At 33.1% G+C, this 72,089-nt stretch overlaps 5 protein-coding genes, 2 long non-coding RNA genes and 1 pseudogene across 7 annotated transcripts; 4 read left to right on the top strand and 4 right to left on the bottom strand.

Annotated features, from left to right (window-relative positions):
• Positions 1–18,011: 18,011 nt before the first annotated feature.
• Positions 18,012–18,566, bottom strand: LOC144547179 (uncharacterized). The gene has a single exon (XM_078295768.1). It carries the CDS (start codon positions 18,564–18,566, stop codon positions 18,012–18,014), a length of 555 nt encoding a protein of 184 aa, XP_078151894.1.
• A 6,843-nt stretch (positions 18,567–25,409) lies between these two features.
• LOC144547552 (uncharacterized) lies at positions 25,410–29,417 on the top strand. Its single transcript, XR_013509101.1, has 3 exons — positions 25,410–25,958; positions 27,772–27,881; positions 29,153–29,417. It is a non-coding gene; the product is annotated as an uncharacterized LOC144547552 (long non-coding RNA).
• A 7,668-nt stretch (positions 29,418–37,085) lies between these two features.
• LOC144547178 (uncharacterized) lies at positions 37,086–37,637 on the top strand. Its single transcript, XM_078295767.1, has one exon. The coding sequence runs from the start codon at positions 37,086–37,088 to the stop codon at positions 37,635–37,637; it is 552 nt and encodes a 183-aa protein (XP_078151893.1).
• A 443-nt stretch (positions 37,638–38,080) lies between these two features.
• On the top strand, positions 38,081–43,077 carry LOC144547561 (uncharacterized). Its single transcript, XR_013509104.1, has 2 exons — positions 38,081–38,770; positions 38,848–43,077. It is a non-coding gene; the product is annotated as an uncharacterized LOC144547561 (long non-coding RNA).
• On the top strand, positions 38,358–38,468 carry LOC144547678 (small nucleolar RNA R44/J54/Z268 family; annotated as a pseudogene).
• A 7,430-nt stretch (positions 43,078–50,507) lies between the features above and the next one.
• On the bottom strand, positions 50,508–57,581 carry LOC144547275 (2-isopropylmalate synthase A-like). Its single transcript, XM_078295877.1, has 13 exons — positions 57,068–57,581; positions 56,171–56,438; positions 54,286–54,499; positions 54,114–54,194; positions 53,833–53,922; positions 53,647–53,733; positions 53,244–53,344; positions 53,099–53,132; positions 52,937–53,011; positions 52,763–52,846; positions 52,516–52,650; positions 51,816–51,961; positions 50,508–50,690 (listed from the first exon to the last, which is right to left on the bottom strand). The coding sequence occupies exons 1-13, from the start codon at positions 57,492–57,494 to the stop codon at positions 50,534–50,536; spliced, it is 1,899 nt and encodes a 632-aa protein (XP_078152003.1). The 5' UTR covers positions 57,495–57,581; the 3' UTR covers positions 50,508–50,533.
• Positions 57,582–60,621: 3,040 nt separating this feature from the next.
• Positions 60,622–65,361, bottom strand: LOC144547393 (protein STRICTOSIDINE SYNTHASE-LIKE 10-like). Its single transcript, XM_078296025.1, has 3 exons — positions 64,952–65,361; positions 61,592–61,858; positions 60,622–61,328 (listed from the first exon to the last, which is right to left on the bottom strand). Exons 1-3 carry the CDS (start codon positions 65,230–65,232, stop codon positions 60,752–60,754), a joined length of 1,125 nt encoding a protein of 374 aa, XP_078152151.1. The 5' UTR covers positions 65,233–65,361; the 3' UTR covers positions 60,622–60,751.
• A 1,853-nt stretch (positions 65,362–67,214) lies between these two features.
• On the bottom strand, positions 67,215–67,553 carry LOC144547176 (uncharacterized). Its single transcript, XM_078295766.1, has one exon. It carries the CDS (start codon positions 67,551–67,553, stop codon positions 67,215–67,217), a length of 339 nt encoding a protein of 112 aa, XP_078151892.1.
• Between the last annotated feature and the right edge of the window lie 4,536 nt (positions 67,554–72,089).

Here is a 72,089-nt window from a genome sequence, read left to right as displayed (position 1 = left end):
CAAAAATAAAAAAATATATATAAATCAAAGAGGAGGGTTCAAATGCCTCTATGTTTTTGTGCCTCCATCATGCCTCCATCCCTCTCCATCATTTTCAAAGTTCAAACAGTCGATCCGAACCGTTCAACCTAACCTCCATACTAAAATATGTTTGGAGACCAAATTTTATATTTTTAGAAATTTTTTTACTATTTGTTTAGATAGGTACAAAAATACTGTTTTTAGATGGTTCAGATTTACTGATTTTGTACCTATCTAAAAAAATAGTAAAAATATTCCTAAAAATATAAAATTTGGTCTCCAAACATGTTTTAGTATGGAGGTTAGGTTGAACGATTCGGATCGACTGTTTGAACTTTGAAAATGATAGAGAGGGATGGAGGCATGATGGAGGCACAAAAACATGGAGGCATTTGAACCCTCCTCTAAATCAAATATGCATGTTGGCCAAAGCAAAAAAAATCAAAAAATATATATAAATAAATCAATGTCGGCCATGAGATGCAAAAATGAATTTGATTTGTTCACCTCTCTAAACCGCCACATCTAATGGCAATTTTGTAATTAGGCCAAATGCTAAGGGCATTTTGATCATTTGCAAAACTGCCACAAATGGCTATAAAAGGAGAGGTGAGGGTAGAGAGAAACATACTAATTCACATATATCATATCTGATCGTTTCGAGTTTCTATTTTCTCTCTTTCTCGGTTTACGGTTAGTTTACGGGATTCAGAAATAATATATATTTGCGAAAGTCGTGGTATTTCTATTTGAATAACTGCGGGTTGTAAATATATTTATTTTGTTCTTTTCTCAGTGAATAGTGTTTTTGCATAATTCCGCAGTTTACGGTATTTCTGGCAAAAGAAATAAACCGATCTTCGGTTAGTCCTGGTGGATAACCGACAGAGGTATCATACGTTTGATACTCCGAGGCAACCATTTTTGATCGTTTTTCTCGCTCGATATGCATTCCAATTGAAATTTGAAAGCGAGGTATAATATGTTATATTAATCTATTTAATTGGTAAATAGATTTAATGTTTTAGAAATCAATTAAGGAGTAGATCTGTAAAAGAATTAAAAGAGATTTTGATGTCAAAGGAATACAGCAGGTGGACCGCCTTGGAATGTTTCCTGACATATCTCGTTTAATTATTAGCTTAAGTTAGAAGTAAAATTTTTGTTTTACGTTCTTTCCGCATCTAAGCAAATCAATGAGTTTGAACAGTCAAAACCCCAATAGACTTAATCATGGGTTTGAACCGTCAAAACCCAATAGAGATAGGCTAATATACAATCGATTGTTCCTAGCCTCTCGTATAACCAAGTCATTTTCCAAATTTTAAAGTCCAAATAATCGATCCAAACCGTTAGATGTGATCTCCATATTAAAATGTGCTAGGAGACCAAATTATATATTTTTTAGAATTTTTTTACTATTTATTAAGCCACTTTGAAAATCGCTGATCCAACGGTGGCTTAACCAAACAGTAAAATAAGAAGCTACGGCTTAATAAATAGTAAAAAAATTCCAAAAAATGTAAAATTTGGTCTCCTAGCACATTTTAATATGGAGATCATATTAACGGTTTGGATCGATCATTTGGACTTTAAAAATTGGAAAACGACTTGGTTGTACGGGAGGCTAGGAACAATCGATTGTATATTACCCTATTTTATATATGTATATGTATATGTATATGTATATGTATATGAGGAGGGATCAAGTTATAACAAGTTACAACAAGCATTTTTTACATTTTCAAAGTCCAAATCGTCGATCCAAACCGTTAGATGTGATCTCTACAATAAAATGTACTTGGAGACCAAATTTTAGATTTTTTGGAATCTTTTTACTATTTATTAAGATGGGTACAAAATTCAATGGTATCGATTTGACTAGTTTTGTATCCATCTTAATAAATAGTAAAAAAATTCTAAAAAATATAAAATTTGGTCTTCAAGCACATTTTATTGTAGAGATCACATCTAACGGTTTGGATCGACGATTTGGACTTTGAAAATGTAGAAAATGCTTGTTGTAACTCAAAAATTGTTGTAACTTGATCCCTCATCTATGTATATATAATATATGTATATAACTGTATATAATATAAGATTTGTGATTCAAAAAAATAATTTTATTTTATAAACTCATTTTTTTTGTCTATTTGTGACTTAGTAAACGAAGTAGGAGATTGATTTTTTTTTTATAAACTCTATTTTTTGTCGACTTGCTTTTTTTACATATATTATATATCTATGTATACATATATAATATATGTGTATACACATATATTATATATATATATATATGTATAGATATAATATATGTGTATACATATATTGTTAGTTTGTAATAATCTAGAAGTCAATAATATGATAAGTTAATCATAAAGCTTTGTTCATGAATTGAATGTTTATTTATATATCATTTTGTTGCCTTGAGTATTATTGAAATTATGGATCATTTCGAGTTCATGACTGAAATTGTGAAACTCCATAATATAGATAATATATACTCTTAAAAGTCACTGACCAAGGTAATTAGCAGGAACACTAATTACCGCGATAAGGTTAGCATGTGGATTAAAAGATGGTTAAGTTTTACAAACCACCTGACACGAGATATCATTTTAATCACATGGATACATGTTCTAGGAACATGGTATTTGACATACCCCGAATGAAACATTAAATAGAATTGTGTTCGTGTCATTTATGTTTTCATTCAGTGTCAAAGTTCTACAGTATGAGGTATTTATCGTTCCCACTAAGAAATATATATGAGTAAGTGTTATCTAATGCTGTCCGTAAAAAGCAGCCATAACGGTAGCATTTCCATATATATAACTTAGCTGAGGAAGTGATAGTCTGCCAAGAATACTATTTGTCCCTCGTATCTCTATACGAGCTATAGTATCACTGGGCCCCTTGATAGAGTTAGATTATCTGCATGCGGTATAATTACAAGAGTAATTATATTTGATAATCTACTCAAGATCAAGAAAAGATACAGTTACCAAGGATGACACACATCTACCTTGAAACTGATCTGATAGCTATGAGACAGAAGAACTGACACAAGTAAATTGTTTACTGGATCGTGATATTGTACAGTACAGCATCATCTGTGTAATTGGATGGTCATGATGTGTTGCCAGATGCCACCCATGACTAACAGAAGTTAAAACAGTTTTAACTATGTTTACCAACATAACACAGATCCTATTGGGTCACACCATATAGGAGCTACTCGGAGAATCTTACTGATTAATTATAAATTGATTATAATTAATATTAAGATGGTTATAATTAATTATACGTGATATAATTAAATTATAAATGTCATTTAGAATGACAAGCAGAAACAACGGTTAATTTATAAACGTACACGTTACGTTGTATAAAAGTTACCGAACAATAACCGAAAAGAAATATAATTGTATATGACAATTATATATATTTGATTTGGAATTTTAATTGTTAATTATGGATTTGAATTATGGATTTAAAAGCCCAAAATAATCAAAGCCTTAATTAAAATTAAAGGCCCAAAGTCAAAGCCCAAAATCAAAGCCCAACACTATTCATGCCTTAATGGGCCAAGGGTATTTTGGTCATTTTCACCCTATGCCGACTTCCCTTGTGTTGACATGTGTCATGTGAGGTGGCAAGGGTATTTTGGTCATTTCACATGATAAAAGGATGAGGTGTCAAGGGCTTTTGGTAAATAGATTTGTTTTGAGGGGTATTTTGGTCTTTTGCCAACCTCCTCAAAAGTCTATAAATAGAGGGGTAGGGGTAGAGAGAAAGACTCACTAATTCACGTGTTAATCTGATTACTTCGTTGATCGGTTTTCCCTCTCTTCCCTGATTTCGGTTATTACGAGATTCGGAAAAATATATTTTTAGATTCTGCGGTATTTCATGTTTTGCTTTATTAGTAAAACGGAATAACTTGCATTCTTAAATATATTTAATCTGTCTCTTTTTCGGTGAATAGTGTTTCTGCAGAATTCCGCGGTTTACGGTATTTCTGGCAGAAGAAGTAAATCGCTCTCCGGTTAGTCCTGGTGGATAACCAATAGAGGTATCACACGTGTGATACTGCGAGTCGATTCCATCCCTGGTGAGGCTCTACTCGCTCGGTCTGCATTCCAACTGAGATTTGGAATCAAGGTATAAATTGTTATATTAATCTATTTAATTTGTAAATAGATTTAATGCTTTAGGAAATCAATTATGGAGTAGATATGTAAATAGGATTAAACGAATCTTCTTGATTCATTTAATCCGTAGCTTAAGTTAGATGTAAAAAATTTTGTTTTACTCTTTCCGCAGCTTAAGCTAATTAAATGGGTTTGAACCGTTCCTCGAAACCCAACATATATATGTATATACATATATACATATACATATATTATGAGAGTGACTAATGTGCATTCGAATGAATATGGGCTGAAATACATACGATTCAAATTCGACTTTTCAAAATCCAAACGGTCGATCCGAACCGTTCATCTTGTTCTCCATATTAATATGTGCTTGGAGACCAAATTTTACATTTTTTTTGAATTTTTTTACTATTTACTAAGTATTTTACAAAATTGTTGATCCAACGGTGGCTTAACAAAATAGTAAAATTAGCAGCCACTGTTGGATCAATAATTTTGTAAAATACTTAATAAATAGTAAAAAAATTAAAAAAAATGTAAAATTTGGTCTCCAAGCACATATTAATATGGAGAACAAGATAAACGGTTCGGATCGACCGTTTGAATTTTGAAAAGTCGAATTTGGACCGTATGTATTTCGGCCCGTATACATTCGAATGCACATTAGTCACTCTCCATATATACATATACATATACATATATATACATATGAGGAGGGATCAAGTTACAACAATTTTTGAGTTATAACAAGTTACCACAACCATTTTCTACATTTTCAAAGTCGAAATCGTCGATCCAAACTGTTCAACATGATCTCCATAATAAAATGTGCTTCTAGATCAAATTTTATATTTTTTGGAATTTTTTTACTATTTATTAAGATGGGTACAGAATTCAATGGTTTGGATTTGACTTGTTTTTGTACCCATCATAATAAATAATAAAAAAGTTTCTAAAAATGTAAAATTTGGTCTCCAAGCACATTTTATTGTGGAGATCACATGTAACGGTTGGGATCGACGATTTGAACTTTGAAAATCTTGTTGTAACATGATCCTTCCTCTATACATATATACATATACATATATTATATATCCATACACATATATTATACATATATTATAAAAAAAATGAGTTTATTAAAAAAAAAAAAAAACTCAAAGCACAGATTTTTTTGCGATTTGGATATTTTTTTTTAAAAAAACGTCAAAACATAATTATTTTCAATAAAATATTTTAAAAAATGAATAAAAATAATAATGTCGGACCATGCTAGCTGTCAATAAACTACAATAATAAATCAGCATTCTCATGATAGCAAAGGAAACATGACACTTGAGAATATTGTTGGGCCGTTTTCTGAAGAAACCAATTAATCAAACAAAATATATATGGTCCACCATACAACAAACAGTTCAGTGATTGAAAGCCTCTTTTATAAATAACGGCCCAAAACTATCTTTTCTTTTTTCGACAAAAATAGCGGCACTAGCTACCTAGCAGCACTGCACAAATCCACTCAATGAATTTAATTTGGATCAGTTCATGTGCAATTAATTGTATAATACCCAAAAGAAAAGCACAAATGCAAAATGTTCGATATATTATTTAATATAATATAAGAGGTCGGCGGAATTCAAATCCAGTGCAATACCAGTACCTGACCTGAAGGGTCGGAGATTCGGAGTAGTAAGTTTTAGTCTGGTACCTCTCTATTAATTAATATTATTACTTTTTGACCCAACCTGGAAGTATTATAGTCGGGAGTTAGGCTGGGGTGCTATGGATAGCATAGAGGCCTCTATGCTACGGCTCAATATTCGAGTTTTCAAAATTCAAACAGTCGATCCGAACCGTTCATCTTATTCTCCATATTAATATCTGCTTGGAGACCAAATTTTACATTTTTCTGAATTTTTTTTACTATTTATTAAGTATTTTACAAAATTGTTGATCCAACGGTGGCTGCACAAAACAGTAAAACCGTTGGATTAGCGATTTTCAAAGTGGCTTAATAAATAGTAAAAAAATTCAGAAAATTATAAAATTTGGTCTCCAAGCAGATATTAATATGGAGAATAAGATGAACGGTTCGGATCGACCGTTTGGATTTTGAAAACTTGAATATTGAGCCGTAGCATGGGAGGCCACTATGCTATCCATAGCACCCCATCCTAACTCTTATAGTCGGATAATTGAGTGGATACGGACTCATATAGAGGTTACTCTACTTATATAAGCATATAAGGTATATGCTTATAAGTTATTTTTTCGTTTTCAAAATTCAAAATGTCGATTTGAACCGTTAGATGCGATCTCTATATTGAAATGTGCTTGGAGACCAAATTTTACATTTTTCTAAATTTTTTTTTACTATTTATTAAGCCACTTTGAAAATTGCTGATCCAACGGTGGCTTCTAATTTTACTGTTTTGTTAAGCCACCGTTGGATCAGCGATTTTCAAAGTGGCTTAATAAATAATAAAAAATAGAAAAATGTAAAATTTGGTCTCCAAGCATATTTTAATATAAAGATCACATCTAACGGTTCAGATCAACTTTTTATATTTTGAAATCAAAAAAATGACTTATAAGCATATACTCTCGTATGCTTATGGAAGTAGAGTATCCAACCTCTATATTATGAGGTTGACTACTCTACTTCCATAAGTATATGTGGGCATATGCTTATAACTCGTTTTTGCATTTTCAATGTCCAAAATGATTGATCTGAAGCGCTCAACATGTTCTCCATGTTAATGTGTTTGGAGACCAAATTTTACATTTTTTAGAATTTTTTTTTTACTATTTTTTCAGAATTTTTCAAAACAGTCATAAAAAATATTTAAATAAAAAAAAATGAAAAACCTGTTTTGAAAAATTCTGAAAAAATAGTAAAAAAATTCAAAAAAATGTAAAATTTGGTCTCCAAGCACATATTAATATGGAGAACATGTTAAGCGCTTCAGATTGACCATTTGGATATTGAAAACGCAAAAACGAGTTATAAGCATATGCTCCCATATGCTTATGGAAATAGAATAGCCAACCTCTCTCTCTCTCTCTCTCTATATATATATAGAGAGAGAGATGGATTACGGTGAATTGCGAAGTAAAGCGACTATATTACTTCACACAATATCTTCATTTTCAAATTTTAAATAGTCGATTCGAACCTTCCAACATGTTCTTCATAATAAAATATGCTTGGAAACTAAATTTTACATTTTTTGAAATTTTTTTACTATTTATTAAGCCACTTTGAAAATCTAAAAATCTGGGTGAACCAAGGTTCTAAATAGCGATTATAGCGGCATAGCGGGGAGACCAAAAAAAAAAGCTATTGCGAATAGCGTAGCTATAGCGGAAGCTATCACACATAGCGATTTTCCCTTTTCAAACTTTATATTCTATATTTCTATTAATTATCAACATAATAAATATTAAAGAATTGATGTAACAACTAAATGACAACTAATTTAAGTCTATACTTTTTATCTATTACGCAAATAAGAAGAGAAAAAAAATCTAAAAAGTAACATTACTTAATAGTTTATACTTCATGATATTACATATTATAATAGACAAAGAGCAATTAATTTTATAAGGTAAATGAAGTCAATATACATATTTAAATATTTTATAATTATAATAATAATTAAAATCAGCTTTCAATTGAAACGAACGATAATAATTTTACAAATGAATACTATAAAAAGAGTAATCAAAATGAAGAATTAGTATTTGAATATTTCTCGATATAGAATGATAAAATAAATCACAAATAAAAATAGAAGCATATAGTTTGGTTTAGTATACTTATCGTAGAAGACCATGTAGCATTAGAAATAAGAATAGAAGTACAGAAGTCCATATAAATTGCAAAAAAAAAACCATGTAGCATAGCGGTAGCTATAACGGGTCTCATATAGCGGTAATAGTGGTCAGCTATTATAGCTATAACGGTCGTAGCTGAGTTAGCGCAATTTTATCTCATAGCTTAGTGTTTATGGTATGGAAGAGCTATAGCGCCGCTATAGCTAGCTATTTAGAACCCTGGGGTGAACAGTAAAAATTTATAGATCACCGGATCGGCGATTTTCAAAGTAGCTTAATAAATAGTAAAAAAATTCCAAAAAATGAAAAATTTGGTCTCCAAGCACATTTCAATATGGAGATCATGTTGAGTGGTTATATATATATAGAGTTAGGCTGGGGTGCTATGGATAGCATAGTGGCCTCTATGCTACGGCTCAATATTCGAGTTTTCAAAATCCAAACGGTCGATCCGAACCGTTCATCTTATTCTCCATATTAATATCTGCTTGGAGACCAAATTTTATAATTTTCTGAATTTTTTTACTATTTATTAAGCCACTTTGAAAATCGCTAATCCAACGGTTTTACTGTTTAGAGCAGCCACCGTTGGATCAACAATTTTGTAAAATACTTAATAAATAGTAAAAAAATTCAGAAAAATGTAAAATTTGGTCTCCAAGCAGATATTAATATGGAGAATAAGATTAACGGTTCGGATCGACCGTTTGGATTTTGAAAACTCAAATATTGAGCCGTAGCATAGAGGCCACTATGCTATCCATAGCACCCAGCCTAACTCTCTCTCTATATATATATAGGATTTGGCTAATATGCTATGGGTAGCTAAGAGGCCTCCCGTGCTACGGCTCAATATTAGACTTTTCAAAATCCTAACGGTCAATCCGAACCGTTCATCTTGTTCTCCATATTAATATGTGTTTGGAGACCAAATTTTATATTTTTTGGAAATTTTTTACTATTTTTCTAGATTTATTGAATATCGCTGTTTTTTATGGTCCAGATTTGTCTGAAAAACAGCAAATTTCAATAAATCTAAAAAATTAGTAAAAAATTTCTAAAAAATGTAAAATTTGGTCTCCAAGCACATATTAATATGGAGAATAAGATGAACGGTTCGGATCGACCGTTAGGATTTTGAAAAGTCGAATATTGAGCCGTAGCACGGGAGGCCTCTTAGCTACCCATAGCACCGTAGCCAAGTCCTATATATATATATATATAATTTTTGAATACTTAATATTTCTTTTGATACATCTGCATGCTCCTATTAATTATCTCTCCGTTGAAATTTTAAAACCCAATTAACAAAACAGCACTCTTAATTTGATGTGATTTACACTGCATTATTTATATTTCTGTAAAAGATTGTTGCGTCTTTATTTTCTTTTGATGTGATGTGATATGTAATTATGTATTGCATTGTTGCTTTAGTGCGAGATAGCAAGTCCTATTAAAAGAAATATATCAATCAAGCAAAGCAAGCAATAGACAGCTAACTTTATATGGTTTCCAATCCTGAGTTGCACTTTCACCTAACAAGATATTTTAGTGCAAAATTAATTGCCTTCTTTTCATTAACAAGAAGAAAATAAATTAATAAAGTAATGACATTTATTAAGGTCAAGGAATGAATAAAAAACAATACCACAGACCACCATCTTACAAGGAAAGAGTCAAATTCTAAATAAGGAGATATTCATTGCTTCTTGCTTCTTATTTTGCATTTAGTATATCTCCATTCTTATATTAAGCATGTTGATGTCTTTATTTGTCAACGATTTTGATTAAAAAAATAAAATTTTGAATCGAATATCATCTCTAATAAAATCTTCTCATTCTATACATGTTTTTTTTATGTGTTTTTGCATATATAAGTCTAAATTTATTTAGACATGTAATTATCACAAGTAAATTGTATCATTTTTTATTGGTCTTTGTTTCTTTTGAATTGGTAAATATCATTTAAGAAAATTTTAAATTAATTGATAATCGATTGGTCATGTTTTCATTTATTTCTATTTTATTGCATCAATTAGGAATGTTATTTGTCATTTTGAATGAGATTTTTTTTATGAAAATATGTCAAAAAGATTAAAAAAATAATTGTTAATTAATATGTTATTTAATATGTTATTTAAGGAATGTTATTTGTCATTTAGTCTATTTTTTATGAAAATATGTCACATGATATTTTTTTTTTTGTTCTCTTATAATATGTTCTCGTTGTAACCCACAGGCGTGATACTAATAATAGATAAATATGTATTAGTATAATCAATAGGTGTGTATTTTGAGGTGTGCATACCAGTTCCCACAAAAGAATTGTGGACAATTGTTCAGCTTAAACAAATTCTCTGTGGAAGCCTTAAGGAACACTACTAAAAGATTTTCTCGGAGGCTGAAAAACACAAAAAATAAAGAGTATAGATAATATGAAGAGGTCCACAAGTCACCAAAGACCAAATGATCCATCATCTAGAAAAAAACAAAGTTTTTTGTCAGAGAACATATTACATCAATTGCAACTCGAAAAATGTTTATAGTTGCAAAAAATAAGACTACTACCGAACTTGCATTATTCTAACTGACAGCATAAATCAAGGCTTACATGAGTATTCAGTCTAATTAATAGCACTAGTTGAGGGTTATTTGAGTATTCAGTTCAACTTTAGAACTCGTAATATTTCACTAGAAGCACAAAAGAACCATGATTCAACTGCTCTGAACCTGGCTTAGCCTAAACATTTGCAAGTTTGTTCAATGGACCAACAAGCCCCTGATAATTTTGACCACAGTGAGGTTATCTTGATTATCCAGGAAATTGTTTTTCTCAATTCCACAATGTAGAACAACACTTTATATACTTAAGGAAGCCAATTACAATAAACACTTCAAAAAGAGTTGACAGATTTTAAGGTCTTATGTAAGAATTAAACTGTGCGCCTGTCTAGATGACAAACTACAGAAACTGTCTACTGGATTTTCAAGTCCAATATAAATAATGTAATAAATAGTTAGAATTTCCATTGGTTAATTTGAGAAAGGGATTGACGAGACGACCCACCCACAAGTCTTTAATTACCTGGAGGTAATGAAGAAAACATCAACAGATTATGAGCCAGTAACCTAGAAGAAAGCTTCCAATACCAAATCTAACAGTTAATTTATGTAATACTAAGCGCATTAAGGATAAGTGGCTACCAAAACAAATTGCCATTAGCTTATCCGGTATGATTTGCATTCTACTCCTCAAGAAAAAGATTCACAAGTGCAGCAAGTACATAAAATTCGATCTACAAGTACATATTCATATGGGAATCATGTTGAACGGTTTGAATCGACAGTCAAGATTTTGAAAACGGAAATATTGATCCATGAAGCCTGATGTATGGGAATCATGTTTCATTTTAAAACCTGGTGTTTGTTTGGCTTACTCATTATTGAAATTTTTTTGCTTATCCGGATTTTTAGATGTTTGACAATAATGTGTTTAATTTTTTAACGGATACGTTTACAAGTCGTATTAACTTTTGCATTTAGCTAATTGAATAAATATTGAAAAGGGTTTTTAAGTAAAAAGAATCTGATTAAATGCGCAGACAGTCTTAACATATGCGTTCAAAATGAATTATAAATTAATTTCTTCAACCGGAAACACATACATTCCTCTAAATTCATGTGTTCATAATGGCTGGGATTAGTCTACTTCATTTTATTTTCCAAAGTTTTTCTTTAATAATTAAAACATATCTATAACTGTATGAACGAGTTCAATTAAAAATATTAAACGCGTTTACGTTCAGAACGCGGATAGATATAAATTGGGATAATTAATTTTTAGAAATTTGTATATACATCTATCAGAACATAATATAAATGTTTACCCAACAAAATTTTAAATTAGTTATTTACCCATCTAACCTCACTTATTTTATTAATATTCTTATTTTTTGGCTTAATCAATTAAAAATACAACATTAATATTAATAAAAAAATAAAATTATAATTCTGCCATTCCCTTCACTGCGAGCAACCATTGTTCCTGAGGAATGGAACATTGGAGCACTGCAACTGGTAATCACAGAAGAGTGGTTTAAAAACTTAACAAACACAACCTAGCACATGATTAGAAAGCCTATCAATCAAGAACAAGATTCAACTATGAAGTTGTCAACAATTGCATTATACCGATTCAAACAAAAGCTTTTTGAGCCTTGCTGGTAAATGGAGTCCCAACAGTGAGAAGAGAGAGCCGCGATGCTGGCAGTGCATTGTTGAAGGGGAGAAGGATGAAAGCTGAGATCTGTGTTATGTTAATAAACAAAGTGAATTTAAGCAGCAGTACCAGAAAGCACAATTTTCCTCATATCTATAGTGTACAAATTGGTCGGTACATAATTTCCTCCCTGAAGATATGGTCATATGGCAGATCTTTGGAAGAATGGGGGCCATTTGACCCTACTCTTTTTCTTTTTCTTTTTCCTTTTTGCTATATGTATTAAGCCTGACCTCCTAGTTTGTGAAGAATTTCTCCCGACTCCTATAATATAAAATTATTAAATTAATAACCGTACCATTATTCCCTTGGTCATGGGCAAATGGGCAAATTTTCCTCACTAATAGATCCAGACTGTTCTTTTAACCTGAAACCGGATTCTTTTGATCTGGCTGGGACTAAATCCAGATTGTTATTTTTCATGCAATAGTATGAGGTACCTGAGGGAACACAGACTCTTAACATTGCGCTGCATCCTCTTTCTCTCTTCTCACTGTTGGGACTCTAATACCCAGTATTGAGATTTTACTCTTCTAGCAGTCCATGTAAAATCATATGCTAAAATAATACTGGTAGACTGGAGCAAAACCAGTTTCAGATAACTAAAATTGGAGCAAAAGAAAATGGTAGCTAGTATGAGTCTGGTCCCGGGACAAAAGAAGATTGGAGCAAAAGCAGTTTCAGACAGTGAATTCAAAAAGCAGTAACAGAAAGCAAAGTTTTCCTCATATCTCTAGTGTGCAATTTGTTGGTACTGTTATTTCCTCCCTGAAGATGAGTCTGGTCATGGGGCAAACTTGTGAAAGGAGCACTTTGACGCTATTTGTTTTTTCTTTTTGCAAATTGAGTTAATTGTACCGAGTATTGACTCTTAAATGTCCTATAAGAAACTTTTGCTATATATGTATATCAAATGTTCACCCCCTAATCCCTATCGACTACTGTACTTGACAAAATGATAAAAATTATTAAATTAAGATATCATTCTGCCCAAGGTCATGGTCAAATAGGCAAATTTCCCTCATAAGCAGCAATATAAGCTTCCCCAAGCCTGGGAACATCCTTCTTATATTGCGCTACATCTAAACCTTTTCCAATAAGGATACTTACACTCAAAAGAGCATGGATTTTCTTTGGTCCCTACTACAACTAAGCAGCCATTGTTGAGAAACTAAGCTTCTAAGTTCAACCAGGCCTTTCTTAATAGAAAATCCATGTTTCACTTCACCTTCCCCACTAACAATGAGACTAATACTAGAGAATTTTGGCAAAAGCAATATAGTACGATGATGAAATATAAGCTCAATTAGGAATACAAGAGGTATTTGTTCAGTTTTAAAATAAAAAGACAGGTTTGAGACTCGGATACACCTCCCCTGTATTTACCCTTTGTTTTCATACAGCCTAATCTCATAATGAAAATTTAATTAAGCAAAACACAAAGAGCCAAATTTGCTCCATACCAGTTGAAATTCAACGAACCCAACCGGTACATTAATACATTATTAAAACTAAAATAATTACTGGACGGCACAGAAACATTTTATAGACAAAAAGATTCTTTTATCAGAATAAATACTCTGGGATGATTTGCCCTCTCTTTTAATCTGAACTTCAGTTAAACTTTTTTTGGAGAGGGCCCAAAGACTCAAAACTTCAAATAAATTGAAATAGGAAATTCAAAAAAATTGAACAATATAAAATTGAAGGTTCAATTTAACAATCAATTCATTTTGAAACAGAAGATACATATGCAAGAAAAGAATATGGAGTGCAGCTATCAGAAGTAATCATTAAGGCCTTCAGTAAACTTATTTGGTATCTCAACATGCCTCATTCTCTGGAGCCCATAAAAACAGAAAGATATTTATATATATACCCATCATAACTTAGGATTAGGGTTCAAGTCCAGCAATGCTAATCCAGAATTATAGCAGACGGTCTGGATTCTAATCAGATGGTCCGGATCTAAGCAGAAATATTTTGTTACCTCCGGAGATATGGAATTCCAGAGAGCTGCAGCGCTGCAGAATTTTTTATTTATAGAAATATATTATATATTTTGTTGGGAAGGAGACAGATGGAACCAATCAATCAATGATTCGATTCCTAAATCTGTTCCTTGAGCTTCAGATAAAACTGCATGAATAAAAAACTGCTCTGTCAAAATGTTTACCCAAAAATCGAATGAAAGCCTTTCTCTCTCTTTCTCTTTCTCTAAAGCAAGTTGTTTTCTTTTTTCAGGCTTCGACAAAGAATATAGATTTCAGATTTCCGTTCTTATACTCTTAATACCATTTCAGACATCATTAGGCCATGAAGTTTGCAAAATTTACACAGTTAAAGATGGGAGTACAACTTTAGAAAGGAAAAAAAGAAAAGAATAAAAATGTTAGACAAACTAGTGACACAACATGTATCAAGAACTCATTTTTCGCAAAAATCAAAAAGCAAAGTGTCGATTTGAGATTAAGGGAGTAACAGAATCAGAGAGATACCCATTTAGATTAGATCATCTTCTCCCATTCAAAAAAAAATTAAAAAAAGGAATACCGAGTCCCTGTCTACTTTTCTCCTCACTTGCCTGTTCAGTATTCTACTGGCGAGCTATACTTGCCAGACTTCATATAAACTCAATATTTGGTACAGATCCCCAGCTACTGAAATTCGCGACAAAACTGCGACAAAGGAAACCAATATCTGATCCGAAGAAACCAAATTACAAAATCACGAAAAAAATACAGAAATTTGGATCTTTTGCTCCGGATTTTCTCAACTTATTTATTTTCTAGGAATTTTCAATGATTCACAGAATTTTACCGCAAAGCCAAAAAACTTTGCCATGCCAACATATCGAGGACAAGAAGATATATCGGAGGTTTCAATGCTAGGATATTAGAGAGACAGCAAGCAGAGGTGGGGAGATTTATTTATCGGGAGAACAATTATTATTGGGCTTTTAAGCCTCTTTCGGCCGAAAACTCTGAAAAAACGAAATGTAAGTATTAAACGAAAGACAAGTGAAAATTTTTCTAAGCAGGAAATAAAGGCCCATAACACTTTTCTACCACGTAATTTCAAGAAAAAGGGTTCTGAAATATACCTCATGAAATTTATGATACAAGAGCAGTATTAGAATCAAAGTAAATATGATAGTACTAACAAAGAAAAAAAAAATGAAGGTACTGTTTTGATCAGCATAATATCAGGAATCAGGATGATTTACCCTCTCTTTGGATCTGAACTTCATTTAAACATTTTTTGGAGTGTGTCCTAGGACCAAAAGCTTCAAAAAAATTGAAATAGGAAAAAATTCAAAAGAATCAAACAACAAAAAAAATAAAGGTTCAATTTAACAATCAATTCATTTTGAAACAGAAGATAGATACATATCTTACAGAAGTGATTATTGAGGTCTTCAGTAAACTTATTTTGTGTTTCAACAAGCTATATTCTCTGGAGCCCATAAAAAAAAGAGAAACTTGTATATATACCCATCATAACTTAGGATTAGGGTTTAGGGCCACCCATGCTAATCCAGAATTATAGCAGACGGTCAGGATTCTGATTCGACGATCCAAATCTAAACAAAAATATTCTATTACCTCAGAGGATATGAATTCCAATACAGCCACGACCCTGCAGATTTTTTTTTCTTTTTTTTTTTGTAGAAATTGACTATTTAAAAAGTTTGTATGGGCACACTAGAAATTCTCCCCAAATATTTTGTTGGTAAGGATATTAAGAAAAAAAGTTTTCTATGTGCACTCAATAATATAAATGTTGCTCTCAAAATAGCACCACCCATAAAAAGATACGGACCAAGTTCTCTATCTCTCTCTTTTTCTCTCCAAAGCAAATTTCTTTTTTTCAGGCTTCAACAAAGAATATAGCTTTCAGATTTCCATTCTTATACCATTTCAGACATCATTAGACCATGAAGTTTGCAAAACTTAACAAAGTTAACAATACTTTAATCTAGGGAAAAAAATTGAAATACAACTTTAGAAAAAAAATGTTAAATAAACTAGTGAACACAACATGTATCAAGAACTCATTTTTCGCAAAAATAAAAAGATCAAAGTGTCGATTTGAGAGAAAAGGGAGTAACAGAATCAGAGAGGGTCCTAGGATAAAACTCCGGATAAGTTGCCATCTCTTTGAATCTGAACTACAACTAAAACTTTTTCTAGATAGGGCCCTAGGACAAAAAGCTTAAAAATAAACTGAAATAGGAATTCACAAGAACTGAAACAATATAAAATTGAAAATTCAATTTAACAATTAATTCATTTTGAAACAAAAGCTACATGCAAGATACAAAAATGGAGTAAAGTTATCAGAAGTAATCGTTGAGGCCTTCAGTAAACTTATTTGGTATTCAACAAGCTATGTTCTCTAGAGCCAAGAACAAAAAATGTAGTAGGATTAGGGTATAGGGCAGCCATGCGAATCCAGAATTACAGCAGATTACAGCAGCTCTGACCCTTTAAGATTCATGGAGACAAAATTATATAATTATAATGGAGACAAAACTAGCTATATTTTAGAATTATAATGGAGACAAAATTCAAATTGTTGAACAGGGTAATAAAGCAATATTATAGGGTTAACTTGGTCAAATGTGCAGGAGATTCAAATTTTCAAGTGCATTTTGGTGCAAACCAGGCATGAATATGCACTCTAACTTCATTACTTAGCATTGGGAGTCCATAGTGTTGTTTGTACGACCTACAAGGCGAAACATTTTTAACTCAGAAAAGTTATTTCAAAACTTGTTTAATACAGCCAGTCTAAGAACATGAAAATTTAAGCAAAACAAATAAGTCAAACTGTTTCCATACCAGTTGATATTTACCAAACCTGACTGGAATGGTATTAAAACTAAAACCACTACTTAACGTTGTAGAAGCATTTTATTGACAAAAAGATTCTTCTATCAGAATAAATACTTTGAATCTGAACTTCAGTTATCTTTTTCTGGAGAGGGCCCTAGGACCAAAAGTTTAAAAAAAAATGAAATAGGAAATTCAAAAGAATTGAACAATACAAAATTGAAGGTTTAATTTAACAATCAATTCATATTGAACCAGAAGATTCATATGCAAGATAAGAAAATGGAGTAAAGGTATCAGAAGTAATCATTGAGGCCTTCAGTAAACTTATTTGGTATTTCAACAAGCTATATTCTCTGGAGCCCAGAAACAAAAGGGAATATTTCTAGTGTGTGCCCATATAAACTTCTAAAATAGCCAAATTTCCCATGAAAACACTACAATTTATAGTGTGCCAACATAGAAGGCCTTGTGAGTATTCTACACGGTATTCTTTTATCAGAATAAAAACTCCGGATGAGATGCCCTCTCTTTTGAACCACAGTTAAAAAAAAATTGTGAAACCGGGCAGATATGCACATTCAAGCAAATTATATAATTCTTGTTAGTCTTTTATTTGTAGAAACCGGATCGGAGAATCCTAAGCTAATAATCGACTGAATTTTGCAAAATTCTTTTGATGGAATTCATCGTAAATGGATTAAACTTCATTATCGGGTTAAAGATCTCATCAGATATATTGGACACTAATCATTACAAAATTTGTTAGAATTATATATTCTAGCTAGCTAGTTAATTAAAATTTCTAGTGACAACTCACAAGCAAAATTTATCAAAATTAAGTGACATTATATTAATTGATCCGTCACGGCCTCACCCTCAGTCAATTAATGTCTCAACGGAAAACATATCAACTTCTGATCCAGCCCAATCACACACTTTATCTGAACCGCACCTTCTCTTAATTCCATGTAAAATTGCATCCCTTGTTACTTGAGCCTTCATCTCCACCAGCAAATTTGGTAATTTTAACCCATCTAATTTCCCACTTTTTTGACTAAATTTGACCCATTTTTCCAGCTGCATCCCCTTTGATTCCAACACATCCTTCCATAAAATCTCACCCCCTCCCAATAACTTTGATCTTGTCCCCCCAAAAATCTGCCGAGTTGTCTTCGATCTTAGCTCAAATGTAATACGACTCGAATCTAGCTGCCCGATTTGATCTGAATTTACATGGCACACAAATGATGCACACTCATTCCATGAAACATTATTGCTGGGTTGGAATTCCTTCGTATCGACCTGGATCCTTCTATCGCCGAAAGCGGGAATATAGTACCTGATAAAGAGCTTCTCATCTGATCCTTTCCCAATGAAGTTTGCCAACTTAACAACTTTTACATCAAACTTGAGTTGAAAAGAGTCAGGCATGGTTGTTGGGTTGGTGTGTGCACTAGCTTAATTTAGCTTGAATGAGAGAGAGAGAGAGAGAGAGAGAGGGATATATATTTGTCTTTGTTTAAATGCTGGATATAACTAACTTGTTTGCATGTATATATATAGGTTCAGGGAGGGAGAAGTGAGTTGAGGTTTGCTGTGAGCTCAAACAAGTACATAGTAACACAGATTTGATGTAGAATTAAAATCTAGCTTTTGGGAGGTGGAAAGGTCATTTATTTTGACCATTCAGAATTTTGGGGAGTGCAATTATGCTAACTAGGAAATTTCCCTTTCTATACTCACTGTCAAGAAAAAAACACATTAATAAGCCTGTTCCAAAACAATTATACATCGATGCATGTTCCATTAATAAAATAGATTATGTACCAAATTTGGTACAATTTCATTTGAAAAATATTGTAAGGTTTCGATCTTTACCAGCAATCAAACGACCTCAGATTGCATCAAATTTTAATACGATCTATTTGAATAATAATTATAATAACATCTACGATTTTACTTCTAATTAAAAAAAATAAAATAAGTGCATGCAAACATTTTAATAGGAATCGTGCATAATGCGTTCATAATGTTTTGTACCAGGTATATTTGAATAATTTTTTAAAAGGTGAGGATGAAAGATGATAAAAGAGAGTTGTGTGGATGAAATTGAAGGGCTGATTCACCAAAACACAACATGCGATCTGCAGTGGTATTAGTCGCTATAGTCATCTGTGGTATTTTAGTTTCACGAATAAGTTCCTTATTTTTATTTGAGTTGTTATTAATATATCACCCATTGCATAAATATAAATGTCCTCTTTTAAAATTTAACAGTTTTTAATTAAATTCCCAGCCGACCACACAGTGTACCATGTAATTTAGTTCCTCATGGCATGAGAACCAACCATGTTGGAGAGGAGATAAGGATGCTTACTTTGCATGTCACTTGATTGGGTTAATTTTATAATGTCTCCAAAATTTAATGGAGGGCTGCTAAGTATTATATTCGGAATACATACAGCCACCGCCTTCTTTCAGAACTCGATTTGATTCTTATGATATTTTTGTTTGTTCTTTATAATAAACAAACTCCAGATTGGTACATGGGCGAGACCTTATCTTGGATCTTTCTTTTTCTCAGAAAATTATCTTGGATCTTGTTAGTTATGCTACACAGGTAGGATCTTTAGTTTAATTAATTGATATTTACGGTTTGTAATACTAGATTGGTATAATGGTATCAGAAATTTGATATCATTTTTAAACTCTTTAACGATTTAAATAAAATCAGTGATTTGATCTCACTATTATTATTATTTTTTATTAAAGAGTCTCGGTACATTTCAATATCTTTTGGATGTTATTTTTGAGAATTGAACATGTGTTCTTTTGAAGAGAGACAAGATCTTGTGTCACTGTACTAAGTCTGCAGTGCTCCATCTCACTATGATAAAATTAAATAAATAAACAAGTCCCCTGTAAATAAATTATTATCTTATCCGCCTCGTAATAAATATTTAAAAAATGTAATACATTAAGTTTGAAATTATTTTTTCCTCTCTTTTGTCCCTGCTTGAACAACCTCGTTTTTGGAAATATATCAAGATACGCACTTTGATAATATTGTGTCAACATTAATTGGTTAGTGGACTTATATTTGTGGTATAAATCCTTTATTTAAATAATTTACTCATGACACTATCAATTTCATATAGAATAAATATTTTTTTCTTCCAGTTTATTTCTCTCATCCATCTCCCAATCATTAATTATATGAGAGGACCACAACTTCTAGCACAAAAAGACAAAAAAAAAAAAACATGTATCAGTCATTAATAATGTGGGGGACCACTTATATTTGAAAAACTTTACAACTGATGCGCGTAAATATGTATACTTATACACGTAAGTATTAACATCTAATACAGTAAGTATTCATATGTAAAATATCAAGTATTTCTTTAAACAATATTTCTTATCACATACTCATTTTTTACACATTTTTAAATATGGTTTTTTTTTCTTACTTCAATGTCGCTCATATTTCTGACAATCTGTGAATTTTTTTGCGAATCTAAAGTCACAGACGTTTTCTATGTAATTTTCTCTTTCAAATGAGATCCATGATGAAATACTTTTAAGTTGTCCGCCGCGCAAGTATTCATACCTCATAGTGCAAGTATTCATACCTCGACTCATCGCGATCTCGATCCAGACTGCATCACCTCCGACTTCCTATCCATCGGCTCCTACCGATCCGTCGGCAACAAGGCAAGTTGTCACAGGCGATTTATGAATATTTTTCCAATGAGGTATGAATACTTGCTTGACGAAGTATCAATACTTGCACAAAGATGTATGAATACTTGCTCGACGTAGTAGAATACTTGCCCGACGAGATATGAAACTACATGACAAGATATGAATACTTATGCGACGGACGACTCAAAAGTATGTCATCATAGATTACATTTGAAAGAGAAAATTACGTAAAATACGTTCGTGATATTAGATTCACAAATTTCATCACAAATCATCAGAAATATTGGCGAGATTGAACGGGAAAAAAAAAAACCACCTCTAAAAACGTGTAAAAGATGGGTGTGATGTGTCCAATTTTTTTTTTTTTTTAAATACTTGATATCTTAGGTATGAATACTTAATCTATTATATATTAACACTTGCGTGCATATGTATTCATATTTGCGCGCACCAGTTGTAAAATCTATCAAATATTAAGCGGTCCCTCAAGTAGTTAGTGGTCCACCCAGTAAATGAGCGGCCACTCAACTTAATAATCGATAATAACGCATTTTGTTTTGTCTTTTAGTGTTGGAAGTTATGGTCCCCCTCTTAATTAGTAGTCAACAAAGATAGTTATTGACTGGGGGATAAATGAGAGAAATGAATTGGGGGATAGTTAGTTGATCCCTTTCATATAACCTGATTGAAAATATTTTCCACTCTCCAATTTCCAATTTTTTAGCTTTCCTTTTTGAGTGAGGATACCGCGATATGGATAGCGCATATTAGTCTTATAAAAATTAATATTTTTGTTTTTAAAATTCAAATAGTCGATTTGAATATTCAACACAATTAACATATGAAAATTTACTTGTAGACTAAATTTTATATTTTGTAGAATTCCTATACTGTTTTTTTAGATAGGTAAAAAATTATTACTTTTAATGGTTTAAAATTTTTAGATCAAATGATTTTTTTACCTATCTATCAAAATAGTAAAAAACTTCTAAAAAAATGTAAAATTGATCTACAAGTACATATTTATATGGAGATCATGTTGAATGGTTTAGATTGATTGTTTGAACTTTAAATATGAAGATATTGATTTATAGTATTGATTATATATACGATATGCTTACCGTAGCCTCACTCTTTTTTTTTTTTCTTTTTTTCATATATTAGTTTTTCTTGAAATTTACTGTTTCTTGAAAATCTTATGATTTCCAATCAGGCTAAATAATTCATCAATTTTTCAATGCCTCCAAATTCCAATTAATTAAAAATTGATAGTACTAGGCATATATAGCCTGAACCAGTAGATCTAGAGCCTAATATATAATACTTTCAAGTGGATTTCATAATTCACATACTTTTTTCTGTGTAAAGTCCTTGTCAATTTAATTCTAACCTAATCTCACTGGCTTTAATTCTCTCTTTGCATTTGTTTACACAATTATTTCGAAGTTTCTTATGTTTCCTTTTGATAATATAATCTCCGTCCGACCAAGATAGCATTGTTTTATGTAAAGAAGAAGAAGAAGAAGAAGAAGAAGAATTGATTCACGGTATCTTGCTGGACAAACGAATGGAGATCCTTCAACTGGTGATATAGACACTAAACTAAATCAATCTCCGAATTGATCAGATCCAGTGCAATACCTGACGGGGTACAATTACATCTGAATTGTCAGTAACCTGGCACGAATCTCAAAACAGACTCCCTACATCTAAATAGGCACCGATTACCAATCGCTCGGCTGAAAATATATTAGTTGACTTTTAATGGCTTTTATTAATTGACTTTTAGATCGGTGCACAATTAAAGTATAACAAATATTTTAAATTAATGAACATATATATTTACCCATAATTATTTACTTATTAATAATTTAATTTTATATCACATCGAATTAATATATACTTTGAAATTTAACGGCGCCCTTTGTTTGATTGGCTCTTGATCGGTGGGCAAAGGATTAAAAAAACTTTCAAATTAATAAAAAGTCATAATTATTGAGTTCAAATAATGTGATTATAACCATTGAATTATCAAAGAATGACCTGTATACATTGAAAAATCGATGCACGTGTTGGAACTAACCGGGAAATAAAATATATATATTGGTGCGTTATCAATATTTTTGCATTGAAAATATCAGTACACTTGTACTGGAATTAACTAGTTAATTAGGGTATAAAAAATCAGCATGATATTTATGTTTTTGTAATAAATTAAACATCAAAGCACATATGCTACGATTAAACAAGGTCTAAATTAAAACATCAGCACGTTATTGATGTTTTTGTAATAAAAACATTGATACATTGTTCTAACTTTAAACGGCCATAAATGTTAGTAGGAAAAATATGATTTGAGTGTTTGATTACAATTAGGAAAGCTCATGAAGAGACAGAGGGCTCGAATAGAAGATTTGAAACTCAGATAGAAGAATCCTGGGTAAATATTAATTAAATAATTAAATAACTTGATCTCTAACCTCTAAATAAAAAAAAAATGTTTTGCCAGAGTTCTGTAGATTTATGTAGCCAACTATTAAAAATTGTTAGGAAAATCAACCAGTATAGACAAATAAATTGCTTTATTTTGCAATCGGAAATAATGTCAGATGATTAAGCCTCGGCAAATCTATCAACTAACACCACTAATTAATTCATAGATGAGATGAGTTATCTTTGTTTTCTATCTAATAATGTTATACCCCACTAGTCATCACTTCCAGTACTTTCAACAGTTTGACTACTTTTTAAAAAAAATAAAATAATAAATAACCATAATTTCTATAATTATTAAATTTGAATTTTATCAAAAGTGTGATTTATGAAATAGTTAAGTGTGTATTACTGTATTATTAACTTGGATAATGAATTTGAAAATTCAAAGCATGCAATAATTGTATATATATTGTTAGGGTTTTAAATCTGCATTAATTCTTCATACGTAACATTGGAGTGTGCACTAGCTTTGAGGAATTAAGAAAATGAGTGAAGAAATTTTAAGGTATTTATTCTGTCAAATTGTAATAAGTCTAAAATTAAAATAAGAAAATTAATATGCATTATGTAGTAATCGAGTATACGAATTACGTGTTTTAGTTATTAAAAAAAAAACTATAGATGCATTATTTATGGAAGTAGTTAATTTGAAAACAAATCAGGGGTCAAGCCTCTTATTTTATATTTTATTTATAAATTAAAAATAAGATACAAAAGAATAAAAAATAAAAAATTGCTCATGTGAGTGAGAAAAAAATAAAATAAAAGTTATGTGTGTGTAAAAGCAATGTCAAAATTACAGTTTGCAAGAAATAACAAAAATATAATTAAGTGGGAAAAAGAGTTATTCAATAAATAAATTAATGTGTGTCACCGTCTCTACATTATATATATATGTTTTATAGAAATTAATGACATATATTTGAAAGTGACCATGCATCCACATTTTATGGACAATATATAACACTTCATCAAATTGCATACGTTTGTATACGTTTCATCAATATAATTGACCATCCACGTTTTGAAGAGGTAGCATCGATCTATATATATTATATGCAAGTAGTTATCCAGTCGGTAAATTAATTATTTTATCTTTACCCTTTTTTTTTTCTTTTGGGGTTGGAGGATCATATCAGGAGGTTGGCAGGATATATGTGAGGGGATAGTTATCAACAATGGAGCCACCACTTAATTAAAGCATATATATCATCCGATCCATTCATCTCTCCATCAGCATGCATGGTATATATATATATACTGTGAATCTACTTTTCTAACTAATTTATTTATATAATAGAGGCTTCATCCAGCATATGGAAATAAAATATCTGTTATATCCCAAAATTTTAAAACAGATTTAATTTTCTAAATTAAATATTACGCTCAAATTTAAATTTTAGTTAATTAGATGACCTTTCAGATTTTATCTGACTAATTTAAAAATGAATCTAAAATTTTGAAATATAAACTAATTGCGAAATTATGTACATTAAGAAAGAAAATAAACCAAATATTATCGGCTCTTGTAAATAAATAAATCTATCAAGTTCTAATTAAGAAAATAAATATACGAATGTTTGTACAAATAACATTATATAAAAGTTACGCTCATTTATAAGCTATAGAATTTGATTTGGATAATTATATATATGTATATACTAATTAATATCAAATAATTCGGATCCTAAAATCAAATTATAAACACTTAAGGATATTCATACGACATTATAAAATATTACGAAACCTTGATTCGAATTTATAAAGAGAATTTATTTTTAGATCAAACATTCAAGTTATATAAATTTCTGAATTTTTCTGAACCCTTTGATCTTGAATCTGCACGAATCCTGAAACCATTCTATCATTTGATCTCTGAATGTAATTGAAATGAAGAATAAACCCCATTTAACTTAATTTTCGGGTCCAAGGAATTCACTTCCCTTCGTTATATCTCATATTCTGCGTGACCTTTTTGGAAAATCTCAAACCGTTTAATACGTTCCGCACTAATCTTAAAGCAGACCCCCTCCCATTCAAAACCCCCAACTCTCCTTCTCTCTCTTTCGCCCCCTGCCTCTGGGTCCCAATACCCCTCTTTCTCTCTTTCGCCGTGGCTCTTCGGAAAAACCTAAGAGAGGCGATCGCCTCTCTCTGTCGATCGCGCGAGCGACACAGCGCCTCAGTCCAGCTGTCCCGTCGTTTTGCCTGCGAGGGTGCGGCCACTGACAGTACGGCTGTCAGTGAGCTACCCCTCCCCGCCTTGCTGCCTTGTTTGATTCCGGGTATATAAAGCCTCTCTCTCTCTCTCCCTCTCTCTCTCTCTCTCTCTCGTGTTGGCTCTGGTTTGTTCTCTTTACCCCTCTCATGTGTTGAGATACTACCTTGCTCTCTCTATTGTCGCCTTTCACTCTATTTTGTTGAGAATCCGAAAACCCTAAAATTCTAGGGTTCCTGTGAGTTGTTCTAGTGGTTGCTTATCTAAATTGGGGTGTTTACTGTTGATTTGGGGGCTTGCTAATTTGATTCTGGTGTTTGATTTGACGGTCGAGGGGCGAGAACCTTCGAGTCTTGGTACTGGCCGCTTTTGATAAAGCCCTTCTCTGTGATTCTTGATAATCGGTTAGTAAACACTCTAAATATTCATTGTCACTGAATTTGAGTAGTTGATTTCGCCTTTGCTCGGGTTGTTGATTTTCCCGGCAAGCCGATGCATGGGTTGGCCGTGCCTTGATTTTCTATGTTGCCTTGCCTTGCCTTGCCTTCCTCTCTGACCTGTTGCCTTGCTTGGCTTGTTTGTTGTTCTGGTTATGGTTGTGTTGCCTTGCTCTATTTTGCCTTGTTTGCTCTGCTTTGCTGGTCTGTTCAGTAGTGACCTGTTGTCACTTTGGCTTGTGCCTTGCTGCTGCCTTGTTGTTGCCTTGTCTTGTGCCTTGTTCCGGCCTTGGTTGTGTTGTGCGAATTACCCGAAAGTTGGTACTGCTGTGGTGCTGTGATTAGTCTGGTTTTTGTATGCTTACCAGTATTTGAACTGACAGGGGCCTCCTTGTAAATAAAAATGATCTGGGGTGATTTGTGCATATTTTAGGCCCTTAGGTGATTTTATTTAATCCAGGGGCTAATGTGCAATTTAAATTGAAAGAGGCTCATTTTCCTTGTTGGGTTTCGGCTGAAAATAAAAAGGGCTTAGGCCCTTGTATAAAAATAAAAGTAAATGAAGTATTGGGCTTTTATTTCTGTTGGGCCTAAATTGAATTTATTAATAAATTCAGAAAAGGCTTGGGCCTTTATTATTGGGCTTGGCAGATTGAAAATAAAAAGGAATAAAATTATGGTATTTGAATGTTTCGGAAGGCGTAATTGTCAGATAAAATGCGACTTTGTAAATTTAGGTTTTGATAAGGAATCGAATAAAATCGGACGCTTAAGTAAACCTAAATAGCTCGGGAAATGATTATACCGTCCAGTGTCTTGATGCCTCGATGATAGCTCATAACATAATTTGAGCAGATACTATAATAACCCGATTGGACACCTGTATGATCCCGAAACAAACAAAATTAAAACACCCAACATATTAAACTAAAATAAAAGTAAAATAAAAGGTTTTTAAAGTTAAAATAATTCTTTTTAAACATTTTTCGAACTTGTACAAAAATCCGTTGCTAATTAATAAAGAACAATTAATTAGCAACGAAAAATATTCGTTATGGACTTAGATTCGAAACGGCTAATTAAACGTAGAAATTAAATTAGTTATAAAAATAACGAATTGCGCGACTTAGGAATAAATTAATTAGAAACATGCAAACTAATTAAGGGTTCCGATTTTAATTTTATAAAACGAATTATACATCTAAAATATAAAATAGCTTAACTATATTAAAATGGATTATAAATTTCGTAATAATCATATAATTTATATATTTTATTAAAATATTTGCCTTAGGGATTTTAATTATAAATTAACTTTCGAAACTGAATTTCGACCCATTTAAAATTAACTATAGTCCGTTTAAAATAAATCACGTAGATAGAAAATTAAAATATATTAATTAAGTAAAACCAGTTAATTTACCGTAGCTCTCGAACAATTATTTTTAATCACGAATAATTCGACATTTGAATTTCTACAAGCAATATATCTTCAAATTAAATTATTAAAAATATAAGTTAATTTAGAATTAAATTAGATTAATTTAGATCAAAGTGAATGATCAATATCTGACGCACTTATAAGAAATTAAGATTTATGCTAAGCTCAATGACATGAAAATAAATAATTAATATATGCCAAACCGGATCAGTTAAACTGACTGAATCGGTAATTTTATAAAACCGAAATAATCAAAGTATTTAACTTGCACATTAACTGGGATGAGGGTTAGAATAAAATTAGCGTAGATTTTAATTAATTTAAATTATGTGATCACAGATCAGTCAACTCTGTACGAGTCCGACCCGTGGGCCGATCCGACTGACCCGCAGTTAGGAGCATACGCGGTGCACGCTGATTATTAGCGACAGAGACTCCAGCCCCCTCAGGTGTGGGATATCTGAATTATTCTTTTCGTGGGCGTACTCTTACCAGTCGATCTATCTGACTTGACATCCGCATTTTATTTTACGTAGTTGCATTAAAACTGTAGAGCATGTTTATCCTTTTCTGCACTGTAGGTAGAATTGCATAAACCCTGAAAAACCTGAATTTACGGTATTTTACGAGTAAATTAATTAAATAATATTATAATTATATTATTAGAATATTAGGTTATTAGTTGTCTCCTTCTCGCGGGAGACAATATATTATTATTATAGTACGTACATATGCATGCATTGGTGAGAGCTGAGCAGAGCCGAGTGACTTCGTTCCGTCTTGGTGTCACTTGGCATGGGACGGCCCGACAGCCACTGAGCTGAGGATCACTTGATCCTTGGATGGTTTTAGGATATTATATGTATAAATTTTGATTATATATCATTTTTCGATCATTTTACTATTTGACGTGAGCAGTTCCGATCTCGAGTTCTGTGGCACGATACGATTCGAGAATTTATTCCTTCCCTACATTAGGAGCTACTTTGCCTAGAACGGAAGTTCCCAATGTCCAATGCGGGTCTTGAGGAATGAAGTGCAAGTGCATAAGGTCGGCGAGCCTTGATGCGCGGGGTCGAGCTCGAGTCGAGCCCCTGGTTCCTATTGGTCTGGCCGGACGGTAGAGTTCTCTCCTGCTCATGAGGGAAGAGATTAACTTTTTACGACTTGCATTGTATGATTTCTCCTATTGGATATGTTTGGGTGATGAATCGTTAGGCGAGATGACACACTGGATTTGATATAACCATCGGCTAGTGTGTTGTATAACTTGTGGGCAATGCTCGATGTCATTAGGCAACGTGTATCATTGTACCTATGAACACAGTCCTTGGATTATATTGGTTGGACATTTTGATCCTATTGGCACAGCACGGGGTGATATACTTTATCCATATTATTATTATTATTATTGTTGTATTTGACACACACAGTGCAAGGAGTACTGGATTCCTACTTGTTTTATATCCGATATTACACCTTGATTTTTCTTTGGGTTTATTTCGCATGTTGGCATAATAGGATAATCGCATCATGGCATCATTCAAAGTATTACAAATTATATTAGATATTAATATAGGTTCACCCATGTGCATATTTTTAAATTGTATTCATTTTATAAATAAAAGTGCCTTGACCGTAGAGGATCCCTGAGGGGATAATTCTGGGTCACATACTGGGCGATTCGTTGCTCACCCACAAGTTGTTTCGTGGGTTTTAGGTACAGGTTCTGGCGATCCGCAGTAGGAGATGTCAGGAGCTGTCCCCGAGGGCCACACCACTTGACCTACTTAGGGTTAGGCTTTTGATTAGGTTTACGAGTCCCGTATTTCCTGTGTTATATATATACGGGCTCGATAGATCATGTATCCCTTTCTATAGATGGTGTTATTTGGATCCGAGATGGATCGAATTATATGTTATGTATGTGTATGTTTATTTATTTGCTATGTGACTGATGCTTGATATTTATATTGTTTTGCTTCCGCTGCTGTTTGATTTATTATTCATGATTAGCCTTGCGTGCTTAATGATTAATTAAGCACGAGGCGAGGTTGATCACACCTTAATCCAGAATCCCTGGTTTGGGGTGTGACAATATCCACTAGTGGAAAATATGGAATCAGGATCGGTTATATACGCATATCAGTATCGGAATACAACCGATCCTGATGAAGGCGATACTGATACTGTCAGGATCGGTTTTTTATTTTTTAAAGAACCGAACCAAATAGTAACTATTAGGATCGGTTGTTTATTATAACCGATCTTAATAGCAGTTATCTGGATCGGTTTTTCTTAACGAACCGATCCTAATAGTTATATTCTGCATCGGTTTTTCTCATATCCTCATTCTTAAAAAAAAAACTTTTAGGTTCGGTTATTATTTAATAACCGATCCTAATTTTTTTTTTTTAGATTATAAATCCAATAAAAAAAAAAAACTTTTAGGATCGGTTATTAAATAATAACCGATTCTAAAAGTTTTTTTTTTTATTGGAATTATAATCTGAAAAAAAAAAATTTAGGATCGGTTATTAAATAATAACCGATCCTAAAAGTTTTTTTTTTTTTTTTGGAATTATGATCTGAAAAAAAAAAACTTTTAGGATCGGTTATTTTTTAATAACCGATCCTAAAAGTGTTTTTTTTTTTTACAATTAGGATCGGTTATTTTAAACAACCGATCCTAATAGTGGTAATCTGGATCGGTTGTTTAAAATAACCGATCCTGATGTTTTATTGAAGCTAAAAAAAAATATTTTTATTTATTTGACCAGCTTCCATATATATTTTGCTGGCCAGCATCCTAGATTTTTTTTTTTGCACAGTAAGAAGCAATAATCAAATATCATATACACATCCTAAATTAAATATCATACACATCTTAAATTATTACAAAAAATTCATGTTCATACAAAGTTTTGTGAAGCATTACATATTATAACAAGAAATTTAAATCCAAAAAAATTTAATTAACAAACATACAAGTGACTAATTGAGCTATTTCTTCAATTAACACACATTTATGCAATTAATGTAAAGCACAACAATAAAAAAAACAATAATTACCTCTTTTGCAATCATATCACTTGAGATTAGAAAAGACCCGACAAACAAAAACAAAGGTAACAATTAGATGGAAAAATATTTTACAATAAAAAATACAAAAAAAATGTGTTTTTAAAAGTATAATAATGAGAAAATTAGATAAAACTAATACCATGATAGTTGATCGGCCGGATGATTAAGTAACTTGAGCGAGATGTCCTCAAAACTGTAAAATAATATACAAACACCATTAATTAATTTTTGAAACAATAAAAAAAATTAAAAACTGAGAGGGAGAGAAAGAGAGAGAGAGAGAGAGATGAAAATGAGGAAGAGTCGGAGAGAAAGAGAGAGAGAGACACGGAGGAGAGGGAGAGAAAGAGACACAGAGAGAGAGACAAAGAGTACTGAGGATTTGAGAGGGAGATACGGAGATAGAGAGAGAGACGCTAAGTTGAAAATGAGAGGCGCGAAATGAAAATAAGAAGAACCCTAAGCAGGTTATATAGGGAGTAAATAGTATTAGGATCGGTTGTTTATAAAAAACCGATCCTAATAGTATCAGGATCGGTTGTTTATAAAAAACCGATCCTAATAGTATCAGGATCGGTTGTTTATAAAAAACCGATCCTAATAGTATCAGGTTCGGTTGTTTATAAAAAACCGATCCTAATAGTATCAGGATCGGTTTTTTATAAAAAAACTGATTCTGCTACTAATTTTTTTTGGCAGAACCAACTTTGAAAAAAATAGTATCAGGATCGGTTTTATTGCTAAAAACCGATCCTGATTTTTTTTTTTTTTTTTTTGCAGAACCAACTTTGAAAAAAAAATAGTATCAAGATCGGTTTTTTATAAAAAACCGATCCTGATACTATATATAAGAAAGATCACTGAGGTAAACCCCACTCATATTGATGGTCTATCAACCATCAAACGGCTACCATTTATTTTCTTTTCTGTTTGGTAATGCATGTACACAGATAAATATTAAGAAAAATGTGAAAAATATAAAAATTATTTATTTGTGTTTGTATGGCCAAATCAACTCTACTATGATCAATTTTGTACAATTTTATTATTATTAATGGCATCAAATTGTTAAATGGAATGCAGACCGTTCATTTCTGCATGATCATCCAACGGTGGGTCTGTAATTAAATGACATGTAATAATTTTTAAAATGATCAAGATATAACATGGAACATTAATAACGTAAAAGTGCCGAAGGCCTGACAACTGTAAGTTTTGATCCAACGTAAATTATTTACGGCCGTGCGATGTTGCTATATTGTTTTGCTTTGATGAACTAGTACACGAATCCCGAATTGTATCAAATTTTATAATGGTGAAATTAATATGACATTCTTTCATTTTAACGGTTCCGATCGACCAAATGCTAATATTCGTATTCGTTCCTTCACAACCCCACACAACAAGGGTTCAAGTCCTATGTATATTATTATATGGCACAAGTCATTGATGCATCATGCATGATTGTATAAAAAATTCAATAGTCAAAATGACTTCAAAATGAAATATCAATGTCAAATAATTAATTATTTATCACATAAATTTTAATAATATAAATTACATTAATTTTCATCAAAAAAAATTTATAATTGAACCATATGCCATATACAACAGCCACATATATATTCTATTAATCACCACACTAATTACATATAACACAAATGCCTAATTACATATACTTCTCAATATTAAAATTACAAACATAAATATTTTAAAATATTGAAAAAAAACTAATTATAAAATAAAATTTGCTATCTCAATTTTTTTAGCAATAAAACCGATCCAGATACTATCAGGATCGATTATTATGTACAGAACCGATCCAGATGCTATTTTCTGATATATTTTAATTTGTTAGATGTATTTAAGTTATCTGGATCGGTTATTATGTATAGACCCGATCTAGATGCTATTTTCTGATATATTTCAATTAATAAGATTTATTTGAGATATTTCAATTATCAGGATCGGTTTTTTGTTATAACCGATCTTGATACTATCAGGATCGGGTTTTATAAACAACCGACCCTGATAGTTGAATTATTAAGATCGGTTATTTAGAATAACTGATCTTGATAGTATCAGGATCAGTTCTAACAAAAAACCGATTCTGATAGTTCATAAATCAGGATCGGTTGACAATAAAACCCGATCTGAATAGTTTTTAAGATCGGTTTTTTTAAGAAAACCGATTCAAATACCTTTTAGGATCGGTTGGCTCATATAACCGATCCAAATAGGCCGATCCTGATTCCAGTTTTTACACTAGTGATTAATTTTTGTGTGGAGCGTCAAAACACAAGGCGGCTAAATGCATATTCGTGTCATCATGAAGTGATGAGAGAACGACGTGAACGTACGTACACAAAAGGATATTGGAGTGCATATATACCAACTCAAGGAAATAGAAGAAACATTCAATAATTGGGTTATTAAAATATAAAGTATTGAATTATGAACTCCATTAGCTAGCTGATGATGAGATTTTCAATAATAGCGTCAACAAATTTTCATTAGGAAAACGTGTCAGATCTTCATTAGCTGATCTGATTTGGACTTTGAAACTTTATGCCAAAGTATTGAATTATGAACTCCACTTTAGAGAGTGTTATATTATGGGTAATTAAAAAGAAGGCAAAGCCTACCTACTATACCTCAAGAAATTAAAAATTAGTGTTTATCAGGACAGCTTAACTGGTTGAGGTTATATATACCTTGTACTAACAAATCTTAATTAAATTCTAGAGACATTGAAAAATTAATAAATTATTAATATGACTGCATGTCGGTAAATTTTTATTATTTTTGAAGGTGTTTTGATATGTTAACCAGAGGTGCAAAGTTGGACTCAGGAGCACTCTTTCAGCAGTTCGGGCAATTTTTGAGGCCCGATATCTCATGATCTATTTTGAGATTTTGTATGAAACTTCACTGTCTTGTTCTACGAAGTCAAAACTTCATGTCGGTAACTTTTTATGATTTTTGAAGGTGTTTTGGTATGTTAACCAGAGGTGCAAAGTTGGACTCAAAAACACTCCTTCAGCAGTTCGGGCAATTTTTGAGAGCCGATATCTCACGATCTGTTTTGAGATTTTGTATGAAACTTCATAGTCTTGTTCTACGAAGTCAAGACTACATGTCGGTAAATTTTCATGATTTTTGAAGGTGTTTTGATATGTTAACCAGAGGTGCAATGTTGGGCTAAAAAAAAAAAAAATGAACCGTATAGAATATATACGGTTTGGAATTTTAAATCCAAAAAAAAAAAAAAACAGGGCCGTAAATATTATATACGGTTCGGAATTTTAATTCCGGACCGTATATATTCTGTACGGTTTGGAAATTTTCATAAATTTTGCTAAACCGTGGTTATTTATAATAAAATATATTTTTTTTTGGGTAAAAATAAAAATCACGGCTCCGAATGCTCGAATGTGTTTATTACAAAGAAAAGAAAAAAAAAAAAATCTTAAGATTCAAATGGAGCCAATTTGCACTCTGAGAGAAGGTTGTAATGGATGCATGTATTCGTAATAGAATACTTGCTGGCAGTGGCAATACCTCATTGGGTTTTGGAGACATTATTTTTTTTTTTTTGAGAGAAACCCGTAGGTGGTTTTGGAGACATTATAAATTAACCAAAGTGACATGCAAACTAAGCATGCATTCCTTGTCGGGATATTGGTGCCACGCAGATACAGACCGTGTAGATCTTTTTAGAGGGTGTTTTAAAGCACAAATCTTGACAACACGTAATCCGTCAAATGGCGTTCAGTTTGGAAGTGGTTGGATGATAACTTAATTTACAATGGTAGATTTTAAAAATGAGTATTAATATATATACTTTTAGGAGTATGGTATCTGGATTTTGATCGTTGATAGGTTTTTACTGCATGTTAATTGCAGCTCAAAAACATAGTTTAAAAAGAGATAATTTATGAAATAATCATGGAAATTAGAGCATTACACAAACAACCATTCCGACTAACGCCACAGCAGAACGCAGCCTGTGTTTTTCGTGACACTGACACGGCCCTTCATTTACATAAATTTGTTGTCTTTGGATCCCCGCCTTTTACAAAGTTATTGGAATATACCTGTTCATAAACAATTTCATAGCTATATTCCAAATTTTGTTTGCATGCACCTCTATTGGAGTCCTCATCCTACGCATTATGGACGGATCTATACTTAGTCCAACGGATGTTAATTATTTCATAATTTTAATTTTTTAATTATATATATTTAAGTTTAATTGAATTTTTATTTTCTTAAATATTTTATATAGTTTACTCTTTCTCATTACATGTTAGATGTGTTACTTACATGTTGGGGGTGGCAACGAGCTGCTAATGAGCGAGTTAGGTCTCACTCGTAATTAGCTTGTTTATGGATCAAGCTGAGCGAGCGAGTTTGAATTTTAGGTTCCGAATTGAAATTGCTGCTCAAGACTGACTCGTGGCCTGTCCGAGCGAGCCGAGCTAGCTCGTTACTAGCTTGACAAATTTATAAATTTGTATATTTTTTGTCCTGCTATATCTTAAATTTTCATAACACATCTTATCAATTATGGCTAAAACAAAATAATATTTATATGACTAATTATTGAGGAATACTCTTAATTCAACTGTAATTAAGCAAATCAACTACTATAAATTAAGTTTACAGCTAAATTCATAAATACAAATATATCAAAATCCTAAATTCATACAAACATATTCACATAATAAATTCATGCATACCAAATCAAACAAATTCATACAAATTAACTTAGTTGCTTATAATTAATTCACACATATATATTCCATAGAAAATTACCAATCAACTTAAACACAGTCCAAAGTGCAATTACTATAACACTGGCTATAACATCCATAGACCATAATATCCCCAATCTGAAGTGAACGGGTCCGATTAAACTATTAAACTATGTATATTAAATAGCTCGTTAATGACCGAGCTGGCTCGTACCGAGCCAGGCCAAACTCAAATTCATTAATTTTGGCTCGAGTCTGTATCGAGCGAGCTAATTTTAACTCGATCCACTAACGAATAAGCTGTTACCGATCGAGTCATGGGCGAATACCAAGTGGGCGACGAGCCACGAGTTTTTTTGCCAGTCCTACTTACATGTGTACTTACAATTTTTTGATTAAGACTTTATTTTGTACTTGAAAGATTTTGAGTTCAAATTCCACTAACTACAAATTAATAATTATATATTTTAAATTTTAGCATATTTCCTAACAAAATTTTCTAGTTCCGCTTTTGCTATGCATTAACATAATATTTGAGTTGAGCTCCGGACCTTCTGATTAAAATTCGGGTTAATTCGGCTCATCACATCTGTAATGCATGCGACCTTTTATTATTCATGTAAATTTTGACTGGACGGATCGGATCTAAACCCAAACAATGTGTTAATGTAGAGTATATAAATTCCCTCCATTAGGAGTGAGTAAATTTCTCATAACTCGTAACTCGTTCATTAAAAACTCATTAACAACTTGTTCATTATCAACTCGCTCATTAAGAATTTATCATAATCCCTGCTACATCCAATCCCAAATAAATAAATGAGTTATGTTGATGCTATTCTAGTTTCTCGAGAGAAACTTTGTAATATGTTGATGTTATTCTAGTTTTTGGGAAGAAATTTTGTAATATGTTGATTCTATTTTTGTTAGTTTATGTTGAATTTCTATTCTATTTTATTTAGATGAATTATGATAATTTGTTAAATTTTATTACTCATAATTCGTGATTCACTCATTTACTTAATGAGACGAGCATGAGCATACCCCAACTCGCTCATGCTCGCTCATTAATCACCTCTATCCTCCACTGTATGATTGCATCATGCTAGTAGGGTTCTCATACGTGACGTGTTATGCGGTGAGCAAGTTAGATTTTATACGTGTCATGATCAAATTTTGAAAAATAGTCACAACACATCAATGACGTTGTGACCACCTGTAACGTGTCTAAACGTGATTGATCACGTTTGGTCACGTTTAACTATTTTTCATAATTTAAGTTAGTTTATTTAAGTTTCATCATTCAAGCAATATCTAACAGTCCTAATTATACGTGACACACATGCCGTGCTGTGACCAGATATTTCGCATGATGCGATGTACCGTGCCAAATTTTAAAAAAATGATCACATCATGCGAATGATCACGATATAGAACACGCAATTGCGCTCCTCTGAATTCGATGCTTAATGTACATTAATGGGTGTGCTTTAGAGCTAGTAGAAAAAGGGTTCCTTGCTCGTTTGCACAATTGCGCTCCTCTGAATTCTGAACGGTCACAATTTGACCTTTCCACCCCCCAAAAGCTAGATTTTAACCAAATGCCTACTTGATATATTTGCAAAACACGTTGACCAACAAAAGATTTAACCAAATCTTCTTAATTTTTTGACCCCACACCCACAGAATACCAAACGCGCTTCACTCGAACCCTTATATATAGATGTAAACATGTAATATCCAGCACCTAAAACAAAAACAATCTCGCTTAATTTCCTTCCCTCTATTGCACAAACAACACACACATCAACCATGTCTAATTCTTATCATACCACGTTTGAAATAAAAGTTATTAAGTTGGCAAATTTCATTGAGCAAGGGTCGGATGAGAAGCTCTTTATCAGGTACTATATCCCTGCACTTGGCAATAGACGTATCCAGGTAGATACAAGGGAGATCCAATCCAAGAATAGTGTTATGTGGAATGAATGCGCATCATTTGAGTCACAAGCAAATTTAAATCAAATTAAGCAGCTAGAGTTGGGTCATATTACATTTGAGCTACGTTCTAGGAGAAATAGGCAACTTTTTGGAGGGATTATGACAAAATCAAGGTTATTAGGAGGGGGTGAGATATCATGGAAGGATGTGATGGAGTCAAATGAAGTGGAAAAATGGGTCAATTTTAGTGCAAAAAGTGAGAAATCAGATGGAATGAAGTTGCCAAATTTGCTGGTGAAGATGAAGATTCAAGTAACAAGAGATGTAGATTCAAATGGGATGAAAAAGTGCGGTTCAAAGGAGGAGTGTAATTGGAATGAATCAGAAATTGATATGTTTCATGTTGAGACATTAGTTGATTGAGACTTGAGAGATCAATAAATTTTATGCTTGTAACTACAAATGTTAATTAGAAACAAGAAATAGCTAGTTAAAAACTGTACTCATTAAGATGCAAATTTAGATGAAGATGTCAAAATTATTTGTGCTGTGTTAGGATTCAAGTAATTTTGCTAGCTAAAATATGTTTCAGAGCCCTCTTTCATGAAATAGGGTGAAATATGGGGACGTGGTAGAAAATTGAATCTTCCTAAATAAATTACTAGACAATTTTATCACCGAGCAAATAATCCTTAGTATAATTTAAAATTTAAGCTAAACGTCCTTCCTGAACAGAAATCCGTATCCCCTCAGGTACCGTCTGATTTGCTCTGGTCCGGATCTCCTACTAAATTTGATTTAATATAGGAAAACCTGACGACTTCCCATTGTTTGGGCCGAAAGAACTTAAAAGCCCAATACTAATCGTTCTCCCGATAAAGCGATCTCTCCAAGTCTCCATTCTCTTCCGTCTGTTGTAACTTGTAAGTCATAACCCTAGCGTTGAAATTGAAATTTGTGAGGATCCGGAGCAAATGATTCTAAATTTATGTGTTTTTTCGATGTTGTAATTTGTTTTCTTCGGATCAGAGATTGTTTTGCTTTATAGTAGTAAGTAGTATCGTAGCGAATATCAGTTGCTAGATCTGTACCAAATATTGAGGTTTTATTAAATCTATCAGGTATACCTAGCAGAATAATGAAAAGGCAAATGAGGAGAAAAGTAGACAGGGACTCAGCACTCCCTTTTTAAGTTTTTTTTTTTTGAAAGGGGGAAAGATGATCTAGTCTAAATGGGAAACTCTCTGATGTTTTACTCCCTTTTCTCTCAAATCAACACTTTGATCTTTTGATTTTTGCTAAAAATAAGTTCTTGATACATGTTGGGCTCACTAGTTTATCTAACCTTTTTTTTTCCTTCTAAAGTTTTACTTCATTTTTTTTTTCGTAAGATGTATAATTCTTAACTCTGTTAAGTTTGCAAACTTCATGGCCTAATGATGTCTGAAATGGTATAAGAACGGAAATCTGAAATCTGTATTCTTTGTTGAAGCCTGAAAAAAAGAACTTGCCTTAGAAAGAGAGAGAGAGAGAAAGAGGAGTGTGTATCCCCTTAGGTATGAAGCTTTTGACAGAGCAGTTTTTAGTTGAAAAAGAGAGAACAACTCATACAGAATTTTTATTATGATAAAAGAATGGAAATAAATCTGCTGATATTCCAAAGGAATTACAGGAACCTGTTATTCTGATCCTAAGATAGCTCACTGTTTGAGTTTGAATCTGGTCCGTTTGTTATATATTAGCTCAAATGCTTTAATTCTGGATTGGCATGGCTGGCCCTAAACCCTAACTCTTATGAATTCGTATCCCCCAGGTACTTGAGTGCGTATCCTCTGAGATATCTCAACTTTTGCGTGACCAAAGTGTATGGTGCCTATTCGGGTATAGTGCAGGGGAGCAGTATTATTTGTGCTTTCCAGGTGCCTGAGGTGCAATAATTAAATCCGGACCGTTCTTTTAACTTGGCACAAATCTAAAAATGGATCCCTTATATCTTTTATAAGCACCGGATTGAGATTGGCCTGGTTGAGATTAATCCGGGCCGTCTGTTTTTCATTGCACCCCTTCAATACCTGAATCCGTATCCTATGCATTAATGGAATGTGTGTTAATAGATCTGGGCCATCCGATTGAGATTCGTACTGATATATAAGGGCCCCATGCATTATAGGCATGGGCCGGATTGGCTCCGATTATGTTCAGACGGTCAAGATTCATTAAACTTAAAAGATGCTCTTTTGAGTTAATGTAGAAGATGTGGACTCCTAATACCTGAGGGGACACACTCAATTCTTAGAATGCATTTGTTGTTTCTGGGCTCCAGAGAATATAGCTTGTTGAAATACCAAATGTTTACTGAAGGCCTCATTGATTACTTCTGATAACTTCACTCCTTTTTCTTATCTTGCATTGTAGCTTTTATTTCAAAATGAATTAATTGTTAAATTGAACTTTCAATTTGATATTAATTAAATTCTTCTGAATTTCCTATTTGAGTTTTTTTTTAAGCGTTTGGTCCTAGTACCCTCTCCAAACTGAAGTTCAGATTCAAAGAGAGAAGGCAAAATCCTCCAAGTTTTTATTTTCATAAAAGAATCTTTTTGTCTATAATGTTTCTATGCTGTCAAGTAATGTTTTTAGGGTTAATATAATACAAGTAGGGTTTGGTATATATCAACTGTTATGGAACCAATTTGACCTTTTTTTGTTTTGCTTAGTTAAATTTTCATTTTCTGTGATTGGGCTATATTGAAAAGAAAGGGTAAAATACAAGAACTACCGGCACATTTACATTGAGTCTCATATTGTCTTGCTAAGTAATGAACAGTGCATTTTCATACTGGTTTGCACCAAAATGCACTGGAAAATTTGAATCTCCTGCACATTTGCCAAGTTAGCCTGTAAATTTTTTTTATTGTACTTTTCAACAATTTTGAGTTGTCTTCCGATGTAAATCTTCATTGCAACTGCATTTTGACTTGGTCAAATGAGACACTCCAGTCTCCAGTGCAGGGCACCCACAAATCCCATGCAATTAGAAACTTGGTTAATGATTGCAACTTAAACTTGATCTGATTATGTTATAAGCTTGATAGGCCTTAAGGAAATTCTCTAGTATTATCTTCTCATTGTTAGTGGGGAAGGTGAAGTGAAACATGGATTCTAATAAGAAAGGCCTGGTTGAGTTGAGAAGCTTTGTTCCTCATCCTCGGCTTCTTAATTGTAGTAGAGACTGAAAAAAATCCGGTTCTTTTGAGTGTTGCTACCCTTAATGGAAATGGTTTAGGTGTGGTGAGGTGTAGTGCCATATGGGAAGGATGTGCCTGGTCTTGGGGAAGCTTATGTTGTTGCTTATGAGGAATATTTGCCCATTTGACCATGACCAGGGGCAGAATGGTATGTTAATTTAATAATTTTATCATTTTATAAGTATAGGAATTGATAGTGGAGAAATTCTGCTCAAAGTAGGGAGTCAAGCTGGATACAATGTGAAAAATTTGTCTTATAGGACATCGATGATTCAGTACACAATAAAACTATCCAGATTTTGCAATAAGAAAAAAAAATAGGGTCAAATGGCTCCCATTCTTCCCCACGACCAAACTCAACTTTAGGGAGGAAAACAAATTGTGCTTTATGTTACTGCTTCTTAAATTGAATATAGCTCATGCTAGCTACTATTTATTTTCCTCCTATTTTTGTTATCTGCAACTGCTTTTGAATCATTAGAAGTTTGTAGTTCTCTATAAGGACGAGCTTCAGGGTTTCATGTGGTTATTGTACCAGATTACCAGTATTATATTGCTGAGAGTAAGATTATTTGATAGCTTGGCATTTGTCATATAAAGTATGGGTTAGGGCCTAATGACCCCAAAAACAGTACATTTTTCTTTGAGGATAGCACCATCATATTTAGTTTGATTGTAATTCTGCTCTTGCAGTATATACTGCCATTAGATATCTCTTTCTTAGTGTTCTTGACAAATTAATACAAGCCTTTGATTCGAATAGTAATATACTTGATTTCTATGACATATCAGTCAGGGTTGCTTACGATATTAACTGAGGCATGAGAATGGTTTTTCACTGAGCTGTATTGACCTAATGGTGCAAACTGGTAACAAGCCAAGCCAATGTTGCTTTCCTTTTCAATTGTTTTCTATTTTACTTTTAATCTTCTTCTTTACTGTTTAGATCAAGGCAATGTTGCTATTCTTTCAATTGTATATCCTGGCTCCAAGCAGCTACTATTGACCTGAGATCAACTTATATATGGTGGTCAGTAGGGGGGTCAAACTGGGTCAAATATGGTTTGGGTTGTTTTGGGTTAGAGTCAATTTCAGGTTTGGTAGATCTAGTAATTTTTCGGGTTTCGGCCAATTGGGTTTTTTTAGGTTTAGGGTCAATTTTATTTTGTTACCGTCTACCTTGACTTTGTGATTCCGGTTGGGTTTCATTTCTAGCCTATTCAAACGTGTTTGGGAAAGGCTTGGTTGTTGTTGTTGTTATAATTTCTGGGTTTTGTTTAGAGATGGTTTGGTTTAATTGGGTTTCATTATTACCCAGCAAATTTGATTGGAGTTATGACTGAATTATTTCGAGTTACATCACATCATTATTCCTTGTTTTCAGGTTTTTGGTGTCAGGTTGGATTCAGAAATCTCCAGATTTTGGGAAGCATTTATTTGTAAGTTTAACAGGTAGTAAACTATGAATTAACAAGCTATTTTTGTTTGTCTCCTTTCATGCTCTATATAAAGTCGTGGTATTAATTGCCTAACTTTTGCTGGTAGCAGAATCCAGCGTTGTAAAAATGTCCATTTAGGCCGACTAATCGGCCAATTAGTTGTTGACGGTGACCAAACCGTCGTGGATTTTCCAACTAATCAGCCGATTATTTTTTATTATTCCCGAATAATTGTTTGGTGGTACGAAGTCCGTCTGACGAGCGCATACCGTTATTTACAATACTGTCAGAATCTGCGTAGATACATTAGGCCGCGGAGGCTTGGCACTTTTCCTACTCTCAAGCATTCACCAGATCTTTATGTCATGCTCTCATGTAAAACACTAGTAAGCATTTGTAAGTTGGATTAAATATAATCTGCTTCTTTGGAGTGGCCTACGTGACCATGTCACACAAATTAGGAATATAACATAATGCGAGTATATAGCTTTCAAGGTCCTTTTTGATGTGATATGCATACTTCTATTTAAGTTAATATGTTTTCAATTGGGTTTTTGTTGGAATTTTAGGTACATGCAAGCAAGTTTCTTAATCCAAACCCAATGAGATTCCGGTTTAAATAAAAGTTTGACCAAAGAAGAGTTTGTATTAGTTCAGTTTTCTTATGTTTTCCAATTGAAGGGCTCTTCATAAACATGGGCACTCGCAAACTTACGAAAAGTAAAAGTCGTTTCAAATTTAATTAACCAAAACAGGCTCAATATGTGAGTTTTCTCATTCTTTTTATTTTTGTGGGTGAAATTAGCAGGAAATCTATTCACCAAAACAGGCTCAGATATGTGAGTTTTCTCATTCTTTTTATTTTTATAATTTGACTACACTCCTTTTAATGAGTTGTTCCAGTTGGTAGTTTTTTTTGAGAGAATCAACAGAGGTCAAGCCTCTGTTTTTCATTAACCGAAGCTGGTGACAGTTTTTTTGGGTTTTTGAGTAGAAACCCGGTTTAGAAAAATGAAAGACAGATAAGCAAATATGGTTATTTTGGAAGTTTGGATGGGTGTACCGGACAGAAATTTTCCCATTATTATTTTGTATGACATTTCTTTTGTCGTGTAACCCATATTTTGTTTAGAGAGCCGAATACAGTTTGTTTCAATCAATACCAACTGGGTTATTTGTGGTGCTTTTATCGTGGAAATACTTGTATGAATGTATTCTGGTCTTTTTTTCTCCTTTCTTTTTATTATAGATTTGGTTTTCAAAATGTCACAACAATGAATTCATGTTTGTACGAGGGTATAGAATTTGCATTGCTTATTCATATAGTGCTTTCCTCTGATTGTGAGTGGGCTCAATCGACTTATGGCGTGAATTTGAGAATAATAGAGACCATCCATCGATTTTTTTTGTGTCATTGCAGGGTCTCGGATAGCAACAATTAAGCAATTAATCAACAAAAATGTAAAACGAATGATTACATAATACTCCCCAAAATTCATTGCAAATCAATCAAACTTAATATTCTTTGTGTGTATAGTGCACAAGAGAGGTGAAATGATGGTGTATTTGTCAATTTTATTTTTAAAATGATTAAATAAAAGATTAAAAAAAAATGAAAGGGGATAAAAGAAAAAAAATTGAGTTTGTATGGAGATATTGGTTATTATGATGTATTTATGGAGATATTGGCTATTTTGAAAGTTTGAATGGGTACACTTGAATTTTTTTCAATAATATATTGAAATATGTTTGGTTGCAATACGGGTATGGTCAGAATAGTCAATTCAAGAATAGCGGTTGTTTGTTTTATTAAGATAGTCAAATCTCAAAATCTTTAAAAATAGTTATATTATAATAAGATAAAAATATTGAATTTTCTATTTTAACTATTATAATAAAAAATAACATATTCTCAACTCAACCAAACATACTTTGATGATTTAGTTGTTGTGAACCTTGTCATATTGCTTGTCATCATAGGGCAAAAGAAATTAAATTATCAATGTTCCGAATGACATATTGCTTGTCATCATAGGGCAAAAAAAAAAAAAATATTGCTTGACATTTTCAAATATTTAACAAATCTACATCCATGATTATTTTCCTGATCTCATAATAATCAGACGGCTAAAAAAATACTTAAATAAATTGGAGTAGGGAACGAAGTAGACTAGGCATTTGAACACATGCATTAAAAAACACGTGTTCGCAGTTCATGCTAAACATATGCACTTAAAGACTGAATTACGATGGAATAAATTCACAGTTCATTCGGAACACATACGTTGAGACGGTCTGTTAGCTTCTCATACTCAAAATATTATTTTCTATATTATTCAATTATTTAAATGCATAAATTAAAAAAATGATTTAGACTGAATTGTGAAGGAATACTCACACTTCATTCGGCACACATGCATTAAGTTAGCTTCTTCTTATACTTGAATTTTTGTTTTCCCAATATGTGTTCAATTACTTAATTGCACAAGTTTAATATGATTTATGTACATATGCGCTGAAAATTGAGCATATATATATATATATTATTGTCAAACATTTACAAATCCGGATAAACAAATTTTAACGAGTTAACCAATTAAAACAACTAAGTTTTAACGAGTCAACCGCAGTTCTTAGTTTCCATTACAAGTCGCGAATATTACATACAATCATCTGTAATGTGAACACAATTGAAGTGTTCTTCGTAAACATGAGAATTCGCAAAGTTGTTATGAAAAGTAAAATTTGTTGAAATGGGAATTAACCAAAGCAAAGCAGGCAAATTGCGAGTTTTCTCTTCTTATCTTTATAAATTGACTCCGGTCCCTTACATTGATTTGCCTATTGTTAAGTTCCATCATTTGGTGATGGTTAGCTTTTGCTAGTCTGGTCATTTCTATTAAATCAACAAATTTCCTTTTAATCACGCTTTAACAGTATTATGTCCAGCCTGTTAAGAAAGTTTTCTTAAATTTATTTTAAAATTGTCAATTATTTTATTTAGCTCCTTGCAATAAATTTCCTTTTATTTAGCTCCCTGCAGCAAGGACTAGTCCTGAATCCTTGTTCTATTTTATAGAAATTTACAGAAAGAAAATTCAGTCTAATGCATATCTTAGATTAGATTATATGAATTGCACCTAGTAATGTACTCAGATATTCTGGAAATTTCAGTCTAAGTACGAAAAATAATGGTACTTTACGCAGATACGTACTGAGATGGGTTAACTGTTACTGGCGTTTGTTGGTGTGTCAACATAGGATGTAGTAAATGAGATATCTCTCGAACCTTTCAATATGGGTTGGGAAATAAACACTCAACGATTAACAAGTAATGACAAAAGCTAACTGGTACCGTCAAATTACCAATTTAGAGACCGGCTATTACACGTTTCATAAAAAAATCACTGTGAAGATCAAACATCACATTTCTGCTAATGTAATATACATACTTCTCTTTTAAAGATGAGCTAGTGCCAAATAAAAATGCATTTACAACTCTAGTGTTTGGAGCACTCTAGTAGTGTCTCAAGATGGCAAGATAATAATGCATTTTGCAATCCTAATACAACACTCCAATTAATGGTGTTTGAAGCACTCTAATAGTGTCTTTAAATAAAAAGATAATATGACATTTACAACTATAATACAACACTCCAATTGAAGATATTTAGAGCACTCTAGTAGTGTCTTCAGATGACAAGATAATATGACATTTACAACCCCAATACAAAACTCCAATTGAAGGTGTTTGGAGCACTCTAGTAATGTCTTCAGATGTCAAGATAATAGGGCATTTACAATCCTAATACAACACTCCAATTGAAGGTGTTTGGAGCACTCTTGTAGTGTCTCTATATGACAAGATAATAGGGCATTTACAACTTTAATAGAACACTCCAATTGATGGTGTTTGGAGCACTCTAATAGTGTCTCCAGATGACAAGATAATAGGGCATTTACAATGCTAATGCAACACTCCAATTGAATGTGTTTGGAGCACTCTAATAGTGTCTCCAGATAACAAGATAATATGGCATTTATAACCCTAATATAACACTCCAATTGAAGGTGCTTAGATCACTTTAGTAGTGTCTCCATATAGCAAGATAATATGGCATTTACAACCCTAAAACAACACTCCAATTGATGGTATTTGGAGCACTCTAGTAGTGTCTCCAGATGACAAGATAATAGGACATTTACAACCCTAATACAACACTTCAATTGAAGGTGTTTCATGCACTCTAGTAGTGTCTCCAGATGTCAAGATAATATGGTATTTACAACCATAATATAATACTCTAATTGAAGGTGTTTGGAGCACTCTTATAGTGTTTCTATATGACAAGATAATAGGTCATTTACAACTCTAATACAACACTCCATTGAAGGTGTTTAGAGCACTCTAGTAGTGTCTCCGGATGACAAGATAATAAGGCATTTACAACTTTAATAGAACACTCTAATTGATGGTGTTTGGAGCACTCTAATAGTGTCTCCATATAGCAAGATAATATGATATTTACAACCCTAATACAACACTCCAATTGAAGGTGCTTGGAGCACTCTAGTAGTGTCTCTAGATAACAAGATAATAGAGCATTTACAACCCTAATACAACACTCCAATTGATGGTGTTTGGAGCATTCTAGTATTGTCTATAGATGGCAAGATAATATGGCATTTACAACTCTAATACAACACTCCAATTGAAGGTGTTTGGAACACTCTAGTAGTTTCTCTAGATAACAAGATAATATGACATTTACAACCCTAATACAACACTCCAATTGAAGGTGTTTGATGCACTCTAGTAGTGTCTCCAAATGGCAAGATAATAGAACATTTACAACCCTAATGCAACACTCTAATTGAAGGTGTTTGAGGCACTCTAATAGTGTCTCAAAATTTTAATCTAATGGGGCATTTACAATCCTAATACAACACTTCATTTGAAAGTGTTTGGAGCACTCTGTTAGTGTCTCCAGATGACAAGATAATAGGGTTTTTACAACTCTAATACAACACTCCAATTGAAGGTGTTTGGAGCACTCTAGTAGTGTCTCTATATGACAAGATAATAGGGCATTTACAATCCTAATACTACACTCCAATTGATGGCGTTTGGAGCACTCTCGTAGTGTCTCCAGATGGAAAGATAATATGACATTTATAACCTAATACAAAACTTAAATTGATGGTGTTTGAAGCACTTTAGTAGTTTCTCCAGATGGCATGATAATAGGGCATTTATAACCCTAATACATCACTCCAATCAGTGTTGTAAAATGCGATTTCTATGCGGTATGTGAAAGGCCACCGCATACCGCATATACGATATGCGGCCACATATGCGGTTTTTAATGCGGACGTATATATGTGGATTTTAAAATGAAAACATACAACAGTAACAGTTCACTTAACAAATTATGCAGCCTTAAATAAATATTTAATATAGAAGCATGCATATTAAAAAAATTTAGTATAAAAGTCCAACGACAAATCCATATTAAACGTCCTGCCTTCTAAAATAAAACCTTATTTCTGTACATACGACAGTCTTCAACTTATTAAATTCAGAAACTGGATATGTATCTATGTATATTGGTAGTTTGTTACTAATGGGTCATATTAAAGCCCAACATCTATTCACACCTATTCACGTGAAGCTTAACAATAAAATAATGCAAAAGCTGAAATGAATCTTTTGGAGTCCGTCCGGTTGAATGCTACTCTTTAGTCCCAAAGCTTAAAATGAAAAGAAAGCATGCTTTTTAGAGCCTATAAAAGAAGTGGCATGGCTAGTAAAAACATTACTTGACTGGACGTTCGTCCGGATGAGTATATTGAGTTCTGGGTGCATTTGCATATTGGATCTTCTTTATATATTGAATTTTTAATTAATAAATATTAATATTTGTATGGCTGTGTATGCAAAACTGCATATTAGACCGCATATGTTTTTTTCTATGCGGTTTCCAACCGCATACGCATATGCGGCCGCATATGCGTTGCATAGAACCGCATTTTGCAATACTGACTCCAATTGATGATGTTTGGAGCACTCTAGTAGTGTCTCCAGATGGCAAGATAATAGAGCATTTACACTCATAATACAATAAATTCTTTTAGTGTAAATGCCCTATTAACAATAAATTAATTAACTAATTAGATGCTACTAGTTTAACTCTAGTAGTGTCTCCAAATGGCAAAATAGTAGAACATTTACACTCATTAACAGTAGTATCTAATTATTTAATTAATAGGACATTTACACTCATTATGTAAGATAATAGGGCATTTACTCTCTAGTAGTATCTAATTAGTTAATTAATTTAAATTCGATAATTTATTTTAATCTAATTCCTGCTCATTCATGACATATTCTGCGTGTCCGCTCATGATTGTTTTTTCTATGTTTTGACAACTAAAAGAATGCAGAAAAGCTGCTTACTTTTGTATATGGATATGCAAGCACTGGTCATCTTGACTATTGCGTATTGGAGAATTTTTTTTTCATAAAAATTATTAAAATAAGATGTACAAGAAAGAGTACATAAATTCTAATATATATAGGAAGATCGGACTAATTCCGTTTTAAAATTTTGGATCAGATTTAATGATTTAGATCTTATATTTATTAATTGTCTTTAAAAATTCTACAGATACAGAAAAGTTAAATGTCACATAAAATCAATATATTTATGATTTGGAATCAATGATTCCGATCATAAACCACTTCATCTTTTCTCCGATAAACGGCAAATATGAACAGCACTTTTGAACGACAACCATTGATCTTTGAACGGACGATTGTTGATATCATTGGCCATACGAACCATGGGACCTTTTCTCCTGCCTTAACAAATACAATAAAAAGAAAATAAAAGTAAAAACAAACTGGGATGGTACAGAGTGGTCAAACCAATAGCCATACAAAACATATTTTTTTAACCTATTCGGTTTTTTCCAGTGTAACTGAACTAACACCTCCCGTTTTGATCGAAAATTCAGATTTTTTTTTGTCAACCTGTAAATGGCAAAAGATAAAGAATATAATTCTTTAAACAACATTAAAATATTAGAGTTTATTTTATGACAATTTTCCCATTTGAAACCTTTGGTAGTAATGGTAAGAAATTTTTATGTGTGCTTAGAGAGAAGAGAGATCCGATATGTTATTTATTAATCCCACCAAATATAATTATTTGATAGTGTAAAATTGGTGATTCGGTCAATTAAATGAAAAATAAATATTTTATGTGTGTCTGTTTAAATTACAAAGTAAAAGTATTTACCTTATCTTTGTTTAACAAATAATAATTTATAACTTTTTTACCTGTAATATTATGATAATGTTCACATATAAATTACATAAATGGTATGTACACTAATATATATAAAATGGAGAAGCCGCTGCGCAAGAAGAGAAGAGAAACAAATAGAAGCCCTGCACTGTTTTTGAAATTAGCCGATTTATGGATCAAAATCATTGCGACCCATAAACAAATTGATTTTCTGGCATCAACTTTTCTGTATATGCAGAGTTTCTAAAAGCAATTATATTAGATCAAAACCATTGAATCCAATCCAAAAGTATAGATCTGAACCATTGAATCCGATCTTTCTATATATATTGAAATCAACGTACTCATTAATCTCTACTCGGTCAACCAAAGAACCAAAATCCAAAGGAAAAGGAGCAACCTGAACCAACTTATCTAAAATTATCACAACTAAAATTCAATCATCCTCATTAATCTCTGCTCGGTCAACCAAAGAACCAAAATCCAAAGGAAAAGGAACAACCTGAACCAACTTATCTAAAATTATCACAACTAAAATTCAATCATCCTCATTAATCTCTGCTCGGTCAACCAAAGAACCAAAATCCAAAGGAAAAGGAGCAACCTGAACCAACTTATCTAAAATTATCACAACTAAAATTCAATCATCCTCATTAATCTCTGCTCGGTCAACCAAAGAACCAAAATCCAAAGGAAAAGGAGCAACCTGAACCAACTTATCTAAAATTATCACAACTAAAATTCAATCATCCTCATTAATCTCTGCTCGGTCAACCAAAGAACCAAAATCCAAAGGAAAAGGAGCAACCTGAACCAACTTATCTAAAATTATCACAACTAAAATTCAATCATCCTCATTAATCTCTGCTCGGTCAACCAAAGAACCAAAATCCAAAGGAAAAGGAACAACCTGAACCAACTTATCTAAAATTATCACAACTAAAATTCAATCATCCTCATTAATCTCTGCTCGGTCAACCAAAGAACCAAAATCCAAAGGAAAAGGAGCAACCTGAACCAACTTATCTAAAATTATCACAACTAAAATTCAATCATCCTCATTAATCTCTGCTCGGTCAACCAAAGAACCAAAATCCAAAGGAAAAGGAGCAACCTGAACCAACTTATCTAAAATTATCACAACTAAAATTCAATCATCCTCATTAATCTCTGCTCGGTCAACCAAAGAACCAAAATCCAAAGGAAAAGGAGCAACCTGAACCAACTTATCTAAAATTATCACAACTAACACTTTCAGCAGCTCTAGCTCATCTTTTCTTATTATATGTTTCTTCATTTGTTTGCTTGCTTACCAAAAAAATTTACTCGGAATTTTGCTCAATATTTTGATAGGTCTTGCTGCCTTCTGGTGATTCTCTGGTAGCATTAACAACTGTCACAAAGCTCAGCATTTTATTTAGTGCACTCAAATAAGCTCTGACACTTGAAACCACAATGTCCATTGCCGCACCACTCCCACTGAAAAATAAACAAAAGGAAATCAAGTTGCAAAAAATTTCAAATGAAATATACAAGGGGGACATTGACTTCTGATATATTAGCTGAAAATCATCTTTTCATGAATCATTATTCATACATGACATAAATTAAGGACTAACAAGGCAAAAGAGACTCCTGCATCTCAAGGTTTGGTGCAATACCAGATTGGGTTAGCATTTTCTATTAGAACTTTAAAGGAACATATCCAACTTGTTGGAAGCTCAAAAGAGTAGTAGACAACCTAACGTATTATCCTATTGGATCAGGTCAAACTAGAAAGATTTCTTTAGTAAAAGAAGACTTCACTCGCAGGGTCTGATTAGACCGGCCAGCTTGACTGACCATTCAGGCATGCCAGTGGGGTTAAGAAACCCTGATAGAGACCCACCACAGTAAACTATATCAGGTTTGTCAGGCTGAGTCAACAAGTGCCAACCCTCTGAATTCAGTTGATTTAAATTTACTGAAAATTTAAGTCTGTATAAAACAACTGAACTTGTATGTTTCATTTTCCTTGTCGCAAGTCAGCTAGTCAAAAGGTGAAATTGGAAGCGTCAGCATAATTATGATCCATGTTTTTGAATTTATCATTTGGAACCTCAAATCTTAATTGTAGAATGGTCAGATAACAACACAAACATCAGAAATAAGTCCATAGAATTAACAATTCAAACAATTGCTTTTGATGCTTCAAACTTTAACATCACAATGTAGAAGAGCATATATAAAATAAAATAAACAAAGACCCCCATTCGATTTTCAGAAGAAAAAAATAATAAACAATATACTGAACGTCAGAATGACCTATTTACCCATAATTATAAGTGCAATTTCAGCAATCTAGTTCAAAGTTAACAATTTCTGATTCTGTCCCCTTGTCTCATATGCCTAAATTGTAATTATTTTGGCAGACTAATATAGTAGAATGGTTTTTGAGTAGTGAAAGAAAAAATTTGGCCCACACAGGTACCGTGAAAGTAGAAATATTTCTTTGGATATCTTGTTCATGTAGCGAGCTATCAATATTTTGCATTTTTTTTTACAAGTACATAAAAACAGAGGGAGTGTTTTGAAAACAAATCATCAATAAATAGGAAATTGAACCTGAAAGTGCGATCCAAGGTCACTCCATCTAATGTATGTTTAGCGGTGATGCTTGAGTCTCCACCAATTACCACACGGGTAGTTGCAATTGCATCAATGTCTTGTGTAACCGAATTCATGCTGTATTCTCTTAACACAGTCGGGACCTAAATATAACAATCACACAAGCATAATATAAAATATGATGGTTTGACAATTAATGAACAAGAACAAAACAAAAAAAGACAATAATTGAAGTGCTCTTGCATATACAGGTCAAAAATCACAGTCTAGTACAGCCATATAACAGGAATTACCTGACAGTATGGTACCAGTAACAAAATTTGGCCAGAACTTCTACCCCTAATTTGTTTTATTGCATTGCCTTCAGACCTTATTATTATCTATGTCATATTGGGATTGGGATTGTTGAGGTTTTACAGAAATCTCACTCAAACACTTAACCTGATAGGTAGGTCCATAATGTTCAACCTGGTTGGGCCAACCCTTGGAGTCAGCGCAAAATGTTGCCAAACATGGTCACCCATATCAGATCTTCTATTCTCAGTTTAACCAGAACTCGAAATAAAGAGAACAGGTCAATTAGCCTTCACCCAAGACCATAAAATCACACAGTGCACAAGTGGTCTAGCTAGTTCGGTAAGCTACCGTTCTTTAATTAGTGGAATAAAACTCATATACTTAATATAAGAAAAGAAACCTGGACAATGCTATCAATGGCCTTGTAAGCAGCATCAACAGGTCCTGTACCTACAGAGCATGCTATTTTTTCCTCTCCATCTAATGCTATTAATTTTACTGTAGCTGTAGAGAGGCCGAGGGTCCCACATGTAACCTGAAAAAAAAAAAAAAAGGCTCATTGGCATATTTCTCAAGAAGCAAGAACTGCCTTGCCCTCCAGAGTAAACTAAACAAAACTGCAATTAGCATGTCCTGAAAAGTAGTACCTGTAATTCACCAAGGGACCAAATAACTTTAGGTTGAAATATCTCATCTGAGAGAAGGGCTTCTATGTCGTCATCAGTTACTCGCTGCAACCATGATGAAAGATAATTCACATCACATAACAAGTACAAAATTTGCCTAGAAATTCAAATAAGCAATTATAAACTGCAGCTCACCTTTTTCTTCTCAGCGACCTCCTTGTAGCGCTTGAAGAAGTCTTCAAATTCCTTCTCACTGATGTCATAACCGAGCTGAATATAACAGTTGAATTAAGGCACTTTACTGGGCATCCATCATAGAGGACTTGCACAATGAAAGATAGGCAGGATATACATTACCTCAATTAGCCTATTCTTCACAGCATGGCGACCGCTGGAAAGTTGAAGACCAAATATTAGTTATCTTACCATGTAGCTTTGCTTAATATCACATGATTGGGTTAAGTAGTCCAAAAAGGAAAAAACAAAGGAAATATTATCTTACCTTAATTTTCCTAAAACAATACCATACTCATTAGAGCGCACTAAACCAATATCTTCAGGGGATATAATTTCATAAGTTCCCTTGTATTTAAGCATCCCATCCTGTATAAAAATAAAAACAATTGATGCAAAAGCCTCAAAATATGATAACCTAAAAAATGCACGTTACCTCATATTTTGTAGCATCATGTGGTCTTTCAATATATGAGGTAACGTGCATTTCTTGCAAATGGGCAAGCCTCAAACAAGTGATGCAAAAGCCTCAAGAAAATCTCACAGGTATTAACTTAGGACCACAAATTAAGAATCAAAATTTAACTTCTTCTATCAAGCAAATTAGGCCAATTAATGCACTTTAGAGTCTTGTGATTTGAAAAGAAAAGATCAGAAAAGGAGCTTTTTACCTGATGAATACCACTTTCATGAGCAAATGCATTAGCTCCTACAATAGCTTTGTGCGGCTGCACAATTAATCCACTATGTTCTTGTACCTACACATATTTTGGATGTTAACACAACAAACCCAGGTACACAGAGAGAAGCAGACAAAGGAAAAATGCATTACTTATTAATAGTTCATGTAATTATACCATCTTGCTGCTCATCATGATCTGCTGAGTGTTAATTCCAGTATAAACCCCTCCCATTTCATTCTGACGACACTTTATTGTGAGGACCACCTAAAAGTTGAGGACATTGAAAACAAAAAAGTTGAGTACAGGTGAAATCAAAATAAGCTATAGAGTATTGGAACCATAGCACACTGCACCAGAGATGCAATGGTACTATCGTAAATCTACTCACTAAGAGTGGTAAGATACCAAAATAGAGGGCCAGAAAGAAAGAATAATTCAAATAAAAATGCTTTTACCTCCTCCAGAGAAGCATTCCCAGCTCTTTCTCCTATTCCATTGATAGTCACTTCTACTTGGCGGGCACCAGCAGACACCCCCTAAATTAAATTTAAAACAAATGTAAGGTTTTCCATTTTTTTTTTTGTAATTGTACTTGAAATTCTTCAATAAGTTATTAAATGCTTGTACCCCAAGTGTATTGGCAGTTGCAAGACCAAGGTCATTCTGACAGTGCGTAGATATAATGACGTTCTCTATTCCTTTAGTATTCTTTTTAATGTCTGCAATTAGGTTGGTGAATTCACCAGGAAGATTATAACCAACTGTATCAGGAATGTTGAGTGTGGTTGCACCGGCCTTTATTACCTCCTCGAGAATAAGGTACAAAAACTCGCGATCGGACCTGCATTAGGCTTTGTAAATGCGACTTAATTCCTGGGCAATTTAAAAGGAGAAATGATTTTCACGAAGTAAACACGATATGATATCTGACATTTGGAAAAAAAAAAAAAAAGCTTTTACAGAAAAATGAATTTCCTACTTTTAGAAAAATTCAGCATTGCAACTAATAAGAAGAAATCATAACTAGATAAGATTATTCGTGCTTAGAAACACTGCATTAAAAAAATTTGAATGAAAGGCTTAATTTAGCATTCTGAAAAATAATCTTGTCAGTTTCTCATAGTAAACACATGTCTGAAGCGATAAGAACTTAAGACGGCAATGTTTAGTCTTCTGCATTAAGAATAAAAAGGATTTTAATAGTATAGGTTCAACTACATACCAACTTATGATTAAAATTAACTAAACCAGGATGGTACAGAAGTTTTTGAAGCTAGTGGAAACCAACATGCAAATTACAGAATTAGATGGATCTCATTGAGGATCTTTAGCAATTCTCTTAAAAAGATAATGAAACTTTAGTCAAATAAAGATACACATTTCCAATAACAACAGTTAAAGTGTTTATTGCAAAATAGAACAAAAAAAAAACTACCAAGGTCTTGTTTAGGGCTAAATTTTTTGGGATGATGTCAAATAACACCAACAGTCAGGAATGCAGTAGAAAAAAATATATGCTGACGAATTTGAACAAGTCATGTTTTAGCCTAGTAAACAGCCTCCTTTGTGTCTGCATTGAACTAAAACCAACTAAGATGGTATAGGTGTTTTGACTATAAACTAACTATGAGGCAGTTTTGCGTTGGAGTGCCAATGCCATGTTCACGGTCTTATCGGCTTACTTGGAACTTCACAACACGGGGATACAACCGCGTATCATTGTGTCTTGTGGAAGCTCAAGGTGCCAATGAAGGTTAGGGTATTCATCTGGCTAATGCTACTCAATAAGATCCTCACACAGGAAAACCTAATTATCAGAGGATGTTAGATAAACACGGGATGCAAGCTGTGCAACAGTCTAAGTGTGGAAACGATGGGTCACATCATGTGGTCTTGCCCATTTGCAAGAAGGTTTTGGAGAGGCCTGTGTGCCCATATCAATATACCGACCCGCATGGAGCAGAACATAGAGGATGCCTGGTTGGGAGGACAAATGGCACTGCAGGGAAGGGCAAGATGCAGATGGGATATGGCCTGGGCAGGAGGGTGTTGGACTATGTGGAAGGAGAGGAACAGGAGGACCTTCTCGGGCACAACAAAGACCTTGAGTATATTAATAGATGAAACCACAACAAATTTACATAATTAGGAGCTTTTTATATAAAATTAAGTGTAAAAGGGGATTGTTAGATCAGGCAGGGGCGTACTGTGTACTCCTGACAGCGATATTTACTAAATAGATTACTTTTGTGCTAAGTAGAAAACTTGTAAATACACTTTCTTTTCAATATATTTGTTGCCGACAATTGTCGACAACCTTCAAAAAAAAAAAACTATGAGGCAGCTTTGTTCAGTTATGCAAAACTGTCGGGTAAAAACTAGAGCTCTTCGCTCGACTTGACCTTGATTTATACAATAAGAGAGAACCTAATGTAACAAAATTTAAATACAAATATGCTGTATTTTGTGTTTGACAGAAAACCCAAAAAGTACTCCTATCATTTGTAATTACCTGCCGGCATCTTCTGGGCTGAACTCAACGTCAGGGCAGCCCAAACTGCGTGCATACGCAACCATCTCTCTGGCAATTGCTACCACCTCCTCCTTTGTCTTGCGCAGCTTGTGCTGCATGTGGATCTCACTGGTAGCAATAAAAGTGTGAATCCTAGGCTTTTTGGCATGCTTTACAGCCTCCCAAGCAGCATCTATGTCTCGCTTGTTGCACCGGGAAAGTCCACAAATGACGGGAATGTGGCCGTCATCTCCCACTGAGTTGTTACCTGTCGCATACCAAAATTTCATGTATTGTTTACTTATTCAAAAACATTCTTCCTTTCAAGAAAGAAATAAGGTCAAATAAAATAGGCCTCTGGCACTGATAGAATAATGGAGTTTAATGATTATACAAAATGACGAACAAAGAAGCCATGCAGGTACATGATACTCCTATATTTAATAGTTCTACATTTATTTTTTAATTCTCCTGACTTGCACAAGTTCTATTGTACTGGATGGGACATAACTGTTGTGGCTTGGTATGCAACTAGCAAATACAGTATACCAGATAATAGTCTCATATTTTGGCACAGTTCTAGTCAGATTCGGTACCATAAATTACAACACAAACCAGTGTATACCCAATCTAACAGCCTTTACTGCTTGTTTTGGCAGGCATGTCCCCATTTTCATTCCAAAGAGTTTATTCCCAACTAGGTTTCTATCTATGATTCAATTACTTATCGGATGGATTCCATGCTCAATAAAGTAGCCCCATTCTTCTTTTGTTCACTTTCTCCCTCTATAATTCCTCTGTTTCTAATATAACTAGTGCAGAAAAATTATATTTTATTTGATTTACAACTCCCCATTGGGTATTTGGGTCACATTTCCAATTAAGACATTGTACTACCAACATCAATAGCAATTGACCGAACCGCATCTAGATCATCAGGCGAAGAAGCTGGGAACCCGGCTTCAATTATGTCAACCCCCAGTCTTGAAAGCTGCCGTGCAATAACCAATTTCTCAGCGCTGGTCATGGTGGCACCAGGCGACTGTTCACCATCTCGCAAGGTCGTGTCAAACACTCGCACATAGTTCGGGTCGGGTATGTGGTTGGGTATGTACTCTGGTCGGGGGTGTGGTAAGGCAGAACAGATTATTGATCTGGAGTGGGGTTTGACTGGACCGGTGGTGGAGAGAGAGAAGGAGAGAGGCTTCAGGGCTGGGCTTCTAGCGGGGTTGAAAGAGAAAGCGGTGGAGAGGCGGTGCGAGTGAGAGGTAGTGGGGTTGATGGAGAAGGGTTTAAGCGAGAAGAGAATGATGGAGGAAGCCATGGCAGAGGAAAGAGACAGGGTTTAGCCATTTAGGATTCTCGTCTTCTATTTTGTGGCGGCGCGTGAGCGGAGTATTCATCGGACAGTGCTCCGCTTGAACATGGTTTACCACATCAGAACGGATGAAATATTCAAAAGGTAGCCCCCATAGCACTACAACAGTGACATGTGCGGTGGTGCAACGAGAGTAATGATTTTCCATAAAGTAGGCGTGGAGGCCACGTCCACGGATGATATCGGAGAAGGAAGCTGTTGCTTATTGCGATGACAGTCATGTGCTATATTGTGTGGATACGTATCGTATTAGGATACGATAATACGGTATTTTTTTTAAATCTAAATGTCTATTGTATATTATTTTAAAATAATTATACAAATTTTCTCACCCATGTCCTCTCTTTTTCTCCACACTCTCTCTCCTCATATGTTAACTTTCTTAACAGTAATTTATCTCTCATTTATGAGAAGTGCTATTTTAAAAGCTCAAATTGTATTATTGAGTGCAAAGAGAAAATTTTGCTTCAGTATACCATATTTATCCTTATTTAATACATACTTCTTTTGTTTTGAACGGTATAAAAAGAATCTATTTAATGCATTAAATATGGAAGAGAATATTACCATGGTTCTTTGAGAAAATTCAAGATGTTATTGATCGGTGTTGTATTGTATCACTTGATTGTAGCAAAGAAATGTCATTAATTTTTTTAACCTTTTACAACATTTCATTTGGAAGAAAATTCTATGTACGTATCTTGATATGCTCCATCATAAAATATAAAAGATCTTTTTCAAAAAAAAAAAAAATGAAAGACTTACACACCAAGAAGATTATCTTATTTATTCACATGTTTACTCTTCTTCAAATAATCAATATATAGACTGCACAAATCTCAAGATGAGATAGACGCAGAGGTGCAAACTAATCAAATATGATTCGTCCATATACAGATAAGATTTCGGTTCAAAAGTGGATACAAATATGGATAATTATCCATACCCATTATCAAAACAAATCCTAGATATTGAAACAAGTATTTTCTTTTTTGGAAAATTTCATTTTTTGCAAAGATAATATTAATATACTATTATCAAACAAATCATAATCCTCGGCAGCAACCAAATTGGCATGCTACAAAAAAATGATTTTCTGAAAAGAAAAAAATTAGAGTAATTATGGCGTACATTTATGTGATGTTTTGGGCAAAATAAAAATGTTTAAATTAGAAAATTAAAATCATTTTGATATTTGAGTTAATTTGAAATTCAATTAATAGTTCAAAATAATTTTGGCGTACACCCTCAAAATTTTAAAATTGTTAGATGGAATGGTAAGCATCATTCAAATTGATTATAATATGATACATATGATATTTAATTTTCTAATTTGAATAATGTTTGATATTTTTCAAAATATCAAATAGATATACTTTTGAAAATATTTCATACTATGGAAGTAATAGCAAAGTAGGTTGTGTACTTTAATTTAGGTTTTAGTTTATTAATATCAAATAGATATGATTCAGCTTAGGTTTTAGTTTATTAATGAATAATAATTTGTTTGTTATGAAGGTTTCTGAAATATTTGATACTACTCTAGTACTATATTAGTTTTTATGATAGATTATAGTTAACACCATATGAATGTAAACCACAAAAAATCAATTTTGTAAAAAAATATAATTTACTTATTTCCATAATAAAGGGGCCTAACGGCTGGACAACTGTTCCTTCAATTCTGAGATTTTTTTATAAACCATAAATAGAAAAACAATTTTGAGGGAACCAGCATGATTGTTTTTTTTTTTTGAAAAACCACAAAGACCGAGTGGAGCATTCGGTCTCCACTTTTTTTTTTTCTCCAGACCGAATGCTCCACTCGGTCTCACTGTTTTTTCAACTTTTCCGTGCGGCAAACGGTGTGGCATATGTTTTATGTATATGTATAGAGAGTGACTTGAAATTTCAAAATCCAAAAAGTCGATCCGAACCGTTCATCTTGTTTTCCATATTAATATGTGCTTGGAGACCAAATTTTACATTTTTCTGAATTTTTTTACTATTTATTAAGTCACTTTGAAAATTGTTGATCCAACGGTGGCTTAACAAAACAGTAAAATTAGCAGCCACCGTTGGATCAACAATTTTCAAAGTGGCTTAATAAATAGTAAAAAAATTCAGAAAAATGTAAAATTTGATCTCCAAGCACATATTAATATGGAAAACAAGATGAACGGTTCGGATCGACTTTTTGGATTTTAAAATTTTAAGTCACTCTCTATACATATACATAAAAGGATTATTCGGATCTTATGTGGCCGAATCTGTGAAAAATTGAAAAAAATGGTGAGACCGAGTGGAGAATTCGGTCTGGAGAAAAAAAAAAGTGGAGACCGAATGCTCCACTCGGTCTTTGTGGTTTTTCAAAAAAAAAAAACAATCATGCTGGTTCCCTAAAAATTGTTTTTCTATTTATGGTTTATAAAAAAATTTCTTCAATTCTATCATAGATAATTTCCTTTGAAAAGAATTAATGAAGTATAGAACAAAAATTACGGAAAACATTAATTAGGGGTAGAGGTGGTATAACTGTAAAAAATTTGGATTGAGCGCTGAATATTTGAAAACTAGCCCTGAAGATAGCGCTACCCCTCATTTATTCCGCTAATAATTTTCATTTATCACCGCATTAAATGACGTTATCATTTAATAATAATTTCCGCATTAAATTAGACTGTCATTTAATAACAATCTCCGCATTAATTATACTGTCCTTTAATAACAATCTCCACATTAATTATGATGTCATCTAATAACAATCCCCGCTAATAAATGCTTATCTGTTTAAATAAAAGGAGTAACCCACCTATTGATTGAACAATTGAGACATTTAAATTCCAGCATGTTTACGGTCTTTTATTTAACCATGCATATTTTACATGATTATGTGATTCTTTTTCTTTTTCAGCTTTTCTTTTAATTTTGTGTACTACCGCAACCTCGGATCCAATTGAGACAATAAAATTACATAGGAAAGAAAAGTAAATCAATAAAAAATAAAACGAACAATTGAAACATGCAATTAATTTCTGCATATATATTTACGGTTCTCTTGTTAACCTGCAGATTTTACATAATTAAATTTTATACATCGATCTTTTCTTTTCATTGTGCGTGTTATTACAATCTCAAGTTCAATTGAGACAATATATATATATATATATGCTTACAGAGGAAAGAGCCAAATAAAAATTAAATTAAATTAAAAAACGATGCACCGCAAGAAATGGCAGAATAACCGAACCAACCCATAATTTGCCATCTCTCTCATAAATTTCGCTAACATGGCTGAGCTTCTTCCCGGCACCACCTCGCAAAATTTCAACAATCTCTCCTTCCTCGGTGAGTCTCACAGCTAATGCTGGTCTACCAATGCTGCTCATTGCAGATGAAAGTGCTAGGATTGTACCCGACGGCATTTTGAGGAGTTGGTCCCTTACCCAGGGAAAAGAGAGGGCCCACTTGGTTAGAGTTGTTCTCCTCGAATGCAGACCTATCCAGAACCCGCCTCTCGGGCTTCTCTTGATGTTATCGGGATAACTGGAGAGTTCCGTAATTACTTCAACTGTTTTGGCTTTCGCTCCTTGAAGCCAATATTTCCAAACGTTACAAGTGCTGGTCTCGACGAAGATAAGGTATGAGCCGTCTTGGCTTAACATCAGCCCGTTTACGAAGGATAAGTTATCCAGTAAGACCTCAACCTCGTTGGTTTTTGGATCATACGTCATCAACCTGCCCGTACGATCGCCGGAGATAATTGTTGACATATATTCCCTACAAGTCAAGAATTAATTAATGATGGAAAAATGATAATTAAAATTAATTAATTGTGAGGTAAAACAATAAATCTCTCTCTTTTTCTTTTTTTACTTTGTGCATTAGATCAAGCAAGAAAGTGAGAAGCTACAAATCTCTTTCAAGGCTATTCATGCCTCATTAAATATACAGAGATGACAACAACACCATATTTTACATTCATTATAGATCGATTTTTACATGGAAATATCATAACTGACAAGTACAATCAACATACGTACCTTCTTTGGTAGCGAGTACTGGTATCTGTGAAATAGACAATACCACTCTCTTCATCAATTTCAACACTGTTGGTGAAGCCGAACGGAATACCTCCTGCTTCTGTTGCAACTACTCTGGCAATTGTTTCCCCTGGAGGAACCACCATGAGTCCATGATATGCATCAGCAATGTACAAACCTCCAGTTTTTTCATTGAACTTCAAGCCCAGGGGCCTACCGCACTTGTGCTCCCGGTTCAGGTCTTGCGATCCCCTGCACTTCTCCAAACTTGAACCATATATATTAGAAATTACATTAGTGTTTAGTTTTGACTTGTTCTGCCTTGCTTTCAATTGCTTAAAAATTTCCCATTTCTTTCATTGTGTGAATTGCGCATGCTGGATTCTGTAACTTAATTTGTTGCTATTAATTAAAATAAGAGTTTTGCATGATAAAAGCTAGAAAATATATGTTGTCGACTTGGGGTCATAAATGATACAGCGATTTGATTTGAGATATTTGGTCGTATATAGGTTTTTATGTCCTTATTATTCTATATAACTGGGAAATTAATGTCACCTCAGTATTTAGAAAATTAGTTGAAGTACGTAAATGCTCGCGCGTTTATTAAGTTAATTATTAAAGAAGATGAAAGGTGTCCATCCAAACCAAAACACTATACTAGCTAGCTATATTGGTACTAATTAATATGGGGATTGATGAAAGATATTTGGTCGTATATATATAGGTTTTTATGTCCTTATTATCCTATATAACCGGGAAATGTCACCTCAGTATTTAGAAATTAGTTGAACTAAATGCTCCTTTTCTTGAGAAAAGGAGGGCCCTCCTATTCTCCAATCCGAACGGTTTAAAAATCGATCAAACGGCTTTAATTACATCTGATTTATTTGTGCTTTGAGATTCGTGCCATATTAAAAAGAAATTGAAGCCGTTTGATCAATGTTGAACGGTTCAAATTGAAGAATAGGAGGGTCCTCCTTTTCTCAAGAAAAGGAGCAGCATGGCTTCCGATATAACTCATTGTCTCAACTATGACCGAGTACCTAGTGGCGAATAATAAAACCATCATGTACGTATAAAGTTACAACTAACATGAACCTAACGCTGACCAAAATTAATATTAATTGAAAGGTACATAGAAATCATGAATTGGGGCTTGACCCTTATTCTTTCTTTCTTTTTTCTAAAAAAAATGAGAAGTACGCAAATATGTAAAGCATGACGAAAACATCACTTTCGTTTAATATATAAACAACAGCTTTTTTTTTCGATGAAAGCAAAGATAAAGTAGCAGAGCAACCAATGGAATAAATTAAGAACTATTTTTATGTATAACCTTCAAAAATTATGAAATTACATATTCCTCCAATCTAAACTTTCTAATATCATATTTACCCTTCTAAGTTTGAAAAACTCACAATATTATCCAATTTATTGCCATTTCAATGAAAACTCATTTTAAATTTTAAAAAAATCACATTTTTTCCTTTATTAAAAAAAATGCAAAGAAATGAATCATTTGTCTTCGCAAAACAGCCAGGAAGAAGACTAAAAATCTGTCATACATGCATGTTATTTTTTATTTTTTAATAAAGAATAAAATGAAAACATTTTAAATTTAAAATGAGTTTATATATAAAACACAAAAAATAGGATAATTTTTTGAGTTTTTAAAATTTCGAAGGATAATAATTTTAGAGGATAAAAACGAAGTTGTAAGATTTTTGAAGGGTGTATATATATATATATAGAGAGAGAGAGAGAGAGAGGAGGGATCCAATTACACCCTTTTTTGGTGACACCGAATTACACTCTCAATTTTCAAAGTTTTCAAATTCCAAATAGTCGATTCAAACCGTTCAACATAATGGATACGTTAAAATGTGCTTGCAGATCAAATTTTATATTTTATGGAATTTTTGTACTATTTATTAAGTATTTAGCAAAATTGCTTTATTTAGGCCGTTGAATTTTTGTATCCATCTTAATAAATAGTAAAAAAATTCCAAAAAATATAAAATTTGATTTGCAAGTACATTTTAACATATCCATCAAGTTGAACGGTTTGGATCGACTGTTTGGACTTTGTAAACATAGGGTGTAATTTGGTGTCACCAAAAAGGGTGTAATTGGATCCCTCCTCATATATATATAGGTCGGAAAAACTCAAACCGTTTTTTCCTAGCATCCGGAACAAACAACTTAGTTTTCCAATTTTTAAAGTCCAAACAGTCGATCCAAACCGTTAGATGTTTACTTTATATTAAAATGTGCTTGAAGAGGCCAAATTTTACATTTTTTAGATTTTTTTTACTATTTATTAAGATGGTTTGAAAATCGATGTTTTTATTAAATTTCTTCACCATTGAAAAACAACGATTTTCAAACCATCTTAATAAATAGTAAAAAAAAAAAAATCCAAAAATGTGAAATTTAGTCTCCAAGCACATTTTAATATAGATTAAACATCTAACGGTTTGGATTTACTGTTTGGACTTTAAAAATCGAAAAACCAAGTTGTTTGTTCCGGAGGTTAGGAAAAAAACATTTTGAGCTTAGCTACCTGTGTCTGTGTGAAATTTCCCTACTTAATTAAGCGAATGCAACAAATTAAAGTATTGCTCGCTTTCATAAAGAACTACTTCCTACCAACTTGCTTGGAAGAAAGATAGCACTAGAAGGGCCTGTTCGGCCGAATCACTGTTCACGTGGGAAAAAAAAATTCAGTTCAACTGAATTTTTTTTTTCCACGGGAACAGTGTTTTTCAGTTCAATTCCCGTGCCCGTGCCCATTCCCATTTGTCGGCCGAACAGGCCCGAAAAGAATTGATCACACCCTGGCAACAACATATATAATAAAAAAAACAGATTCAATTAAGTACTTAAAATATGCCTACTATACCTTGAGAAAAATTTCCTGTTAAATTACGCGAAATTCTAAATTTAGTGGTCTATTTTTTTTCCCGTAATTAAATAAACAGCATAAACAATGATTTTAAGTAGCACGTTAATTACGATAATATTCAAATTAATTGAATTCATAAATTTAAATCCCATACCCTCTATTAGCATTACTATGAAATTTGAATATGAGGATGCATATATATATATATAGACGTCACATAGGCATATCCATTGTAAATACTAAAGAGTAAAGAACCTAGCTATTTCTCAATATATATATATATAGGCTTGAAGCTCTGCATGCAATAATTAATTAATATGCAGTCAATCAAGAAACATTTCTACTTGAAGTTCAGCCTGACCCAAGGTCTAAGCAGCTATAGGAGAATAATTTTCTTTTAAAAAAAGACTAAAGGAAAAAAAAATATAGAGAAGAGAAAGCGAGATTCTAACAATTCCGGTGGAGATGTCGAAGCATAGTCGATCCAACGGTTCTCCTTCTCGTTCCACTTCAAGATCCTTCCATCGGAGACACCCGTGTAAGGCCCGCCACCAAGCGAATCAAACGCTATACTCTCTGGTCCAACCGCACCATCTAGTGATATAATCTCCATGTCTCCATCCTTCGCAGCAATTATTACCGTCGAATTATCATCCTTCGGAATTGCAGAGAAGATAAAACCAGCTATGGCTACCGCAGCAGCGATGGTCAGTATAATCTTATTGGGTATCATGGAGGAGAAGGAGATCAATATGGCAATCCTTCCAATGCACCTTCTTTAAAAATCTCTGGTGGTTGATCTGTTTCTATTTCTGTTTATTTGTAGATATGTGTGCCGTTATCTTCTGGGGACCTATAAACAAAAGTTGTAAGGGGGGCGGCACTTTTGAGGGGTGTTTCGGAGCGTTTTCTGATTTGCGGATTAATTTTTTTAGTTGTTTTTATGAAGTGGTTGGAACGAATTTTTTTTTATTCTGAGAACTACTGTCGAGGTGGGTTAAGTTGTTGGAAGAAATTTATAAATAGGATGACAAATAGAAAGCAAAAATTACCAAAGTAATACAAAATGTTTGTGTGAGCATATGATATCCAAAAGAGATTAAAATGTAAAAAATAGTTGTTGTAACTTATTATAACTCAAAAATTGTTGTTACTTATTCCTCTTTATATATATATATATATATGGGATGTCCTACGCTACTTCATGGAATAAAACGCGTTTGTACTCCACATTGTATTTTTATTTTGAAAATTCAAACGACTGATCCGAACCGTTAGATGTGATCTCCATATTGAAATGTGCTTGGAGACCAAATTTTATATTTTTTAGAATTTTTTTACTATTTATTAAGCATTTGTCAAAATTTCTATTTTGCTGTGCACAGTAAAAAAACAGTAAAATTTTCTGAACCATCGGATCAGCCATTTTAAAAAATGCTTAATAAATAGTAAAAAAATTCCAAAAAATGTAAAATTTGGTCTCCAAGCACATTTCAATATGGAGATCACATCTAACTATTCGCGCGCGGATCGGTCGTTTGAATTTTCAAAATAAAAATATGGCGGCATAGAACATCAACTCATTTTACTTCATGGAGTAGCGTAGCCCATCCGGCCATCCCTATATATATATATTTTATTGTCCATATTCACAAGTCATATCCAAATCATGCGACATACGACTGAAAAATGCCGAAAAAGATTTTTGAAGTGTAGAAATAAGCAGACTGAACAATATGCATTGACAACCACATATGGTCAGCGCCTTAGGTTTATAAATTGAAAATCATGATCAATAATTTAAAAATAGGAGAATTGCTTGTTGATACTAAATAGTTAAGTTCCTTTGGCCTCTAATTTTTACTAAAAAAATAAAATAAAATAGGAATAGAAAAAAAATTATCAACCTTTTGAGTTCGTATACAGTCGAGAGTTTATTTTATTTTAACAAGAGTTCGTATACAAGGAACTAAAAAAGTTGGGGTAGGCTAGAAATAAAATCCAATCACAATCATAAAATAAAGATAAGTAGTAATAAAAAAATAATAATAAAATAAAAGCGAAAGTGAAAGTAATAGTGATAGTAATAATACTAATACTAATATTAACTATATTCTACCTAAACTATCAATCGTAGTGGTCAAAGTCCTAAGCTTACATCCTCGACTCCAAATTCCTAATCCTATGGATCTAAGACCTATAATACTATCCCTAAATAATCCCTAACTACTACTAGGCCATGGTTCTGGTACGTAAATTGCTAGCTTCCACATGCTCATGTCCGAGACCCACTCCTTAGATACATTCCACTCCTTCAAGTCCCTTCTTACTGCTTCGCCCATGTCAATCGTGGCCGACCTCTGCCTTTCTTTCGTTTTCGATACGCCTTATAATTCCAGTACGCACCGGTGCTTCAGGTGGCCTCCGTTGGAGATGTCCAAATCATCTCAAATGGTGTTGGATGATCTTCTCTTCGATCGGTGCTACTCCAAGTCTGTCACGTATATCATTATTTCTAATGCGGTCCTGTCTTGTATGGCCACAACTCCACCACAACATATGCATCTCTACTACACTTATGTTCTGAACGTGTTGTCTTTTAGTAGCCCAATATCCTGCACCATATAACATCGCAGGTCTGATAGCCGTCATGTAGAACTTGCCTTTGAGCTTGTGTGAGACTTTTCTGTCACATAGGATGCCAGATGCCTTTCGTCATTTGACCCACCCTGCTCGTATCCTATGGTTAACATCTTCACCAATCTCATCATCACTCTGCAACATTGACCCAAAATATCGAAAGGTGTCCTTTCTAGGCACTATTTGTCCAGCCAAAGTGACATCTCCATCATCTGACCTGACAACGCTGAACTCGCACCTCATATACTCGGTTTTAGTTCTACTAAGTCTAAAACCCTTCGATTCTAGAGTATGTCTCCACAACTCTAGTTGCCTATCAACTCCTATCCTACTCTCGTCGATTAGTACCACATCATTAGCAAAGAGCATACACCAAGGGATCTCCCCTTGTATGTCCCTTGTAACTTCGTCCATCACTAGAGCAAAAATGTAGGGGCTCAAAGCTGACCCTTGATGTAATCCTATCTTAAGAGCAAAAATTTAGGTCTTGTAGGAACCAAGTTCGGAAATATTTATAAATACCCTAAAAAAAGTTTTTACGAATCTACCCTCGATTTTTTTTTTTCAAAATTGCCCCAACCGCCTCACTAGGGGATGGTCCACTCTCAACACCTGACAGCCCCCCAGTGGGACGGTCAACCCTATTTTTTTTTTTAGAGATTTTAGTATTTTTATTTAAATAATTTTGTGGAGTTTTAGTTTTCTTGTTTATGGTGTATACCAAAAAAAATAAGACATTTGATATATTGATAAGTGATGTCGTAACTCTTTATAACTTTGACTTGATTTGTTAGTTGAATATCACAAGTCTAAAGATAACACCAATTAAGGACTCGGCCTTCATTCTTAATAATTTATTTTATTCAAATATACACAAGGAAATATGGTTAGATTGTCTCAATAATGCCAACTTTTTTTTTAGAGAATAATTGGAGAGCGAGAGAGAGAATAATTGGATTACTTGATTATTGTCAATATATACCATTTGCTTGAATAAACAAACACACCCAATAAATAGTAAATGCATTATAAAATAATTATATGGATAATTCTTGAATAATCTCTTATAAGCCTAAATTATATACATATTTAATCTGATTTTTATCACAAAATAACACCAAATATCTTGTATTTTGAATATAAAGTGAATAGAATACACCTAGGATCAAGTTACTGTATTTGTTTGGTTTTAATTTGCAGAAAATGAAGAAAAACAAAGAAAAATGCTCAGTGCGGACGCACGGTTTGTGATGCGGCCACACTAAGTACTTAGATGGATTTCTGAACGCGTGCCAATTTTAAAAAGGTATAATAAAATATTCATCAAAATCCGTGCGGATGCACAGATATCAATGTGGACGCACTCTGATTGCACAGGAAAACCGAGCCCAGTGCGGGTGGCCTGGCCGCACTGTAGCAGAATGCATAACTGGAGCCTGAACTTAAAATAGCCATAACTTTTGACTCGTAACTCCGTTTTGGGTATATGACCACTTTTTGGAAAACTAACGAGAAGATCTACAACCTGAGAATCTAAAAAAAGGAAACTTGAAGTCGAAGCATCCGCCTGGACCCGCAGACAGCCAGAAATACGCGTTTTTGACAGTTTTTCTATTTTTGGCGTACCAAGGACGCGTTTTTACAGGTAAACTTGGACAATGCAGCATGAGAAACTATCCAAAAATAGCACCCACTAACCCAATTCACCCCACAACTATGCCTCTTGATTGGGCATAGTCTTTGGCTATAAAAGGGGGGGTTAATTCCTATTCAAGGCACAACACAACTCTCATCTCTCTCTCACCCCTTGGTGCATGTCCATTTCCAAGGAAAAATACACACTTAGCGTAAAATTCTGCAGCCAAGGAAAGCTTTTCAAGGAGGGAAAAGAAGGAGATTTGAGCAAGTAGTCGGCAATATTGAGGGTTTTGATCCAAGAAAGGGTGTAATCATTTCTTTATTTCATTTCTTCTTATTTTTGTCCATTTTTATAATGGATCTCTCCATGAAGGAGTATACCTCTCTCTAGGGGTTTAGGTAAATGCATGAACTTGTTTAATTGTATCTTATTCGGTTATTTGTTTTTATTATGATTGTTTTATTGGATTTGATTCTTAATTTCTGTGATTTATCATTTGTGTTGATTACATAGTTTAGTACTTGAAATTGCAGTAGTCCCGCTTTGGAATCGCTTTGTTATGCAAAGGATCTAAAGAAGTTAGGATGAGAGAAGAGTACCAAATTATGAACACAAATATCTTAGGTTTTGGGTTAGAAGCGACCGTACTTTGATACCGATAATCGGAACTATAGAAATTAAGGGTTAGGGTTTGGTGAAGAATGACCATGAAGTCAAACCCCTACTTAGGACACCTAGATTGATTAAGTATTGATATGTATTTTGTGTAAATGTGATTGTTAAATATCCCTTTAGGATGGTGACATCACCTAAAATTCGAGGAACATTAACCCAACCTACCAAAATACTTGTGTCAATAATTAGTCAATATAGGCTAATGAGAGCTCAATGGATCTAGATAACTAGGGTGAAGAACGACCATGAAGTCCGAAATTATCTAGGCACGTTATTAATTCACGACCGTGACCCTTTTTAACACTTTAGGTTAGAAACCTCATCAAATCATATATGAATTTGAACAAATATCGAATAGATAGAATTAGCAAGAGATTGTAAACCGAATACCCCTAGATCTCCTTTACTTGAAAGCAAACCAATATTTGTTTCATTTATTTACTTTAATTGTTTAAAACTCCTCTCTTTCGGGTATTGAACCCAAATTTAGGATTAATTAGAACAACCACCCCCCATTTACTTTATTTACTTTACTTTCTTTTATTTTCTGAAATTAATTATTAAAGTTTAAACTAAGTATTTACCATACTCTCTGTGGTTCGACACCCAAAGTACTACAAGGATAGGTTGTGCGCTTGCAACTAACATTTCTTTGGGTATTTAAGTTTATAAATTTAAAAGTCTAAAAAGTATAAAAATAATCACAATTCCCTATCTCCAAAATACTCATCAATCTCTTAGGCTTTTGACTAAACAAAATACCGATCGTTGCATGTCTACCGTTGATAGAAAACTTAAACTGAATTTTTGAGACACTAAACAACTTTTTTTGCAATTTTGATTCTTTGAATGCCCAGGGATTTTTCCCAGGAAAAATTTGGATCCGTCTCGTCTCCCCCTTTCCGAATTGATCTGTCTCGTCCCCCCTTTCTGAATTGTGGTCATACGCGCAAATCCGACTTTCCTAACCGTAGTTATGGATGTTTAAAGTTTTTTCAAAAAACAACGATGCTTCCGTGCAAAAACACCGATAACACACAGATGGTTTATGCCCGACTTAACAACGGCAGAAGTGCATCGATATTTCATTGCCAAAACATCGATGACGCACCCATGCTCTTTAAATGGCCATAACTTTATTATTGTCAAAACATCAATGACGCACCCATGCTCTATCAACAACCATAACTTTAAAATGCATTTACTATTTATTTTGTGCATTTGTTTATTTTTTAAATCGATTATGATTTTATTTATTATTCAAGGATCATTGAAATTATCTATGATTGTTCAATATATGTCCTTTACACGGTAATTATTAATTTATTTTCACATTTTAGAGATTTATGTTTGTCATCATATAGAGTTTTATGGTTCAAGACCAAGAGCATCTTCTTGAACACTTCTAAAGATAAACATAAATTTCATGGAACAAAATGCATGTAGCATCCAATTCATAAACATAACATATAAAAGTGATCAACATAAGATAACTTTTAGAACACATATCTAACACTTTTTTGTTGATGTTTTCCATGAATTATGGTTATATTTATGATTCAAAAATCATCGAAAGCATTTTGTTTGGAATTAAAAAAAATAATGGTTATATTTATGTAGTTGAAGGTCATTGAGGTAATCTAACCATATTTTCTTGTATATATTTGAATAAAATAAATTATTAAGAATCAAGGCCAAGTCCTTAATTAGTGTTATCTAGACTTGTAATATCAAACTCAAAAATCAAGTCAAAGTTATAAAGAGAGTTACGACATCACTCATCAATATATTAAATGTCTTATTTTTTGACATACATCTTAACCAAAAAAAACTAAAGCTCCACAAAACTATTTAAATGAAAATACTAAGATCTCTAAGAAAAAAAAATAGGGTGGACCGCCCCATTGGGGGACGGTCAAGTTCTGAGAGTGGACAACTCCACTAGGAGGTGGTTGGGGTAGTTTTTTTTTTTTTTTTTTTTTTTTTTTAAAAAAAAATCGAGGATAGATTTGTAAATTTTTTTCTTTAGGGTATTAATAAAAATTTCCACGACACTAAAATTGTCATGAATAACAAAAGTTGGCTTGTGTTCAATGAATTCGTATCCTCTGCATTACTCAAAAAGGAATCTTTTGAGTTAATGAATCCTGAACATCCGATCTGATTTAAGATTTGTGCAGACTAGATCCGCACTAATATTAAAGGGCCTCTATATCATAAGCAGAAGTTAAATTAGCTCCGTTTAAAATCCGACAGTTGAGATTCATTAACTTAAAAGATTCATTTTTGAGTTAATGCATAGGATACGCATTCGTGTTCAATTGGTAGCCACTACCAATTTGTAAAAAAAAAAAGTTGGCTTGAGTTAGGTCGCTGACATGACCAAACTTGGATCATCTGCAATTTGGTGAAATGGAGAAATCAAGGCATATTTAGGAAATTATCTGGATACTTTAATCATGCAGCCTGCTATATTAAAGATCTTTTGTTAGCTTCTATATAAATGCTAATTCTCAATTTACGAATTAACATAAAGTATGATTTTATGATCACGCCTATTGGGAAAAATACACAAAAAGTTCAAAAATCAAATTGCACAGTAGAATTTATCAATTGAATTATTTAAGAAAATATAA

The sequence above is a fragment of the Carex rostrata genome, chromosome 31, assembly GCF_964058835.1.
Source record: "Carex rostrata chromosome 31, lpCarRost1.2, whole genome shotgun sequence".
In the NCBI taxonomy this organism is placed as follows: Eukaryota; Viridiplantae; Streptophyta; class Magnoliopsida; order Poales; family Cyperaceae; genus Carex; species Carex rostrata.
This window is presented reverse-complemented; position numbering and strand designations above follow the sequence as displayed.

Bases quoted from the DNA above. Each gene is read 5' to 3' on its own strand.
- LOC144547179 (XM_078295768.1), bottom strand. From the start codon at position 18,566: ATGCCTGACTCTTTTCAACTCAAGTTTGATGTAAAAGTTGTTAAGTTG.
- LOC144547178 (XM_078295767.1), top strand. From the start codon at position 37,086: ATGTCTAATTCTTATCATACCACGTTTGAAATAAAAGTTATTAAGTTG.
- LOC144547176 (XM_078295766.1), bottom strand. From the start codon at position 67,553: ATGGACGAAGTTACAAGGGACATACAAGGGGAGATCCCTTGGTGTATG.
- LOC144547393 (XM_078296025.1), bottom strand. From the start codon at position 65,232: ATGATACCCAATAAGATTATACTGACCATCGCTGCTGCGGTAGCCATA. The intron at 61,859-64,951 runs GTTAGAATCTCG...ATATGGTTCAAG, and splicing joins TCGACATCTCCACCGGAATT to TTTGGAGAAGTGCAGGGGAT. The intron at 61,329-61,591 runs GTACGTATGTTG...CTTGACTTGTAG, and splicing joins AGTACTCGCTACCAAAGAAG to GGAATATATGTCAACAATTA.
- LOC144547275 (XM_078295877.1), bottom strand. From the start codon at position 57,494: ATGGCTTCCTCCATCATTCTCTTCTCGCTTAAACCCTTCTCCATCAAC. The intron at 53,345-53,646 runs GTAAAAAGCTCC...ATTTTTATACAG, and splicing joins ATGAAAGTGGTATTCATCAG to GATGGGATGCTTAAATACAA. The intron at 53,012-53,098 runs GTAATGTATATC...TGTTATATTCAG, and splicing joins TGAAGAATAGGCTAATTGAG to CTCGGTTATGACATCAGTGA.